Source organism: Peromyscus californicus, unplaced genomic scaffold (assembly GCF_007827085.1).
Source record: "Peromyscus californicus insignis strain IS unplaced genomic scaffold, ASM782708v3 Scaffold_14__1_contigs__length_90479793_seg_2, whole genome shotgun sequence".
NCBI classification, from domain to species: domain Eukaryota; kingdom Metazoa; phylum Chordata; class Mammalia; order Rodentia; family Cricetidae; genus Peromyscus; species Peromyscus californicus.
Window position 1 is genome coordinate 58,423,946 of NW_026294436.1, and position 72,089 is coordinate 58,496,034.

The window sequence follows — 72,089 nt, forward strand, 5'->3', positions numbered from 1 at the left end:
TGAAAAGGCAGATAGAAAGGGGAACTTTCTTTGATTTATTTCCCTGCATACATGGTGTATCACATGCACATGTTTTATTTGATATTTCTGTATTTTGATAACATTTTACAAAGAGGATAATGTATACTCATGTATTCTTTGTAGATATTGAATTTAATTTCTCAATATAATAAAACACTTTTATTTGCTCAATAATTATGCTCCCCAATTACTGTTTTATTCATCACTTATTTCTTCCCACAAATTGAATCTAAAATTTACCCCCATTGTTCTCTTTTTTAATTTTTTGAGGTAAGGAAGAGTAAATAGTCTGTTATTATTTCATTTCTAACTCAGTTTAATTGAGTTTTATGAGAGTCTTCATGTCAGAATTCCTTACTATTTACATTATTCAGTTTTTTTGCAGTAATGGAATCCTAGAATATATTTCACAAAAAAGTTGTCCTGGCTCAAATTTCCACCTAATTAACTTTTCTTGGGGCACTTTTTCATTCGTTCTTTCTTTCTTTTTTTTCATTTTTTTCTTTATTAAGAAATTTTCTACTCACTCTACATACCACCCATAGATCCTCCCTCCTCCCTCCTCCCACCCCCAAGCCCTCCCTCCCAAGCCACCCCACATCCTCATATCCCCCAAATCAAGGTCTCCCATGAGGAATCATCAGAACCCAGCACATTGAGCCTAGGCAAGTCCAAGCCCCTCCCCACTGCACCAAGGCTGCTCAAGGCATCACACTGCAGGCATCTGGCTCCCAAAAGCCTGCCCATGCACCAGGGGCAGATCCCGATCCCCCTACCTGGGTGCCTTTGGGGAACTTTTTCTAAATTCCTTCTGCCCCTCTAACCCTCATCACCATGGCATCTCACACTTTGACTCAACTCTCAGGAAGTTCTCAGAAGATTTCTTCCTAACCTTTCCTTCTTTGCCAATTTCAGAGAATTCTCAGCGATCTTCTCCCTCAAGAGCCCCCTCTTCCTTTCTGAGACTTAAAACAATTTCTTTTCTATGAAGGATGCTTTATTAGTAGCCCCCCAAACCCCTCTCCACCATCTGACTTCTCATCAATAAGAAGCAAAGAATAGACCAAGTCACTTGCATTCAGATGAAATGGCCAGACTCCCATGGCTATCCTATGTTGATTAGAAAGTTTTTCCATTTAACGTTTCCTTTCTTTTCCATGGCCTTTCCTTAGTTCCCCTTCACTAGGAGTTCTACCTATGGCAGATAGGAAATGTGGAGTTCCTTTGGAGGTCCATGTGTGACTGCTTGAAGATAGTTTGTCTGGAAAGTTTTATTGCGTTCCAAATTCATTTCTTAAGAGATCTCTTTAGTTTTGCTTTGCTTATCTTATTAAAACACAAGGCAGTTAGACGTCTGTACATATCCTTCCTACTGACCACTTGCTCAAGCATCTAATTTATATTAAGAGAATATTCCATTGAGTAATGTTTAATGTGTGGTTTATAATTCAACAAGAAATAGATTGGTCCTTTAAATTTAAGCTCGGAAATGAACATAAGATCATACTTTGACCTTGTAATTATCTTCTGGAGTAGGGCCAATGGCTGTCTGTGCACAGGTCTTGCAAGTGACCTGTGTTTTTATTATGTTAACAAAGAGGTTGAGGAAATGAAACGCAATTATTAAAGGCTGGCTCCCGGCTCCACTTTTGCCCTCTCCCTGGCCCTGGCTATGACATATGAGACTTCTAATCACATGGAAACCTGGCTTTATAACTTTATCTATCAGTTCTATATGAAAAAGATGAAATTATTTGCTCATAAATTAGCAACTATGATAAGGATTTCCTACCCAATACTTTCCGCAGAGCATCCTGGACTTCTTTGTTTCTCAGACTATACACAACAGGGTTTAGTAGAGGTGTTATAACAGTGTAAGTCACTGAGATCAGCTGGTCCTGGTCTCTGGTGTTCTCTGACTTGGGTTTGAAGTAGGCAATCGAGGCACAACCATAGTGGATCACTACCACAGTGAGGTGGGAGGCACAGGTAGCAAAAGTTTTCTTCCGGCCTTCAGCTGAGGCAATCTTGAGAATGGTGGAAATAATGAGGACATAGGAGATGAATAGGAAAGTGGCAGGTGCTGTGATGGCCAGGAGGCTGATAACTAATGTCAAGATGTCATTGATAACTGGCACTGCACAGGCCAGATTCAAAACAGGTCGGACGTCACAGAAGAAATGTTCAATCAGTGAGTGGCAAAAGGGCAGCCTGAAAATGGACACTGCCTGAACTAGTGAGAGAAAGAACCCTGTGGCACAGACTGAAGATGCCAGAATGATACACATCCTCCAATTCATGACGATGCTATAACGAAGTGGGTTGCAGATGGCCACATAGCGATCATAGCCCATGACTGCTAGCAGGAGACAGTTGGTGATTGCAAATCCAAGGAAAAAAAAGAGCTGTGTCCCACATCCCTCCAGGGAGATGGTTTGGCTCAGACCCACAAGACTAGCAAGCATTCGTGGGATAATGACCAGGGAATAGAAGGTCTCTGAAGTGGAGAGAACACTTAAGAAGAAATACATGGGGGTGTGAAGGTGGTGGTCAATACGGATAATGGTCACAATGATGACATTGCCAGCCAGAGTCAGGATGTATAGAGCAAGGAAGACAACAAATAGTGTGAGTTGGTATTCTTGGAAATTGGAGAAACCTTGGAAAACAAACTCTCTTACCCCTGTGCAGTTGGCTCTCTTCATTGAGGAGTTCAGATCTGAAAGATAAAGAGAAGGTTAACACAATGTCTTAGTGCCAGAGATGACCCTGAGTATATTGCAGAGTGAAGATTCTATACAGCTGAGTCAGTTTAAAACTCCATGGATGGAGCTGTAAGGAATTTAAGTCCATAAAGCCCTTGTCTCCCAAGATTCATGCCCTAAGTTCAATCACTAGAACTTACATTTTAAAAATACACAAATAAGAGGAAGGTATTGTGGGATAAAGCTTGTCATCCTAGCACTGGGGAGGTGGAGACAAGCAGAGCCTTTGGCCTCACTTGCTTGTCACCCTGGAATCAATGAATTCCAGGCAAATAAATATTCTGACTTCAAAAATTTAAAAAAGAAGTCTAAGTTGATGACATCTAAACAATAATAGCTGTGGCTGGCTTCTGGCTTCCATGCCTGCATAAACATGTGCACCTTCATGAATAAGGGCATACACAAAATGAAATTTAAAAACAAAAAAAAATATCAATTCATTCCTTCAGAAATGGTGGACTGGGTCCTTGAACTAGAAATAAAGATAGAACCTGATATAAAGCACTCTTTCCATGTATATCTTGATCCTTTCCATAATGATCGTGTACAGCCCTTGAAATTTGTTTTGATATTTTCTTAAAATTAGATTATCTTTTAAAGATAATCACATTCTTAGAGTAGCGCATAAACAATTTGGAAATTTTCAAAAACAAAATAGACAGATTGAAAAGAGCCAATATTTGGGATTCTAACCTATGGTTACAAGAACTCATGATAACTGGGAACAATTTAGAACCAAATATTAATAAAATAATGATATATCAAAACATATGTGATGTTCATAGAAGAGCATAAGAGCTAAATTTATACTTTAAGATGTTTATTTTGAAAAAGGCTAATATAGTCAGAAGAATGTCCATCTCATAAAATTATAAATATCAAGACAAAAGTAAAGTGGGAAGAAAAATAATATTAAGTAGATGGTAATAACATAAAAGAAGAATAAAATGATAAGGCACATAAAGGTAAATGTTTATAAGTTTGAATGTAGGATGTTAGTGAAATTGACCAAGAAAATCAGAGAAAACATGAAAACACTTTTTACAATAATAAAAGAACATACTTAGAGAAGATTCAGATTGAAAAGATGAAAAGTAGCTTCACAATTTTATTTCAATATAATTTTAGTAAAATAAAATGATTACACTCCTAGGAATCAATTAGTCACTGGTATTTAATTGAGAAAACTCATACCTGGAGCCAAATCCTGTGGCTAGCCACATTCTAAGCCCCAGGGGAGGATCTACAACAATCCTTCATCTAAATATGCACATTAAATTGTTTTCTAATGACTTTTCCTGATACTCATAGATAAATGCATATCTCAACCCTCATCAGAGAACCGTCTATTTGAAGTAGATGGTGATTCACACAGATATGTACATCTGACTGAGGTTAAGAATAAGCTCATAGAATGCTCATCTATATCACCTCTCCCTCCCAAGGCCTAGGAATCATTGTAGGAGAAGGGGCAGAAAGTTTGCAAGAGCCAGAGATGGTCAATAAACACAAGGAAATAGTGTCCTCCAGACACAACAGGACAGCTGCACATAAGAAGTCAGAGCAATTGTTATATGCACAATCCTTGTACAATCTCAGACCAAATCTCAACACAGAAAAAGGAGGTATATATGAAATCCCACCCAAGCAGAGGAGCTATTGGAAATTGATAGCTTCTTGAAGAAGAAGAGTCAGTTTTCTTTAAGACTTAATGCTGTCCCTGGTAAGTTGACCATGAATCATTGGAAGGTCACACATCTAAGAATATAAGAGAAAAACAAATTGGAGTTGATGGGTTAAAAAAGGATACAAATTTGTGTGGATAGGAAAAGGCTCTATCTGGAAGCAGTTGGGGAGGGGTGAAAATAACCAAAATGTACTTTGTGAACATCTCAAGAACCAATAAATAAACAAATAAACCAAACCTCTGAGAAGCCCCATTTCTTGGTCAAACTTAATTTCTCACCTTGACACAGCCTAGAGTCATCTAAAGGAGAAACCTCAATTGAAGAATTGCCTAGATCAGGTTGTTCCGTGGTCATGTCTTTGCGGGGGAGGTGCATTTATTAATTGATGTAGGAAGGCGAAGCCCACAGAGGGCAATACCAATTCTCGGGTAGGAAAACCACATGCAATGAAAATCCAGGATTGTGGAGGCCAGCCCCAATGGATACATCTACACAACACTCTGTCACCCAAGGCTCACTGAATAGTGCTGAAGAATGGTCAGGGCATTAAGGACTTTGCTGTGAGATTTGGGCCCTTAGTAATGTCAGAAGCTACACCCATGAAGTGTCACCAACTTGACTGTCCAAACATCATATAAATAAGGATTACACCAAGGGGCATGTCAAAATGGGTAGGAGTGGAGCACAAGGCTTCAACCATACACCAAGAACCACAGACAAGGGAGGAATGCTGACAGTGATAGTTGTCTGCAGAGAAGAGCATGTGAATTGGTGTCAAATGGTCAGCCCTGAAAACACCATAAACTAGCATTATATAGACTGAGCAGGTTATATTTAAGAATATGTATGCATGTAATAGCAATTAATGAGATAAAAAGCCATGGATTTGAAATAGAATAAAAGAAGGAATATGGAAAGGTTTGGAGGCAGGAAGGAGAAGAGAGAAATCATGTAATTACATTATAATCTCAAAAATAAAAGAAAGAACTCCAATTAGAGGAAACATATAAGAAATTCAATTCAAAACATCAATAGTAATAACGTTGCAATGTTATATTGTCACAGAAAACATCTTTAAGTCAATCTGCCCCTGAAATATAGATAAATTCTCACATGAGATACTAACAAATTACATCTATCAGTATATAAAATGGCTAAATGACAACAATTTGTTTTAGAATGGTAAGTTTTTTGAAACTAGAAGGCTCCAATTATGTTTCATAAAAAAAGTGTTTAAAGGGGTAAATTCATAAGATTATTTGGATTGCAACTGTAATTTTTTCAATATTTGCACTTGAGAAGAACCTGTAGAAAGCTGAGAATAAAATATTTTCTCTCAGCTGATAAACACAGGCAGCAGTCCTACCCTCTACATCATTCCAATGCCAAGGTATTGAAGGGTTTGCTTACCGATTATGAACAAGACAAATGCAATGGCTTTATCTACTTCTCTTCAATATTATATTGAGTATCCTAACCAGTCCTGTAAGGTAAGAAAAAGAAAATGAAGATTCAAAGATTGGAAAGGAAGAAAGAAAGAAAACTGGCTTTTTTTTTTTTGAGATTACAGTCATAGAAAAATCATTCAAAAGATGGTACTGACAAGTTATCAGAATTATCAACAGACCTTAGCAAGCATTTTGGCACAAAACTTATTATGTTAAACTTCCCTGCATTTCTATATTTAACAAACTGATACAAAATTAAATCTAGAAAACGTATAATTTATCATCATTTCAAAAAATATCAAGTACTCATGAATAAAGACCTTTATGGAGAAAAATCTCAAAACCTTAATGAAGCATTTTTTAAATGTTTGAAATAGATGGTTATGTCTATGAATTCTAAGACAATATTCTTACTGTTTCACCTAGTCCCAAATTGATCTGCAGTCAATGCACATCACTCACATCTTAAGTTGGTTATTTTTAATTTGTTGGATTAACAACAAATACTAATATGTGTACATGAGATCAAAGCCCCAGGAGCATCCAAACAAAGGAGAGGATTTACCTTCCAACACCAGTCCTTACGGTAATGTTAGAGTAAGAAGTGGTACTGACACAGGGCAAGGCAATCACAGAGAGGGAAGTAAAATGAGTGCTGAACGATAATAAATATATATTACATCATAGGTGAGGATTAAAAAGAACTCCTTCACGCTAGTCTCCCAATGCTTTCCATTTATATATTCCTCTCATCATTTAGTCTTGACACTTTATTTATTTTTTGATCCCTCTTGTCACATGTGATTGCAATTACTTGTTTGACTATCAAATGAGCTCTCTGATTACAGAGCTCATGCTGGTTTAGTTCCAGATTTCTAGAACCAATCCCAATTTTTGACTTCTTTTAGGCTATTGACAAATATGTGTTAAATGGACCATTTCTGATAACATGTTTTTGAGCATTTCCAGTTTGCAGGAAGTGACTCATTCTTTCGTTAGATGGGCACAGAAACTCTGTCTTGGGGACCTAGAGCCAGGAAACAGTAATTAAGTAAAAATCTAGACTTCAGAACTTCAGAACTTCAAGGTAGAGCACATGATTCCTACCTTTAGGGGCATGCAGGCATATGGAATGTATGAAGCAGCCAAGCAAAAGAAAAGCTGATATATAACAGACAGGAAGCAGTAATGTCTACAGCACTCATTAAGTGGAGAAATTGGAAGGCTGCCTGAGAGAACAGTCACAAGGGGATAGTATAGAGAACGACAGACAGATAAAGATTTTGGTGTATAACTATTTTTCAGAAGAGACACACAAATGGGTCTAGAGTTGGTTTTCACTTCCTAGTCCACATTTAGATAAACAGCTCCATTTCTAAAAATGATAGGAGAAAAGTGTATGTATTGCCTACATGATCTTTTCATATTCGTAAGTAGCTGCATGGTAGATACGTGAAGAAATAATTCCAAAAAGGACAAATGAGTTGCCAGTATCACAGATATGGCATGGTAACTCTGAAGCCTGGATATCCTGACCTATAGCTCCAAACCCTCTGCTACTGAAAAACCTCAATACTGGAAGAAAAAATTCTGTCTCAGCTGAGGGACAAAATGCTGATGGCAGGAAATGAATGCATTCTCTTTAGGAGAGTAATATTAGATTTGTTTATTTTCTTAGGGGTTGGTTTGGATGTTCTCTGTGAAGAGTCACAGTCATGGACTTGGTGTTACATACTTGTAACATAGCTTTTAATACCTGGTGTGAAGGGAAAGCTCAGGGAAGAATGGTGTTCCCTTTTGTCTTCTGCTCCAAGTGTATGTATAATACCTGACAAAATTATTATATATTCACTAAACTCATGAACATATGGGGTGAGTCAAGTATATTTATTTTCCCAAAATAGTGACTAGATGACCAGATTATATTTTTAAAAGACACTGAACAAGTCTCCTGACCGAGGACTGATCATAAAAAATGGAATCAAAGGAGCTTATAGATGGCAAAAATTGTTAGAACTACAATTTTGGCCCACGAACTAGATAAGGCTGAAAGAGTTAGAAACAAGCTACAGCAACGAACATTCAGTTAAAATGTGTTTGCCAGTGTAGACAGGCTATGTGATTTAAATCATCAAAATTTCTCTGCAAATACACAAATCATTATTAATTTTTTAATAGAAAAATTGAGTCCTAGTGGGATAAACCACTTGCCAGACACACACATCTACTCACTGGCAAGGCAGGTGTGAGGCTCTGGAATGTATAACCGCACATGTCAAGTTTTTCCACTGAAGAAAAATCCTGCAGGATGAATATTCAAGCAAGATGTTTGGGCAAGAAGAGAAGGAGTCACTGGCTGTAAGAACAATTCCTGACTCTCAGCATTGCTGCCTCAAAAAACACGCAGACCCTTAGTAGCACATGACAAGTCTGGGATTACAAAGGCGGTCTTATTTACTGTCTTTGCCTTGACTTTCAGCAGATTCTTCCATTATTTAAAAGGAAACCCCCAAGAAGAGTTTATTTCACTTTAGGTCTCCACCAGTCATCGTAAAAGTTATCAATAAAGTCTGAAACTTCAGTATCATTAAAATCGTCAGAGAGAGAGAGCAAAAGATGGAAAAAGAAACAAAATTTAAAAATCAATTCTTTAATGCTTTTTCATTTTATTTAGTTCCAACAAACACTTACTTCTCAAAAACTTGGAAAAGGGAATCATAGATATTTTCTTATGATCTTGGGTGCCTGCAATTGAAAACAGAAAGATGTGGCATGGGATGCTCCACGAAGCCAGAGTGGAAAAAATTAAAAATGCCAAGGCAAGTAGGTAAGCATTTCCGGAGTGTCAGAAGGACTTTCATAGTGCAGTGGCAAATTCCAGGCTAAAGCTTTGATTCTCTTGGCCTCAGAAGGTCTCTCAGCTGAGCAGAAACCTCTGGAAACTAAATTTAAGAATGCTGTCTGGGGTTTACCCAGAAAGAGAAACAGGCCTATCAAATCCAGTATTCTGAAGACTTCCCTTGAGAAATCATTTCTAGGCACAGGGGGCACCTGAGAACTAGTGTGAGTCCCCATCCCAGGTGCCTCATTAGGAATTTGGGCAATTAGTAGAGTAAAACTCTTTGTCTTTGGTTAGTGACTCACAGGAACAGCCTGTATCTTAGAAATTGTAACATGTTTTGTTAACAAACCAGTGAACCCAGAATAAACATGCCAAGGAAAGTAATTGTCTGTTATTCTGTGTCTGAGGATGCTTTCCTCATTTATTGAATAAACAAATATAATTGAGCATCCACTTATGTGCCAGGAAGTATGTTGGCTGGGGATACTAGTGCAATAAAACCATTAATGGTGCTGGCTCCCATCGAGTTATCAAGCAGGGAAGCATAGCAAGCTGTAGTTAAGCCATGGCTATGTTTGCACAAGTGTGAAACAGGGCATCATCTAACCACATGCATTCCCTGTACAAACTGTTTGGTCACCAGACAATGCATTTGTGCCATTAGTAAAGGAGGTTCCCCTCCTTTATACAGAGACAGTGCTCTCTAAGATTCATGGCTTGTGAAGTAGACTGTGGGCTGGATTTAGGAGATGGTGTTGTTTAAAGTATACACAGGTAGGCAGATTTAAAGCTAAGAATACCTACCACAAGGGTATTACTAGAAGGAAAAAATAAATAATGGAAGAGAAAATATAGAAACCAAGTTGTGCTAATGTGCTTATAGCTTTCAGTGTTTTTCTGAGTCATGAAGTTTAATGTGGAATTGAAGACAAATGTCAATCAACAACTAGATGAAGTTATGGAAGGGAATTTAAGGCAGGGGAAGAAATGATGTGAGAAAGAATTGATGAATTAACAGAAACCCCTTCCAAGATGTGAAACAACCCGAAATGTGCAAGGAGAACCTGAGGAAGAGATCATGTTGGAGTTAATGGGACTGAGGATGCACAAGGCTTTGCACAACTTCAGGCTTATTTTGAACTAGTAAAGCTTCTAAGGAAGTGATGACTCAATCATATATCAACTTCTAACTGAGATCTGAGAAATGAAACCATGAACAGCAGGTTGGGACTCAGAAAGACAATTAGGGTACTACTGTGATTGGTTGTCCAGTGTGAATGCTTTGGAACTAGAGCCCTGGTGGAAGACCAAGTGATGGCACTGGATTGTTGAGACTCCAAAAACTAACCCATCCTAGGAATCTTTTTTTTTTTTTTTTTTTTTTTTGCGCCTTTCCTGGAACTCGCTTTGTAGACCAGGCTGGTCTCAAACTCACAGAGATTCGCCTGCCTCTGTCTCCTGAGTGCTGGGATTAAAGGCGTGTGCCACCAACGCCCGGCCCATCCTAGGAATCTTAATGCATGGTTCAGAGTCCTGCCTTTACCCACCTGACTCAGGAGCCCATTCTGAGAAAGTGATTATCTCAGGAAAGTGTGGTTTTTCATAGAAATCTGAATGGGTTGCAGTGTGAGCCTCTTATGGCAGTTTGATAGAATAGTGTTTAATTCATCATGTGGAGAATCATAATAGTCTCTTTCAATTCTCAGAGTAGGGAACTTGAATAAGGGGGTGTCTCTCTCTCTCCTTGGAATATACACTTGAGACAGTGGTAAGTATGGAATATAATGCTCTATTGGGTTATGTGATGTAACTTGTAGAGCTGTTTACACAGGACTCATTTTAGATCCTTTTCTTGTTCTTCCTCTTGCACATAACTGATAGTGTCATGACCTACTCAGGAAATGGGTTAAAGTGGTAGATATGCAATACCTTGCCAACACATCTATCTCATTTGATACATTAAAAATAAACCAGAATATGCTTGGGAATCACTGAACTCTCTGTCAAGTGGTATTGTAAAAACACTAATGACAAGCTTCCATGTCTTTCTTCTTTTTCTTTGTTTTTTCAAATGGGGTTTCTCTGTGTGGACCTTGCTGTCCTGGAATTCTCTCCATGGACCAGGCTGGCCTTGAACTCAGAGATCCACCTGTCCCTGCCTCCTGAGTGCTGGGTAAGGGTGTGGGCTACCGCTGCCCAACAATGTTCCATTTCTTAATGTGAAACTCAAGAGCCTTCAGGCAGAACTCTGCTTGTTATCTAGGGATAAGTGTCAATTCAGAAACACTGATCAGTCATATCCTGAACTTAAGTGTATCTTCCAATCTTCCACTTTGATGAATGGATAGATGCAGTTCTCTTTAGGTAAGGCTACAGAAATCATTTATAACATGGGTTCACATCAATGTCACAAGAGAAATGCTCAAGAGGATATGGCCATTCACAGAGTTGTGGGAATATGAACTGACTCTTAGAGAAGATTTAGGTGAGAGGTCATGCTTCTCCAGTATGGTAATTCAAGTCAGGACTTAGTTCACCAATACTAGAGTTTAAAAATTATTATCATTGTAAAGATCCATTTTCCATTCTATTTTTGCTTTCAGCTCATCATGATCAATTATATAGTATCAAAGGGTTTTACAAACAAATAATTCTAATAACTATTGCTCTCATTTTCATTAACTACATATACTCTATACATCTGCTAGGTGCATGATGTCACTCGTGTCTCATTGAAGTCTTACTCAAACTATAGAGTTCAGGCAGTTTCATTATGGCTAACTCACACATATTCAACCATAGTCTTCAGGGAAAAGATTTTACAAGGCTTCCCAGAGATGATTCCATATTCCAGTTAACCAGCTCTAAAGTTGCAATAGCTATTCCAATCTCCTTGAGTAGCCACATAGAGCTCAGAATCACTATCTAAGCACACACATAATACATGTTGCTTATGTTAATTTCTGTCTCACAAATTTAGAATCAATTTCTGCATACATTTGCCATGTTGATGATACTATGGCTTAGAACCAGTTATGGATTAAGAGACAGTGACAAAAGATAGAATAGATCAAACTTCTATTAAAGATAACAAGGAGAGAGCAAATAAATGTATAAAGTTTAATTACATTGTAATAAGCAGCCATTTTAAGAAATAGAAATAGACTAAAGGCAAGCAAATAACCAAAATTATCTTGAGTTTCAGGTTGGAATATCAAGATTCTATAAACATTTTTATCTGGGGGAGTTTCTACCATCCATTTTTAAAATTTTGTAAATTAAAATACAATTATGTAATTCTTTTACTTTCCTCCATCCAATTGTGCCCCAATCCAATTTTACCTTCCTTCTCCCATTACAGCTTCTCAAATTAATGCCCTCTAATATTTTTAATTGTTTTTTATACACACATATATCCACATGTGTGTATGTATCATACATTCCTAAATATATAGATACAATCTGATCAGTACATATGTTACTTATATGCATATGGTTTCTAAATATTTTTTCTTATACTCACAGATGTATCTCTCATCCCTCAACAAAAAAACTTGTCTTTGCAACATGTGGAAACCATTACAGAAAAGCACAACTGATCTAATGCAGAAAATGAGGGATTATCGGGTGTCCAGTTTTATATGATCCATTTAATCTGCTCCATCTGATCCACACAACTAAGACATCTAAGGCTCAGGGAACATCATGGAGGTGGGGGAGGAAAGAATGTAACAGGAAGTTTGCTGTGAAATTATTTCTTCTAGAAATGTTAGGGAAGCTACACCTGAAAATTCTTAACAATATGGCTGCCTAAATAAGACATGATAAGGATGACAACAATTGACATGCTAATCCAGAAGGGGTAAACCTCATGAGGCCCTCAATCCTAGGCAAAAATTATAGACAACTAATGAATACTTAGGGTGGGAGAAAATTGTGCTCTCCAGGGAAGAGCTCTCCAATTGCTTATCCTGAACCAAATGGTCAACCACAAATCTTTTTATTCCCACAGTTCAGTGATTAGGGCCTTTTATTCTTGTTGCTGAGAATTTTCTTTGCAAAACAGTGCCTTGGTGTCAGAGGAATCAGTCTTTATTTGCAGTGGAGGCTGAGTAAAATGCTGCAGATATACTGGTTCAGTGTGGTAAACTCATTTGGGAGTGAGTGGAAACAACTGTCAGTACTCAGATGTGTATCTTTATTCTGAAAAAGCAGCTAATAAGCCCTAAGTTTAGCTTGGAGATCTTGAAATAAGACGGGGACAGTTGAGTACCCCATGCATCTCTAGCTGCATAGAAACAATGAATGTACAATGTAAAGCTGCAAAAAATAGGAGCAAGTGAGGTCAAGATCATGACAGGGATCTCATCCATTTCCCCTTCCCAAGGTGATTCATGTGTCACTCTTGGGGTTCTCCTTCTTAGCTAGCCTCTCTGGAACTGTGGGTTGTATTCTGATTATACTTTCCTTTTCATCTAGTATTCATTTATGAGTGAGTACATACCATATTTGTCCTTCTGAGTCTGGGTTACCTCACTCAGGATGATATTTTCTAGTTCTATCCATTTTCCTGCAAATTTCATGATGTCATTGTTATTTACTGCTGAGTAGTATTCCATTGTGTATATGTGTCACATTTTCTTTATCCATTCTTTGGATGAAGGGCATCTAGGTTGTTCCCAGGTTCTGGTTATTACAAACAATGCTGCTATGAACACAGTTGAATGTGTGTTCTTGTGGTATGATTGAGTATTCCTTGGGCATATGACCAAAAGTGGTATTGCTGGGTTGTGAGGTAGATTGACTCTCAATTTTCTGAAAAATGCCATACTGATTTCCAAAGTGGCTGTAATGGTTTGCAACCCCATCAACAGTGGAGGAGTGTTCCCCTTGCTCCACATCCTCTCCAATAAAAGCTGTTATCAGTGTTTCTGATCATAGCCATTATGACAGGTATAAGAGCTGGAACAGGGATGGAATGGAAGAGCAATGAAAGAGATAGCATGATAGAGGGAGACACCATGGGGATAGGGAGAAACTGGGTCCTGGGGAGGGTCACAGAAATCCATAAGGATGACCCCAGCTTAGACTACTAGCTATAGCAGAGAGGGTGCCTGAACTAGCCTACCCAGGTAAGTGAATCAGATTAGTGAATACCCTAACTGTCATCATAGAGCCTTCATCCAATAAATGATGGAAGCAGATGCAGAGATCCACAGCCAAGCACTAGGCCAAGCTCCAGGAGTCCTCTTGAAGAGAGAGAAGAGGGATTCTATGATCAAGGGGCAGCAAGATCATGATGGGGAAACATACAGAAACAACCAAACCAAACTAGAGGGAACCCATGAACTGTGAACCAATAGCTGTGGAGCCTCCATGGGACTCAACTAGGCCCTCTGCATAGGTAAGACAGTTATGTAGCTTGATCTGCTTAGGGGGACCCTGGCAGTGGGAGCAGGATCCATCCCTAGGACATGAAAGTTTTTTTTGGAGCCCACTGCCTATTGTGGGACAACTTACACAGCCTTGGTGCAGGGGGAGGGGCTTGGACCTGCCTCAACTGAGTGTTTCAGGCTCTACTGACTCCCCATGGGAGGCCTTGCCTTGGAGGAGGTGGGAATGGGGGGGAAAGCCGAAAATCACAGAGACGGCTGACTCAAGCTAATGGGAGCTCATGGACTCTGTGGACTCTGGCCTGTCAGCTGGGGAACATGATGCATGGGACCGAACTAGGCCCTCTGAATGTGGGTGACAGTTTTGTGGCTAGATCTGCTGGGGGAGCCCCTGACAGTGGGACCAGGACTTATCCCAGTACATGAAATGGCTTTTTGGAACACATTCTCTAGGGTGGGATACTGTGCTCAGCCTTGACACAGTGGGGAGGGCCTTGGTCCTGCCTCAACTTAGTATGCCAGACTTTGTTGACTCCTGAAGGGAGGCCTTACCCTCTCTGAGGAGTAGATGTGGTGTGGGCTTCGGGGAGGTAAGGGGATGGGAGATGGGGAGGGAGGAGAAACTGGGATTGTTATGTAAAATGAAAAAAAATTTAAATAAATAAATTTTTAAAAACCTGAGTAAATGTGAAAGCAAAGGGAAACTATATGCTCAGTATACATGTATAAATGTATGGAACTTTCAAAATATAAAAACACTTAAAATTCAAAATCAAATGTAGAAACTTGTGAAGGGGTTAGAAATTTGCACGGTTGTCACAATCTGTGCACAGGTTGGTCAGCAGAAGATGATAGTTGATGGATTCTGGGTGTTGGTGTGAAATCTACCCAAACCATTAACTCACTACTCAAGTAAGTGTTCACAGGGAAAACCTTGTGAGGGAAGCTTAGAATGGCAGCAACGACGGCAATCAAAAACAATGGTGATGATGATAACAACTAAGAAGACCTAAGCGTTCACATACTGAAATTTCTCTTCATTGACCAAAGTGTAGAACAAGGTAAGTAACATTGAAAATTTTAAATATAAAACAAAATTCAGAGTAGCTCCAACGTTTTCAGTTTTTCACTAAGTATATCAAGAAAAGAATAAGCCGTATCTTTATGTCTGATGTATGATATGTGTTAGCAGTGATTGTTAGACTAGCTAGTTCTAGGTGCAATAAGATAACAAAATGTGCCGAGCGGTGGTGGCGCACGCCTTTAATCCCAGCACTCGGGAGGCAGAGCCAGGCGGATCTCTGTGAGTTCGAGGCCAGCCTGGGCTACCAAGTGAGTTCCAGGAGAGGCGCAAAGCTACACAGAGAAACCCTGTCTCGAAAAACCAAAAAAAAAAAAAAAAAAAAAAAAAGATAACAAAATGTGAGTGAGTGGAAAAGTTTCCACATAAGGGTGATCACAATTAAGTTAGAAGTATAACATCCTTGCAAAGAAATGAGTAAAGAGTTAAACATATGCAAAAAAAAACTGTTTCAAATTTTGAGGGCTTAATGACATACTAAATTTTATTTAGTCTATGGAAAGTTGAATGTAGTTGAAAGTAGTATATGAAGAATGGCCTGGTTAGGCTGAGGTCCAAGGCCAAATTGAGCTGAAAGCTTCAGAATGAGTGTTGGTTGTGAGATAATCAGTGCAGAGGTAAATAATACTAGTTTAAAAATACAGAAGTTTGATTCAGGGACAGAATTGATGAGTCCACCCAGAGATTTTTAAACTTGATTCAAGTGTCAAGCATCAGAGGTCACCCTGTGTGTGCCTGGCAGTAGGAATCTTTACTCAAACCCTGATAAGTAACTGCTTTCACTTTCTTCTTAGAACTCATAAGGCCTTATACTCCCTTCTATTGCTACTGGAGAATTGGGCAGAAACCATCGCATAGACCCCCAATAAGGACCATGGCCTATTCCTGAAGGAAAATTAGCCTTTTCACCCCAGAGATTGTTCCTAAGAACTCAGCCAGATCTGTTTTCCCATGTGTTCTCCTGCTTAGATAATCAGCTACCTCGGTAACAAGGTCTCAAGGTACTTTGTTGCTTGTATTTCGACTTCTGTCACTGCCCACTAGGGAGAAAAACTGCTATTTTGGAGAGAGATACTTAGCAATTGGGACAGCAGTTTAATACCTTGTTGAGAACCCCATGCCATAGTTACTTCTAACTAACCCGCTAATGATTTACTCCGCTAGGTTGACCTGAATGTCTTGTAAAGCTTGCCGGCCTTCGTTTTGATCTCAGACACAGGAAGGCTGAGTCTAGCATTGTTTCTTTCCTTCATGGTTGCTTCTAGGTATGGCATTCCTGGGGGTGGACAGAGAGTTGTTGGCAAACGAGAAGTAGGATTAAGCCATATCTTGCACATAAGATACTAGTGACCCTGTTATAAGGAAACTCATAGACTATTCTGCATCCTGTAGTTAAGGAATGGGTAGATTTTAAATGATATTATGAAGGGCATTGACTAAACCCCACGAATCATTTTATAATTCAGTAAAATCTGAAACCTGTTATTTCAGGTGGTTACACTTTCAGGGTGGTGGATGTAACTCATCTATGAACACAGCCTCTAAAAGCTGGAAGGAAGAGGATACCTGGTGAGTCTGATTTTCTTTAGTATTTAGTGTGGGGAACTGCACTGGAGCCTGTGTTCAGCTGCCACACAGACAGCTGACGTCTAAAGAAGATGGGGAACACAGTCACTTACAGGGGAGAATATGATTTCTGTGAATCTGGGAATATAGATGAATCATTAAACAATACAGAGAGGAGTGAAATAAAACCCATCAAGGGCGTTTGATTGAGTCCATATTCCAAAGACTCTTCAAGAATGCAGTCTCCTAGCATATGAAGACCACCATGGTCATTTTTCTCTCCCTCCCACTAACATAGTATTTTATTTATGACTGTTGAACACAGTGAGTTGTTGAAGAAATTATTTGATGGATAAAACAAAAATAAGTTTTGGACATAGCAACCAAAATGCATAGGAGACATTAAAAATTCAGTAGTGAAAAAAAGAGGCCATGAATTTGGAGTGAAGAGGAGTATGTGAGGGGGTTTGAAGGGAGGAAAGGGAAGGGAGAAATATTACAGTTAAATTATAACCTCAAAAATATACAAAAAATTAAAACGTTCATGAAGCAACGGGGTAGGATTTTTCTTTAGGAAAATCTAGAGATACTTTGTTTACCTAGTATTGGACTATGGACAAGCCTTGCTTTACCCTTTGTTGTTTATTTGAAAAAAAAGGAAAGGTAACACAAAATTCAGAGTCACAGACACTTTCTGAGTTTGATGTTTCTTTCCATCTTTACATTACCTAGGCTTTTTCTCATTTCTTTCCCTTCTCATCTAAATGTCCAAGACACTAATGACATAATCTTACTCTTGCCAATGCTTGTAATATACCACCTCATTCTCTGCTTCCTACTGATTATTATGTCTCCTGGAGTCTATCACATATTTGTCCTACCATTCTATGCTCCCTACTGATGATTATGTCTCTTGGAGTCTACCACTTATTTTTCCTGGAATAGAGTCTTTAAAGATGTTAATAATTTACAGCTGATTAATGGAATGGTGGAAAATAGAAACAGGGATACTCGAAGTCATAGGCATGGATGAGATTTTCCAGTAAACAAAGTGGGATTAATTGTAAGAATAGCACGCATGAATTTTAGTGTGTACACACACACAATGAGACTGATTTATAGCTGATGGATTCCAAACTTAACCAAACACGGGATCTGGGAGTCACTGAAACATGTTCCTAGGTGTTTTGATTAAATAGGCTATTCTGATCCAAGAGAGAAGTAAAACGAAGGGCCTCAGCATGGAAAGGATTAAAGCAAAGCTAAAACTTTTTTTTTTAACCTACTCTATACCTTAGTGAGGATAGCATATGTGCATACATCTGGTTGTTGAACCTTCAGAGAAGGTTTTTTTTCTTTTATTCTTCTCTGATACATTACATTCTGATTTTAGTTTGCCCTCCCTCCACTCCTTCCAGTCTTCCTCCCCACTTCCTCTCTCCCACAGATTCACTCCTCCTCAGTTTCTGTTTCAGGGCTCCCAGGGATATCAACCCAACAAGGAATAAAAAGTTACAATGAAACTAGGCACAAACACTCATATCAAAGCTGAATGGGGCCAGCCCATTAGGAGGCTAAAGACCCTAAGAGCAGGCAAGAGTCAGAGACACCCCCACTCCCACTGTTAGGAGTCCCACAAAAACACCCAGCTATGCAACGATAACATATATGCAGAGGTCCTAGCTCAGAGGCGTACAGGGTCCGTGATCGCTGCTTCAGTCTCTGTGATCCCTTATGAGCCCTGCTTAGTTGATTCTGTGGGCTGTGTTCTCAGGGTGTCCTCAACCCCTCTGGCTCCTACAATCTTTACCCTGCTTCTTCTGTGGTGTTTCCCTGGCTCTGCCTAGTGTTTGGCTGTGGCTCTCTGAATCTACCCCCATCAGTTGCTGAATGATGTTTCTCTGATGACAACTGGGCTAGGCACTGATAAATGAGCATAGCACGATATCATTAGTAATCATTTCATTGATTTTTTTTCCTAGTTGTCTTTGATTCTACCTTGGGTCACTGGGATTTCCAGCCCCTGGTTTCTGTCCATCCAGGCAATCAGACATGAGCTCCCTCTTGAGGCCTGGGAGTCCAGAGAGGATTATAGTAAATAAATTTTATTCACTATTTTGTGTTGGTGTATACATGATACATGTGTGTGTGTGTGTGTGTGTGTGTGTGTGTGTGTGTGTGTGTGTGTGTGTGTGTACATGTGCCATGGCATGTATGTTCAGGTCAGATGATATTTTTGTGGAGTTGATTCTCTCCTTTTACCATTATGTGGGGTCAGAGCTCATACGCAGATGGTCCCACTGGCATGGTTAATACATTTATCAGTGAGCTATCTCCTAGCCCCATAAAAGTTTAATTTTTTTAACTATGAAAAAAATTTCTATGTGTAAACAGGAAATGATAAAATGATAAAAACTCATGTCAAGTTTAAGATATTCAAATGACTGTTTACAAATCCCTGAATTTTAAATTAAATCTCCTACCTCCATCTCTACCATAATGTATTCTGGTTCCTTTGTGAAAGGAATATCCACTAATAACAATCCCATTTTGAAGGGCTTCCTGTGTGTAAAGTACTGGACCAGATTCTTCACCTACATTAACCTGGTTAATGGCCATGGCAGCTCTCTGCTATATTACTATAATCAATTTTCAAGTGAATTTGAATATTATGCTTAAAGGTTCAAAAAACAATTTTAGGATTTATGCAGGAGTATTTAATGACCAGATCTTTTGGGGCGAAAAAAAAACATGATTGAAGCATTCAGGAAGAAGATATGAGCTTTGATCAACCAAATGAGATAAATGGGTTTAGAGACAACAGCAACAACACAGGAAATGATAACAGACATCAGAGTCTGAGTGTGGGTGGGAAGTAGAAATAAGAAGTGGGTAGAGACAGGAAAGTTATCTTCAAGAGGAGTTGCCTTGGAGCGAATGAAAAGTGAAAGAGAAACAATTCAATGGACTCTTGACTTTCTAGATGAAGTTAATTGTTAAGCTTGGCCAAGGGTACAAGCTTGGATTTCCTCCAGTAGTCTCCCAGGCTGAGAGCATTGTGAAAAGACAGAAAGTATAGACAGGCTAGCTCCTTTCTCTACCAAATAAATCATGAAATGAAGAAATGAAATGTGCATGAGACAATGATTCTTTCTGCGATTAAATGAATTTTCCCTTTTTGGTGCTCATTTCCTCCTTGAAAGTATAACACCAGGCTCATTTATGCTCTTTCCTTCTTGGGGCTGGAATTCAAGAGTTCCTATACTGCCTTATAGAAACCATGTTTTGTGGTGGGAGAGGATAGTTATGGCAGGATCTCTGGGAAGACAGGGAGTAGAAACGCAGCTTTTTCTGTTTTTCAGGATGACAATGGGTGGTAGATGCCAGGCTTATTGAGACTATGAAGACTGGGATGATATTCTATAGAGAACTCATCCTAGGATCTTTACAGGGAACTTGACATTGAATGCAGCTGACAGGATAAAAAAAATATTAATCTCGCTGGGCGGTGGTGGCGCACACCTTTAATCCCAGCACTCAGGAGGCAGAGGCAGGCAGATCTCTCTGAGTTTGAGGCCTGCCTGAGCTACAGAGTGAGTTCCAGGAAAGGAGCAAAGCTACACAGAGAAACCCTGTCTCGAAAAACAAAAAAACAATCAAGAAAATAATCTCTGATGATTTTTATCCTTCCCTAGGTAGGTGTTCATTTGATCTAAGGTGTTATAATTCAAGTTATGTTGGGAAATATTTAAATATTTAAATATGCTGGTCATATTTAATATCTCAGTTGCCTTTCCCATGATCTAGATATACTTCGTCAATATTAATAAGTTGTGTCTTGATTTCTTTAAAGAGTTTTACTATCAAATAAAAATAAAACAGTTTAACCAAAAGATAATGAATAACTACTAAACTAGGTGTATTTGATGTATACATGTGACAAGTTTGACCATAGGCATTGATTCAGGAAAACTTCACTACCACCAATTAAAGGCATATTTATCATCTTCAAGGATTTCCTTGTGTCCTTGATGTTCTTTTTCCCCCCTTTGGTAGTAAGAAAATTAACATGAGATAAAAACCTTAAAACAATTTTTTAAGTTGGCAATGAAATACTATCAACTATATACACTATTCTGTAGGGATGATATGAAAACCCAGTTCATGTTGTAGAACTGAAATGTTATAGCGGTTGAATTACCACTCCATAATTCCCTGGTCTTATACTCTGGTAAATACCATTCTTTGCTTTTACCATTTGACACTTTTAAAAACCTCATATAAATGAAACCACTCAGTATTTGTTCTTCTGTGAGTCACCCATTTAATTTGTCATATAATGATAATACATAGTTATCCATTACTCATTTAACTTGCAATGTAATGATGATACTTATTTATCCATTATATTGCAAATGTAGTATTTGGTTTCTGTAATGCTGGGTAGCATTCTGTTCTATGTGTATGTCAGGCTTTCATTTCTCCAGCTTATGTCTAGGGACATCTACATTGTTCCCATAAGTTGCCGTTTATGCACTGAGCCACAGTAAATACAAATATACAAGAGTCAGCTGCTTAAAAGTTTTGTTTTCAATTCAGGTGTGCAGAAACTTACCCATTATCACTAATCATGGGGGAAATGCAAATCCACAGCACAAGGAAATACTTGCTAACAGTGAGGTGATATGATATTACAAACCTACCATAAAGATATAGCAAGAGTTGGGAAAAAACTGGAAATCTTGCATATTGTTGGTAGGAATAGAAAATAGTGAAATCAGTATGAAAAAAGAGATCCTTAAAACTTAAAGACAGAAGTATCAAATGCTTCAGCAATCCAATTTTCTGGCTAGAGGGTCAAAAATTGAAATCAGGTCACTGTCTCTACAAGTCTCCTTTAACTAGATTTTACTCTACATATTATTTGTATCTCTGTCCTGAATCTAAGGGTCCTCCTCTACCTGCTCTGCAGTTCAAAAGAAGAGGGTAGACACAGAGGAAGTCTGAACAAGGCAACAATAGCTGAGTCCTGATGACATTGGTGTCTAGAGTCCAGCCCGGGCAGGACATGCTCCTTACTAGGTCTTAGTCTGACCTGCTCTGTTTTGTATTTGATGACTCATAACTTTCTTCCCTTTGCCTGGCTCCCTGAAGCCTACACCTGCCTCAATGTCAAAGAAGAATTCCACCTTTGTGACTGAGTTCCTCTTTGAAGGCTTCTCCAGCTTTGATTGGCAGCACAGGCTTGCCTTCTTTATTGTTTTCCTGACATTGTACCTTCTGACTCTGTCTGGCAATGTGATCATTGTGACTATTATTCGCCTGGACCGTCATCTCCATACACCCATGTACTTTTTTCTGAGCATGCTTTCCATCTCTGAGACTTTCTATACTCTTGCTATCATTCCTCGAATGCTCTCTGGCCTCCTTTATCCTTACCAGACCATAGATATCCAAGGCTGTGCAGGCCAGCTCTTCTTTTATCTAACTTTTGGCATCAACAACTGTTTTCTTCTCACAGCAATGGGTTATGACCGCTATGTGGCTATCTGCAATCCTCTAAGGTATTCAGTCATCATGGGCAAGAAGGTCTGTATCCACTTGGCATGTGGGTCACTGGGAATTGGCCTAGGCATGGCTATTGTCCAAGTTACATCAGTGTTTGGCCTGCCCTTCTGTGATGACTTTGTTATTGCTCACTTCTTCTGTGATGTGAGACCCCTGCTGAAGCTGGCCTGTGCAGATACCACTATCAATGAAATCATCAACTTTGTTGTCAGTGTCTGTGTCCTTGTCTTACCCATGGGCCTTGTCTTTATCTCCTACGTTGTGATCATCTCCACCATTCTTAAGATTGCCTCAGCTGAAGGTCGGAAGAAAGCCTTTGCCACCTGTGCCTCCCACCTCACTGTGGTCATCATCCACTATGGCTGTGCCTCCATCATCTACCTAAAGCCCAAGTCCCAGAGTTCCCTTGGACAGGACAGACTCATCTCAGTGACCTACACTGTCATCACTCCTCTACTCAACCCAGTGGTGTACAGTTTGAGAAATAAGGAGGTCAAAGAGGCTCTACGAAAGGCCGTGGGTGTTAGGCCTCTTTCCTCTTAATAGAACAGTTTTTGAAGACATTTTCTTTGATGATATAGGTGTGAATTTATTTTTCTGTTATTTCAATAATGTTTTTATATGTAAGGTCAAGAAAAGCAAATTAGTTTGAAGTGACTGGTAAAACAGAAGCTTCCTTCTGAGGTAGTAATACATATCTGGGTCCTACTCTGAACATACATGGAAGTATGTGGTATAAAAATTTGTTCACCTGTGCCACTCACACTTCTGTGCCTTTATATGCATTTGTGTGTGACTGCACACATCTTAACAATGTTTTTGGTTATTTACACAAATGAAGGAAGAATCAAAGTCTATCAGGGTCCTAAAAGACATGAATAAATGATTTTGAACACATCTTGACAAAACTGCTTGGGTGAAGTTAAAGGAGACAGGCTGTAGCCTTTGTCATAAATAAGTGAGGAGACAGGAACATATACTGCTTTCTGTCAAAATGCTTTTGCATTCTGTTTTTGCAGGTTGTTAATACTGCATTATAATCAGGGTGACTTCCAAACTCTGGAGGCACATCTTCTAAGAACATGGAATGCTCCAATTGACCTAGAAATTACAAGTGTACACATAGTTAGAAAAGGTTTCAGCTACAATGAGAGGTGTGCTGTCCACATTCCTGAAATTCATACCTGACTGCAAGAACACAGACTGAAATGGAGGCCACATCAAAAGTTGAACATGATTTGATCAGTTGTTTTATGTAGTGGTTTTTTGTGTGTTGCAAAGGAATGTTTCCTTGATGAGTGGTGAAGTCTACACTTCTATATGAAGATTTGAAGCTAGGAGACTCCAATAAGAGAGAACATACAACCTGTGTATTTCTAGACATAGGTTAGCTCACTGAATATGGTCTTTTCTAGTTCTATCCATTGACCTGCAAAGTTCATGATTTTATTTTTCTTTACATATGAATAGTATTCCACAATATGCACCATACTTTCATTATCCATTTATCAGTTGAAGGACATGTATGTTGTTTCCATGTCCTAGCTAGGGTAAATATAACAGCAATGTGGAGCCCAATCTCAGGGGGTATATCTACAAAACATCTTCCATACCTAAGGCTCAGGCAATATTGCAGGAAAGGAGACAGAAAGATTGTAAGGGCCAAAGGTTCAGAGAATTTGCTGTGAGATTATGTCTCCTAGTAATATCAGAAGCTACACACCTAAAGTCTCACCAAAATGGACCTAAACATGAGCTGAAAAAAGACAACAAATGTAGACATGCCAAAGTAGATGCCCACTACACCTCACTCCTGCACAAAGAAATACAGACAATTAGGGAATGTTGACAGCTGGAGAAATAGTCTTACTCAGGGAAGAGCATACCAATTGGATATCCAATATCAAATGGTCAGCCCTAAAAACATATATACAAGTAACATTATATAGACTGAACAGATTATATTTAGGAACACACACACACACACACACACACACACACACACACACACACACACATTCATGTGACAACAGTTAACTAATAACCAGGCCACAAATTTGAAAGAGAACATGGAGCAGAATATTGGAAGGTTTGCAGAGAGGAAAGAAAAGGAAGAAATAATGGAATTAAACAATAACTTAAAAAAAGTTTAACGTGTTTTTCTCTTACTTCCAACACCGGAGTAAAGGGAGATAGAGGTTAAAATAAGCCCAGAAAAAAAGTAGAGTTCTCTTTAAGGGTGAGCCTCAACTCTAGAAAAAACATAGGTGTTACAAATGCACACACTTTCACTACAACTTAGATAATATTTATTAGTGAACAGAAGTCCAAGGCTACACTAAAAAGTATAGGTTGTTCCCAAACATTTTTCTTGGTTAATTTTTGGAAGACTTTAAGATTTCTGCTTTAAAACAGAGTTCAGTCCAGCATTTAATGTCTGTTCTGTCTATCATGGAATGTGAGAATGGATGTTCTGACTGGAGGAAGAAGCTCCTCTCTCAGTGTTTTACTCTGTACTGGTCATCTATACTGGAGAACAAACATACCCAGAGATTCAAACAGTTTGTGTGGTATCCAGAATGCATCTGATCCTGTGATATGATTCTGTAGAGATAATGCATCCCTTGTAAGGTGCTGGGGATTGAGTAAGTCTATGGAAATAAACAAGTCTTTAAATTCAAAAAAACATATGTCACTTTGAAAAAATAAAATGACACATGGAGTTTGGTCTGGAATGAAGATAATTTTGCTTTCGTGTTGGATTTGTAGAATTGGTTTCACTTCTGTGACATTGGTTAAAAAAAAATTCAAAATGATTGTCTCACAGTTCTGGTGAACTCAGTTCAAAGCTGTTGAGTGTAAGTCTGATAGTGAGTGTAAGTCTGAAATCATCTGTTGGATATTGATGTACATCCCCAGCTTGTACCAATCCAGGCTCACATATGCATTTCTCCAAGTGATGGGAGAACACTGGGCTGAAGCTCTCACTGAATCCCTTTTAGGAATAATTCTTGCTAAGGAACCCCAGTCTCTAAGTTTCTACTTTGCTTTGAGTGCATGTTGCCTCCAGTGGATTTCTATTTCAGGGTATTTACCCTCTTTGACGAATAGGAAAAGCTAACCTAGTCCCAGCATGAATGCTTATCTATGAGATAGTGTGAGGTTTTTTTGCTGTGACTGTCTACCATTTCAATTTCTTTTGTTTCTCACCCCTTCTTCCTTCTCTCTGACAGAGGTATAGTAGCAGGGGGCACCCAACAATGAACTTGATGCATTTAAGTCTATAGCTCAGTCCATTACCAGCACCTCTAAACTATACCATTTTAGGATTCCATTTCCAGAACAATGATTGGCGTAAGACAATTGCTCAAAATTTTAGCTATGATATATTGTAGGGAGTTTAAAAAAAATGATTCCATCATGTTTATTGAGCTAAATTCACTGTGACTCAATTTAGTTGTCAGCAACACAGTATTATCTTCTTAGAAAAAAAACTGGTTAAAAGTAAAAATCTGATGATTTTTTTCCTTTGGGATCAAGAAATCCTTTTTTTGTCTTCTAACGATTCTTCATGAGCAATTTATTTCCACTACAATCTGATGCCTCTACCCTCCAGTAAGACAGCTTCAAGCATAGTGGTATGCTGAAAGTCACCAATAACAAAATGTGTTCAAAGTATGCCTGTGCCTTTCCAGTGTTTGAGAAAGAGAGAGCACATACTGCAAATGATGTGAATGATGTGCTGGATAGTTTTATGTCAACTTGACACCTTCTTTCCCAACTTACTTTAGGTCATACTGTTCATCACAGCAATAGAAACTCTAATATCAACTAATAACTCTAATAATCAACTAAGACAAGTTGATCCAGAAGTATGGTATGGCTGTGACAGACCTGACCATGTTGTTTGGGAGAAGATTTTGGGAGGATTTTGGAACTTTATGTAAGAAAAACTAATGCTTGGTGAGATGTTCTATAGGAGCTGGAAAGATAAGAATGTTGAGGACAGTGCAGATGATGGAGGCCTGACATATAAAGTTTCAGGGAGAAGTTTAAAGACTCTCTTGGGGGCATTTGTTATTTTGAACTAATATTCTGTGGTTCTGGTTAGCGGGGTCTGAAGAATCAGCTGTGATTAACAAGATACCAGCACTATTAAAGTGAAACCTTTGCTTTGATGGGATACTTGATGCTGGTCTGCTAGAACCGAGACATTATCAGTGATTAAGAAAAGACCCCCATCACTGAGGTGAAATCTTCTGGAAAGCGTTTCCTGAGAGTCAGCATACAGAATTGTGTTCCAGAGATGGTCAAGATTGTAACTTTGGCTGGCAGCTGAACTTGGTAGTGTAAGATACACACAAGTGCTACTGGTTTTGAAGACATGAAAGGGTCATGGGGAGAAGCTGAGGCTTGGCACTGTTGTGGGAGGCGAGGAGAGGTCATTGGTGAAGGTATAACCTCAGTGGTAGTTAAAGGCCCAGGACTAAAGTGGTCATGCATAGAAGTTGAGGTTTGTCTCCAGGAGGGGAGCCCAGGAGAGGCTATTAGTAAAGTGCAGCCCAGTTGCAGCAGAGGACCCAAGTATTTTGGAGATGCCAGCTGGTACCATGGATGACCACCAAGGACACAGTAGCAGTGGAGTGGAGTCAGCTGGAGCCTAGAAAGTAAGCTATGGGTTGGAGTGGGAAGAGATGGCAAAGTGGCCCAAGCCCCTTGGAGGAGCCCAAGATATCATGAGTGAACTAACTCCACACACTGGTTGTTGAGTTGTTTAAATTTTTGGAGTTTGGTTTTGCTTTAATTTGTTCATTACTGTGCCCTGGTTCTTCCCTCTTGAAGTAAGAAAGTAATTTATTTTTGATTTTATAAGAGCCCACAATTGAGAGACTTTGAATTTTAAAAGACTTTGGATTTTAAAAGGGATGGGCTATTTTAAAGAGATTCAACTTTTAATGTGTTTGAATTTATAATGACTGTGGGAATTTTAAAGTTACTCATTTTTTTTTTTTTTTTGGTTTTTCGAGACAGGGTTTCTCTGTGTAGCTTTGCGCCTTTCCTGGGACTCACTTGGTAGCCCAGGCTGGCCTCGAACTCACAGAGATCCGCCTGGCTCTGCCTCCCGAGTGCTGGGATTAAAGGCGTGCGCCACCACCGCCCAGCCTAAGTTACTCATATTTTTAATGTGAAATCTTTGGGATGAATAAAAAAGGAAAGGTCGTGACTTAATAGTGATGTATTTGTATATCAATTTAACAAGGAGTCAATTGTGCCGGATAGTCTTATGTCAACTTGGCATAAGCTGAAGTCATCTGAGAGGAGGGAACATCAATTAAGAAAATGCCTCCATAAGATCTTCAGTTCTATAAGAAAGCAGACTGAGAAATCCATGAGGAGCAAGCCAGTAAGCAACACTCCTCCATGGCCTCTGCATCAGCTCCTGACTCTGGGATTCTGCCCTGCTTGAGTTTCCATCCTGAATTTCTTTGAGGATGAAATGTGATATGGAAGCATAAGCTGAATAAACTCTTTCCTCCCCAACTTGCTTCTGGTCATGGTGTTTCGTCACAGCAACAGAAACTATAACAAAGACAGTGGTGTATATAGTTCCCATGGACAACGGATACATCAACAGAGTTTAGCTTTAGAGTGGGAATGCTGTGGCAGCTGATGAAGCACCAGATGGAAACATGGACTTGGTGAGTAACTGCCTAGAGCTGTGCAAGTCTAAGATTGGAAGACAGCTCAGCTCTCTTGGTCGCCCATTGACCTAGGCTCATCAGGAAGCTTCACCTGTGGATTCAAAAAAGGTGTTCCTCTTCTCTTCATTTCCCACTTGATAACAACTAGTCAGGGGTCATATCATCTCTCCAATGGGTTCAATTTCCAAACATGCTCACCAGGTGAATGATTTTTCTATCTTCATCCTGGAGGCTGACTATGGACTTTTTCTTCCATTGGCCACAAGGGGAGAACTGATGACCTGATTTACAGAAAATTCTGGATTAGCTATTGGAATCTCATGACTGTTTGTGATGGTCTGTTTGGGGAAAGCCAATGTTGCTCTATGGTCTTGGCCTAGAACAATTTGATATAGATGAGAGGTGGCAGAGGAGGACAAATATGTAAGTGTAATAGGTTGTAATTTTTAATCAATTTATTTTACATCCTGACCACAGCCTCCCCTCCCTCCTCTTCTCCCACTTTCTCTCCACCTCCTCTCCTTTTCCCTCTCCAACCCATGCCTCCTCCATATCCACTCAGAAAGGGGTAGGCCTAAAGCATGGCATATCAAGCTGCCATAAGACCAAGCACCTCTTCCTGCATTCAAGCTGGACAAGGCAATCCAGTATGAGGAACAGGTTCCCAAGAGCCAGCCAAACCACCAGGGACAGCCCTGCTCCCATTGCCAGGAGTCCCACAAATAGACCAATCTTCACAATAGTCACATATACACAAAGGGCCAAGGTTGGTCCCATGCAGGCTCTCTGGTTGTTGGTTCAGACTCTGAGTTCCCATAAGCCAGGCTAACCATTTCTGTGGGTTTTCCTGTGATGTCCCTGACCACCTAGCTCCTACAATTACTCCTCCTTCTCCTCATCAGGACTCTCCAAGCTTAGCCCAATGTTTTGGATTTAGGTCTCTGAATCTACCTCCATCAGTCACTGGATGAAGGCTCTCTGATGACAACCAGGGTAGTGACCAATCTGATCACAAGGGATGGCCAGTTCAGGCTATGCATCCACTACTGCCAGGAGTCTTAGATGGAGTCATCCTTGAAATTTGTGGGAGTTTCCCTTGTATCAGGCTTCTTCCCGACCTGGAATGCCCTTTTCCAGTCATCTCTCTCAACACTGTCTCCCCCACCCATCCCCCAACCCAGTATGATCACCCCTCAACCCGATCCCTGAAGTTCTCATGCCCACTAGGCCCCAGTCCAACCAGAAGATTCCCTTAATTTCCCTTCCCAGGGAGATCCATATATCCCTTTGGACTCTCCTTGTTACCTAGCACTCTGAGTCTATAGATTGCAGAATGGTTATCCTTTACAGTTAATATCCAATTATGAGTAAGTACATACCATGTTTGTTTTTCTGGGTCTGAGTTACTTTACTCAGGATGATTTTTTTTCTAGTTCCATCCATTTGCCTGCAAATTTCATGATGTCATTGTTTTTAACAGCAGAGTAATACTCCCTTGTGTAAATGTAGCACATTTTCTTTATCCATTCTTCCATTGACAGAAATCTAGGTTGTTTCCAGATTCTGTCTATTACAAATAAAACTGCTATGATCATCGTTGAGCAAATGTCTTTGTGGTATGGTTGAGCATCCTTGGGTATATGCCCAAGAGTGATAAAGGAAGGTCTTGAGGTAGAACAATCCCCAATTTTCTGGGAAACGCCATATTGATTTCCAAAGTGGCTGTACACATTTGCACTCCTACCTGCAATGGAGGAGTGTTCCCTTTGCTCCACATCTTCTCCAGCATAAGCCTTCATGCTGTGGAATAATGCTCTTGTACACTGTAAAGCTTTGTCACTCAAATTATTTCAATAAAATACTGATTGGCCAGTAGTCAGGCAGGAAGTATAGGCAGGGCAACTAGACTAGGAGAATTCTGGGAAGAGGAAGGGCAGGGTCAGGAGTCTCTAGGCAGACTCAGAGAAAGCAAGATGAGAATGCCACACTGAGAAAAGGTACCAAGCCACATGGCTAAATATAGATAAGAATTATGGGTTAATTTAAGTGTAAGAGTTAGTTAGTAATAAGCCCAAGCTACTGGGCAATCATTTAAAAGTAATATTAAGTCTCCAAGTAATTTATATGGGAACAGGCAGGTGGGAGAGAAACTTCCACCTACATCATCCTTTGGATACATGCACAAGAGTGGTAATGCTGGGTCTTGAGGTACATCAATTCCCAGTTTTCTGAGAAACTGCCATATTGATTTCCAAAGTGGCTGTACAAGTTTGCACTCCCACCAGCAATGAAGGAATGTTCCCCCTGCTCCACATCCTCTCCAGGATGTCATTTGTGGTTTTGATTTTAGCCATTCCGACAGGTGTAAGATGGAGTCTCAGAGTCATTTTGATTTGCATTTCCATGATGGCTAAGGATGATGAACATTCCTCTAAGTGTTTCTCTGCCATTTGAGATTCCTCTGCTGAGGATTCTCTGTTTAGATCTATATCCCATTTTTAAATTGAATTATTTAGTCTTTGGATGTCTGATTTCTTGAGTTCTTTACATATTTTGAAGATCAGCCCTCTGTTAGATGGGGGATTGGTGAAGATCTTTTCCCGTTCTGTAGGCTGTTGTTTTGTCCTATTGATGGTGTCCTTTGCCTTACAGAAGCTTTTCAGTTTCATGAGGTCCCATTTATTAATTGACAATATAACATCTGTGCTACTGGTGTTCTATTCGGAAAGTTGTTTCCTGTGCCAATGCATTCAAGGCTGTTCTCCACTTTCTCTTTTATTAGGTTCAATATAACTAGATTTATGTTGATGTCTTTCATCCACTTGGACTTGACTTTTGTGCAGGGTGATAGATACGAATCTATTTGTAGTCTTCTATGTGCTGTCATCCAGTTATGCCAGAACCATTTGTTGAAGACGCTTTCTTTTCTCCATTGTACAGTTTTGGGGGGGTTGTTTTTTTTTTTTTATTTTGTTTTGTTTTTTGTCAAAAAGCAAGTGTCCATAGGTGTGTAGATTTATATCTGGGTCTAAGATTGATCAATATGTCTGTTTTTATGTCATAGCATAGCTGGTTCTGGTGGTGACATATTGCCCTTTCTGTTATTGATTATGTTCTTACACTGGCATTAAGCATCTGGATTTGGGGTGTTTACAAGTCTAGGTGTTGATTCCTGTGTTTGTCTTCGTTGGATAGGTGTTTTGTTTCTTGTTTTCTGTTTCCTCCCTGGTCTTCTGGCCTAAATGGCCAATAGTTCTGGTGACTGATGGACCTTTAGGTCCAGTAGGGTGTTTCCAATGGAGTTTTGGGGGCCTTGGGTCCCTTGATCTGGTCTGGCCTCTGGTAAAGCTGAAGTCTTCTTGGGTCTCTAGATCCTGGCATCCAGTAAAGTCTGAGTCTTCTTCTGGGGTACCTAGGCATCCAGTAAAGTCTGAGTCTTCTTCTGGGGTACCTAGGACGAGCTTGGCCTCCAGCAGAGCTGCTGGAGCTGTTCTTCCAACTGATGCATACTGTGTCTGGGCCTATGGAGTCTGATGGAGTTCTGGGTAAGGGCTGCTTGTCAACTGGTGAGGGCAGTTGTTTTCTGGATTTGGGGAGAGGGTCCAGCTATGAGGCTTGGGGAAGGTCTTCCAGGAGCAGAATCCAGAGAGGTGTGCAGTTCCTCTGGTAGGTGTACCACTCACCCATTCTGGCTAGTGTTCTGTCCTACAGTGGCAGAAGTCCACTGGGATTGGGGGTGGAGTTGCAGTAGCAGCAGGGTCAGGGGTGAGCTGGGATGGCATTGGACTAGAGAAGGGTCATGGTGACAGAATCCTGGGTGGGTGGGTACAGCTCCACAGTCAGACTGGTCACTCACCCATTTTGGCTTGTGTGGCCTGGTCCTGCTTAGTGGAAGTCTTCTGGGATTGGTGGGAGGGCCCAGCTGCAGAGCTGGTGACTATCAGGGATCACGTGGGCTTGGGGAAGTATTGCCAGGGGCAGAATTCATGGGGTTTAATTTTTATTTGTCTGTAGAACATGCTTGTTCTTTGACATAGATAGACAAAAATATTTCATGAAATATCAAACCAAAACAATAAGTATAAGTGGTATAATTTAGGGAACACAAAATATTGAAGTACTAGCCCTGTTTCCAATATTCTTTCTGAAATAGAAATGTGTGACCATGAAGGAAAAAGCATAAATAAAAAAATTGGACACAAGTATGAAAACCTGGAGTTTAGATACACAAATGAGCTCATGAGAGACCTGAGTGCCCAGTGATATAGAATGAAAAGAAATCCATCTGACCCTGCATGGGGAATGCCTCCTGAGCCTCTGTGTTCAGATAATAACAACATGAAGCGTGGTGATGAGATAATGAACAACATAAATTTAGGGATGAAAGAGACATTAGATATGACCTTGCCCTAGTTTCTTTTATCCAGAAATATTTAGAATATTAGAGACTGGTAAATCACATGTTCTAACCCCACAGATAGGAACAGCTTTAACTTCTTTTATACATATGCTCTGTACATGGATGAGTCCGTGAATGTAGATGAAGCAAATGTGAATTATGATACTCAGTATTTTACAAACTCTCAGGAAGTGTGTGTCAAGATGATCAAGTCTTAAGTTTCTACTCACAGGAAGAACCTTGGAGTTTGTATTGAGAAGTATTTGGCCTCAGACACATGTCTGAGAATTTGTGCTGTAGCCCAGTGATTGATACACAGATACATTGTAGCGGACACTGTGGAAGGACATGTCCTTAATGAAAGTGGTCTGAAAGCTGAGTCCTGAAGTATGTCCCCCACCCCAACAATACCAGGAGCTACCTGAAAATCTCTTTGCCACTCAACATAATGTTTATATGAACCCATGTGGAAGGCTGTTCCCTAAGGAGCTTGTCTTACGTCTCAGAAACAAAAAAAGGAAAAAAAGAAAAAGAAAAAGCAAAGGATATTAATAAGAGACCTCCTATGTAAATCTGAATTTAAAGGAGGATAAAGGATGAAATAAGGGACTAAAAGAAGGGAGGGATAAAAGGATCTGTATCTTATGTCTCTGAAATGTAATTGTGGGAAAAAAGAAAAAGTAAAGGATATTAAGGATAAATCTCCTATATAAAGCTGAACTTAAAGAGTGATAAAGCATGGAATGAGGGAAAGAAAAGAAGAGAGGGAGAAAACAAGAGACAAAAGGAAAGAGACAAAAAGAAAACATACTCAAGGACTTTCTCTGTATTTGGAGCCAAAACATTCCTTAGGGAAAATATAGTTGTAGGTCTTATGAATATCATCAGTAAGTTCCTTTTCCAGATATCCTTCCTCATGGCATTGGCCATTTTAGAGTATTGATAATCTTAAAAACCATCTCCTTACTGACTGCCTATTCATGCCTCTCTTTCTTAGCTCTTTCCTTGTACTATCAGGTCACCTATCTCTACGGACAAGGGCAGGAGGAGGGTGATTGTAGATCTCCACAGTGTCAGATGTTCTGAAATATTTATAAATATGCAATACAAAAGGCAATTACAGATACAGCCTCTTTACTAATTTTGAGAAGAGCCTAAGAGCAGAATGGGATTACAATTGTCACTCCTTTTAGAAATTAAATCCTGGGATCTGTAGTGCGCCGGGAAGGCAAACCTAGAAAGTGGATCTGAATTCGCATCATCCATGTCTCCTCCTGTGTGGGTTACTCTTTCTAAATGATGGTTGATCAAAAGGCAGAAGCGTAATTCCATTCACTTAGTGATAAAGACCTGTCATTGTCATGAAATAATGTTAGTTGAAACATTATCCCAAACTGTCTATTTCCAGATATGAGAGTTCTCATTAATGTGACTTGTTGGGCTTTTTCAAGTTGTATAGAGAGACATGATGCAAATTCAATAACTAAATTCTAGTTCCTTTTTAATGGGTATTTCCCTGAGCGTGGCACTCGTTCGGCCAGCTGTTTTCTTTAATCATTCTGAAGATGTCCTTCCACACATTTGTATTTCCCACCCACAGCTTAAAACATTCAAGACATGAGTACCTTTTTTTTTATATATCCAATACTTCTCATAGAAGTTTTTTATTGCTGCATAGCAAACTCAATACCTTAAAACAACGTACAGTTTTGACCTGTTTCCTTACTCATGTATCTGGGAACCGTCTTTTTGGGTCTTCTGCTCAAGGTCTCATAAACCTGCAGAGTATTTACAGGGGTATGCCCATTGCTGCAGAGTGGTATGCACTTCCAAACTCTGTTGAGAGAATTTAGCTCCTTCTGATGAGATGACTGAAGTTGCTTTTCTTTCTGGTTGCCAATTGTGAATGTCATGTTTATAGAAATTACTCAGGTGTTTTGCACACAGTCCTCTCACTGGTACTCTTAAAACACAACAACTTACTACTGCAAAGCCACTGAAGTATGAAAGAAGTATGTCTTTCTCCAGTTTGGATATGTGCATCTTTTTTTTCCAAAAAAAAATCGTGGCTTTAACTACACATACCATTGTATGCAACATATAAGACAGATCTCTATGTAATGCGTTTTAGCATGGGAGTGACATCTTATCATCTTTGCTATATTACATTAGGAATTGGCAAGTTCAGTCTGTCCACAGTATAAGGAAGGGCTTTATACACAGATGAGACTCATTGTGGATAATCTTTGTGAGGATTTGCAACAAATGGAGTAATCCTAAAGTTGTATCTTATCGAGTCCACAGAGTAATTTTTATTGGTCTGCCCCTACTGTATGCTTTGCCTTCCATTGGACTTTTAGCTCTTTGTTTCTTTCTGCTGATCCATCTGTATGGTTCTATTGCATTCTGAACACTCTATCAGAAGTCTAAATTTTTTCCTGATAAGGGCCAAATGATAAATAATTTAAGGTTTTGGACCATAATACCTGTTGCATTAAATTTTGCAAAGGTAACCCAAAAATAGTTGTAGATAATATATAAATTAAAATATGTGGTAGTCATTGAAAATCAACTTAATTGTGTAGTTAATAAAAGTAAAATATCATATACTTTTTGTTTCAAAAATATCTTTTGTTTTATTTATTTTTAATTGATTAAAATTCTGAACTCTTTTACATCTTGTAGTCTGTACAAAAACAGATGGTGGTCACATCAGTTGGCAGGCCATAGTTGCTTACCCCTGTTTATATGAATAAATTATAAAGACAAATTGAAGCTCTAGATTACATTATCTTCCTGTAGTAGGATTTTATTGTACTCCCTGGCAGGTGGTAGTATGGACAAGACCCTATTTATCTAACTAGGGACTAAGTTAATTTGGATCTAGTTTCAATCTTTGTGAGGGTTAATTTATTTCCACTCACTCTTTCATGTATAAGCACATATGGAGATTGCAGATGCTCTGTTCAGTTTCTAGGTTCTTTTGACCAAAGACTACAAACAACAAATGACAGTTCCTCAGAGGCCACAGAGAGCTGAATGTCAGACTAACACATTTATTTACGTCCTTTCTTCCTAAATGCTTGATTCTTAAAGAGTGAATTATATCTATATCACTTAGTGATAATAGCATTATTTTAGAGATGTAGCAGAGTTGATTGTATAAAGAAATGAAGATTGGAAAACTACAAAGAACCCTGGTAAAGAACCAATGGCTCCAGCTCTCTCATTTGAACTCAGTTTCTTTACACACACACACACACACACACACACACACACACACACACACACACACGCTTCCTATGTTAGCGTGAGGTGACATAAAGCAATGTGAAGAACTAAGAGTGGGGGGCAAAATCTAGCAGGGAATCAGAGTCATTTTATTTTATGATATGATCACTAAAAGGTGAATAAACAAAAGGCTGGATAAGAAAATTTATCTCCTTAAACATCTGCCTACTCAACAGAAAACAAAATTACATTCTATGGAAACTAAATCAGTTCTCCAATCCTCTGTTCACTATTACAATGTGACTTCTTAGTTTGTTATCTCTGGCAATCTCTGGCAATTCCGCTATCATTGAAAACAACTTCAAATCAGTCATACATACATACATACATATATATATATATATATATATATAGTATATACATTTATATTTCATAACTTATTAGATCGGGTGTCTTAGATGTCTTGTGTTTAATGCTGGTTTCTTAATTGTCAGCTCAATGCTTTAGAGAAAAGAAGATCATGTCATGGAGGACAGGTATAATTATGTTCTAAGTGGGGTTTTATTGCAATAAAATGAGTGAGTATATGTATACTGCATAGCTTTATATGTAGCACATCATAAGAACGTATGAGAAGTCTTAGTAATTATTGCTTAAATGACCCAATTCTAAGAATACCGAGAGAACAAAGATGAATTTGATGGACTCTTAAACAGCCTCACAAATGTAAAAATGAGTCCTGATTTTTGTGTATTTTTAAACTGTAGATGGATATTAACTCCTATTAGGGCTATAAGAAATCAAATGATTGAAGGGTTATCAAGGATAACCAACAAGACTGAGGTTGGGGCCAACTTGAGCTAAGGCTTCAGAATAAGTGTTGAGTGTGAAGTGATTGGAGTAGAGATGAAAAATATCAGTTTAAAAGTTTAAAAGCTCACACAACAAATTCTGGGACAGGATTGATGATTCCACCTAGACACTTTAAACTGGCTTCAAGTGTCAAAGTATCAGAAATCATCCCTTTGTATGTCTGATTGTAAAGATCCTTGCTCAAACTCTACTTGAAAGCTGCCTCTGCTCTCTTTTTAAAAAGCATCAAGACTTACTATCCCTTCTGTTGACATTGGCGAGATGGACAGAAGACATAGCCTAGATCCCAACAAGACCCTGGCCCACTCCAAGATGGAAAATTAACCTTTTCACCAGAGAGACAGCTCCTAAGAACTCAACCAGCTCTCTACTCCCAAGTGTGAGTATCAGGATTAGATAATGAACTGCCTCAGTAATGAGGTCTCAAGGCACTGTAGTGTTCATAACCTGTTTTTTTTTTTTTCATAAATCATTGGGGAGTAAAAAGTGTTATTTGGGGGAAAGATTCTCAGGATACTGACAGAAGTTCAGTACTTTATTACCTTCCTCTCATCTACAGTTACTGCTTTGTGATCTACAGACAAGCTCACTGTGAGTAGGACTAGAAAATCTGAAGGAACTTAGAATTTCTTTGGCTTTAGTTTTGGATAGTTGACTGGTATTGTTTCTCTTCTCTGAAGTAGCCACTTTTAGGTGTGGCTTCTTGGAGATTTGTCAGAGTGCCAACCATCAGGGGTTCCTAAAGCATCAGTAACTCCATAACAAAACTCTGTGTATTAGGTAAAGTATAATTGTTTGTGATAGGTAATTTAAAGTTAACTAACTGGTAGGTTTTAAATAATTTTAAAAAGAGCCGCAACAAAAACCTTGGGAAACCTTTTTGTATCTGTTAGTAAGAAATCTATAATAAATTATTATAGATAATAAAAATTTCAGAATGATGGATGGGACTCAAGCTTGAACACAATTCTCTAGAAGATTTAAGAAGCTAACTACCTGGTGAGTCTTTCTTTGTTTTCTGTTGAGGGGGAACACTTACAAGAGCCGCTCAGTTGGCACATATCCACCCCAGTTGCAATCTATAGACAGAGAACATGGCCTCTCATACAGCCTATATGGACCTATCTGGAAATGCAGATGAACATATTGTATAATATGATAAAGAGGGAATAAAATACTTGAAGGGCTTTGGATTAAGTCTAATACCCAAAGCAGTTCAAGAATGGAAGCTTCATGAGTGCAAAGACCATCCTGATCATCTTTCTCTTCTGCTATCACTGTCCCTATACTTTTCCACCACTGAATACACTGTACTATTAAAGACATGGTTTTCCTGAGGATAACCATGCCAAGTCTGATATCAGCAAACTGAAATGCAAAGGGGATTGTTGAAACCTTCAGAAAGTACAACAATAAATTTATTCCCTTCTCTAAAATAATATAAACAGTACATTCACCCAGAATTTGTCCAGAGACAAGACTTTGTACCACCTTTTATGCCTTCTACCTGATAGAAAAGAAAGGCAATAGAAAGCCCTCTACACTACAGCACTCTCTGAACATTGTGCTTTCCACCCAATCATCACTCCCTACTTCACCATTTCTCATCCTGTCCTCCTTTCTTACATATCCAAGGGCTAGATGAGCAGCTCCACTCTTTTTTTTTTTTTATTTTTTTTTCTATTTTTTGAGACAGGGTTTCTCTGTGTAGCTTTGTGCCTTTCCTGGAACTCACTCTGTAGCCCAGGCTGGTCTCAAACTCATAGAGATCCTCCTGCCTCTGCCTCCCAAGTGCTGGGATTAAAGGTGTGTGCCACCACTGCCCAAAGTGCACATGCATTGGCTGGGAATCAAACCCAGGTGAACTGCTTGGAAGGCAGCTGTGCTCACCACTATACCACCAAACGCAACGCTGCAGCTCCACTCTTGTCAAGGTCTCTAATCTACCTACCCTTCTCTCTTAGAGAGGCGCTTACATAATGGCAACAGGAGAGAAATTTTTAGACTGTTAATAACTTTGAATAAGTGGACTGGAGAAGGAAGGAAAAAATATTCCAGGCCATGAGCATAAAACTACAGGCCTGAAAAAAAAATGCCTTTCATTCACTGAAATGAAATTAAGTTCTAAGAATAATGAGCATGAATTGTGTGTATACGGGTATAATGGAAACCTATTCTAGAGGAGTCGTCTCCAAATTATCAGTTGCACACCACACAAAGATCCCGATGAAACTGCCTACTGCTCCTAGTTACACTAGTTGGGTGAGCAGCCACTGTGACCTCAGGAAGAAGTAAAATTTTGGCCATCATAAACAGACTGTTAGAACCAAAGCTGAAAATTGTGTTTTACCTAATCCATATCCATGTTGGGACAGTTCGTATAGCTATTTGTGATTCTGCTTGATACACGGCAAAAAAGATTTCAAAGGAGAATGAAAAGGGGAAATTAGAAAATTTATAAAATCAGGTTTGAAGTATTCAAAAAATCGTTTACAATACAGAGAGTTATGATTGAATTTGAACTGGCTAAGTTGTCAAACAGAAAGGAATAACTACTAATAAAATTACTATTTATTATGGGCTTCCTGTTTGTCAAGTACCAGATCAAATTCTTCACCTGCATTAAACCTGTTTAATTCATGGCAGCCCTGTGCTTTATTACTATAATCAGTTTGCAAGTGAATTTTGAACATTGTGGTTAAAAGTTTGAAGTGATTGAAGGAATTTATGCAAGGGTGCCCAACAAGTAGTTTTTCATGAAAACATGATTACAGCATTCAGGTAGAAGTGTGGACAATGATTAACTCAACTGAAATGTGTGAAATGGGTATAGAAACAATTGCAGTGATTCAGGGGAGGATGATGGGCATCATGTGCTGGGTGCTGGTGGGAAGTAGGAAGAAGAGGGAAGACAGGTATATTCAGAAAACTAGGCCTTTAGGGCAGTATGTAAGGGAAGAGAAGCAAGTCGATGGCCTCTCAGCTTTCTGGATGGAAGCAAAGGCTAAATCTGGTAAAGATGGGAGGGTATTTCTACCCTATTATAGTCTTTTTTTCCAGCTTCACCTTGGGGAAGACAAAAGGTAGATGGTCCAGTTTCTTTTCTTCCCTAACATTGTATGGGATGTAGAGAAATAAAGTAAATCAGAGGATTTCAGTTCCTTCTTTGTTTAAATGAATTTTCTCATTGTTTCCGCATAGGAAAGCCCATTCTCTCCTTGTCAAAGATCCTCAGCTCATTTTATCCATTTTCCTTCCTTTGGCTAGAATTCTAGGAAGTAGCAGAATGCACATATTAAAACACTCTGAAGCCATTTCCATGATGTCAGAGAACAGTTGTTCCAGGTTTTGTAGGAAAACTAGGCAGTGGCTTTTCTACTTTTTATGATCTTTGAGGATGACATGGGTAGGTAGGTGCTGGGGCTAAGGAGGCAATGGCTAGGACTAGACCTAGTTCTGAGGTGGTTCTGAGGTGGAGAACGCCTTCTAGCGAATGTACCTAGCACTGGGTATTGGATGGTAAAATGTAGAAAGAGTAGTAGTTTCACACATCTTTATTTCTGTCTTTGTCTTTTACTAAATCACTGGTCTTATTTTTTCCAGATACACTTAGTCACATTCAGGATCATACTTGCTTTTAACCTAGATGCAGTTCTCTAGTGGTCAAGTAGTTATTTATTTAGAAATAGTTTTATTTCATTTTTTATTTTTTTGTGTGTGTACATGTATGAGCACATGTGTGCATCTGTCATGCACACATGCACATGATGGTGTACATTTTAGACATTGAAGGACAACTTCTGGGAGTTCTACCATGAGGATACTGGGACCAAGTTTTCAGACTTGGAATTTCATCACTGGGTCATCTTGCTGGCATTTTTTCTTTATTTTTTAAGGCGATTATCCTGAAGCATACTTGATACACAATAAACCATGAATATTGAACAAATATAGCAGTTAAGTGTGAAAAAGACACATCCATGAGCTTCAAACATTCCCTAGAGGCTCTTGATGCTCTATTGTGTGTTCTACCCTCTCAAAATGTTTAAAATTTATAGCACAATGTTATTAACATAGCCATTATGCTATATAGAAAAATCTTAAAAAGTAATTCACATTACATGCTGAAATGTTATAGTTGTTGAACAATTCCCCATTTCTCCACTCTGGCTACTGATAATTACTGCTAATGCTAATTTAGTCTATATTATTTTGAATACTTTAAGTAACTCACACAAATTGTCCACCTGTCTTGCTTGTTTACTTGCATGATATACTCTAGATGAATCATCATTGCTACAAATTTCAGAATTCCTTCCTTTCAGAATGAACTATACCCTATTACAGAATGCTTTTTTTTGAGACAGGGTTTTTCTGTGTAGACCTGGCTGTCCTGTAACTGACTCTGTAGACCAAGCTGGCCTTGAACTCAGAGATCAGCTTGCCTCTGCCTCCCAAGTGCTAGGATTAAAGATGTGCACTACCACCAACCGGTTTCAAATGTCAATTTTCTTTAGCCCTTTTTTTTTTGGTCTGGATTGTTTCTCTAAGTTGGCTATTGTGTATAGCACTATAATAAAATATGAAAGTAAAGGTAACACTTTAGGGTTGTGATTTCATTTAAGTAAGCATACAAAAAGTTATTTAACATGACTAGTTATTTGAAAAATAAAATTAAAATATATAATTAGATGTCACATCCTAAAAGTTAAGATGTATATAAAATAAATTATAAGCATGTATGAATTTGTGAATAATAATATTATTATTAATATATAAAAGTGTTAAAAATATTTGAATGAATGGAAACCATGTGCACTGTTGATGGAATATAAACAAAGCAAAATCACTATTGAAAACAGTGGAGAAAATTCCATAAAAGTTAAAAATAGGACTAATACGTGACTTAATAAAAACTATATAATCAAGAAACTGAAGCTAGGCTATTTCTACAAATCTCTTTTAATTTTGATCTATTTGGTTTTTTGTCTCCATCTGTGCTCCCAATCCTATGGTCCTAGCTTAAGGATTCTACATTCTCAAAGGAAAGGTAGTACAAAGAGGAAGACTGAGCAGTTCTCCAATAGCTGAGCCTTGAGACTCTGGGATCTCCAGCCTTACCTGGGGTAGACACATTTGTTACTGAAGGCCTTGGTCCAGCTGACTCAGGTTTGTGTTTGCCTCATCACAGCTTTTCTTCCCTTTGTCCAACTCCCTGAAGTATACACTAGTCTCAATGTTAAAGTCAAATGCAACCTTTGTAACAGAGTTCCTCTTTGAAGGTTTCTCTAGCTTTGGTTGGCAGCACAGGCTTGCCTTTTTTGCTGTTTTTCTAACATTGTACTTTCTGACTCTGTCTGGCAACATGATCATTGTAACTATAATTCACCTGGATCATCATCTCCATACTCCCATGTACTTCTTCCTGGCCGTATTGTCCATCTCTGACACCTGCTATACTGTGACCATTATACCACGGATGCTTTCTGACCTCCTCAATCCATACCACACAATTGCTTTCCGAGACTGTGTGGCCCAGATCTTCTTTTATCTAACTTTTGGCATCAACAATTGTTTCCTACTCATGGTCATGGGATATGACCGTTATGTGGCCATCTGCAACCCCCTAAGGTATTCAGTCATCATGGGTAGGAAGGCTTGTGTCCAGTTGTCATCTGGGTCACTGGGAACTGGCCTGGGCATGGCTATTGTTCAGGTTACATCAGTGTTTAGCCTGCCCTTCTGTGACGGCTTTATTATTCCCCACTTCTTCTGTGATGTGAGACCCCTGCTGAAGCTGGCCTGCGCAGATACCACTATCAATGAGATTATCAACTTCGTTGTCAGTGTCTATGTCCTCATTTTACCTATGGTTGTGGTCTTCATCTCCTACGTTGTGATCATCTCCACCATCCTTAAGATCGCCTCCGCCGAAGGTCGGAAGAAAGCCTTCGCCACCTGTGCCTCCCACCTCACTGTGGTCATCATCCACTATGGCTGCACTGCAATCATCTACCTGAAGCCTAAGGCCCAGAGCTTGCTGGGGCAGGACAGACTCATCACAGTAACCTACACTCTTATCACCCCTCTACTGAACCCTTTAGTTTACAGCCTGCGGAATAAGGAGGTCAAAGACGCCCTACGCAGAGCCATATGGCAAAAGCCACTTCCTCTTAATCAGGCTCCTTTGTGAACTCAGTTCTTTCAGTTTGTGAATGTGCACTTACTTTAAGTTGTTTCTGATAATGCCTTTACTTATGGTATCAGGAAGACCAGAATATGCTAATGGTTGATCATCTAGAGGCTTCCTTCTATGCCATCAGAATTCTCTGTGCTCTGCTATAGAGGAATGAGATGAGGCTTTTTATATACTTAGGAGAAGTAGAATTAAAAACTATAAACATGGGTTACTTATAGCCAGAGTCTTGACAGGTTTTTGATTGAAAGCTTTGGTCCAACTATGCATGTCATGGTTTGACTAATACCTTTTCACTTACCTGCCAAATTCCTTTAAACCTAGACCTTCTTCAATGCCAGAGGCAAACTGCTTTGTGTATAGACCTGTTCACATGTGCACATGGCTACTCTCCATGAGAATAATTTGAATTGCTGTCATGTGTCACACAGTCACCTTTAAGCCAATGATAGACTTCATATATAATGGCAGAAAGCATATAGCTTATTACATAAAATGGGCTAGTACTATGTGTGATGTGTAGCTACACTATATGATATTGATACAATGACAAAATTGCTTACAAATTATTTCTCAGACTAGATCCTCATTGGTAGATGTACAAGACTGTATCCACTCAAATTTATTAAAACACTAAGTCCATCAATTGTCTAAATGTGATATGTATCAATTCTGGAAACAAGCCCAAAAAGACATGTTTATTGTTGTTAAGGCTGCTGGTATAGTCAGTATTCAAACACATACCTTTATGTCAAAGACTTTCTTATTTTCTTTTTCATGAATATCATATTAATACTGAGTGATGACTTGGGGATTTTTAAGAGACTTGAAGTGTGTCTTTGAAGTGGATGGTATCACAGCGGTAAGAAAGTAAAACAGCACCAGCTACAAAGAATACAGGTGTGGGCTATCTACAATCCTATAATGCATACTTGAGAAAGTTCAGACCCAGAAAAACACCATACTGACAAGGTTAGCTTTGTCCATCCTTTCAATGCTGGAATAAAGAAAATGAGTATAGAAGGGGGCTGGTAGATATCACTGTAAAAGAACATCAGTCCACTGTTTGACGGTAGCGGAGCACACTCATGGAAATGAACAATCTGTAATTTTAAGTTAGCATGTGTCATTTTGGGAAAAAAAAGACTAGAATATGAAGTCTGCACAGGGAAGGAATGTGGAGTGCTATGTCTTCACTCAGTGTCCAGATTTCCAGAAATGGTGAAGCCATTTCCTTTCTGTGGAGTTGGTTAAAAGACAATTTTTAAAAAATAGCTTAACAATTCTGTTGATTATAGTTAAATAAAGATATGAAGTGTGTTGGTATCATGGGCAGTAGAACAGATATCACATGTCTGAAGATGAATTTGCCAAAGGCTGATGTACACCTCCAGATCATACACCTCAGGATCCGCACATGAACTCTCTGGATAACCTAGAACCCTGGAGTGAGGTTCTCGGTGAGTCCTCTTTGGAAGCATCCTTGCTAAGGATCTGCATCTGTGTTTTTATCATGTTTGGGGAATATGCTACCTTCAATGGTTTGTCTATTCTATGGTGTCTCCTCTCTATGGTGATTATGTAGAGCTGTCTCAGGTCCAGAACTGTCATCTGTGAGATGGTTTAGGGTTTTTGCTGTGACTGTTTCACATTTCAGGTTTTCTCTTTCAAACCTGCTTCTTTCACCTGAGCAGAGGTGTGGATGCTGCATTCAAGCCTCTGTCTTGGATTCTGTTTCCTGGGCTCACCAATTTGCAGCTGCGTTTTAGAATTGCATTTCTAGAACAGTTGGCATTTGTGGAAAATACAATTTTTAGCCCTAACTTATTCTAGTACAGGTGGACGAGATCTTTTCCTTCAGTTTTAAAATACATGTTTGTTACAAGTGCTGAGTTATATCTACTATGACACAATGATTTTAAAATTTTGTTAAGTAAATATCTGAGGTTTTTTTCTATCTGAATTTTCTGTAATTTCAGATTCTTTTCATCCTGACTCCACATTGCAGAGAGGCTTTTGCCCACTGTCTATGCTGTATTGAACATCAACGAGACTGACAGTACGCCTATACCTTTTCAGTTTTGAAAATGGAAGAATGTGGATGTTGCAAGCAGTATATGCAGGTGAACTTGATAGTGATTTTGAGAGCACATGGGCAGGTGATCTAAGACAGGAAGACAGACTCTGATGTCATCCATAGACTTGGCTTGGGGGGCTTCTTCCCTCCTCAGCAGGAAACTGCATCTCCAGGTTTAGAGAGATGTCCCTCTATGCTTCATTTCTCATTTGAAGAAGAGAAGTTCACCTTTCGTCTAAGGACTTAATTTCCAAACCGTCTCTCCTGATACATCTTTTGTCTAAATCTTTATTCTGGTGGCATCCTTGGAATTTATCTTCCAAGATCACAAGCCAGGAGATGCTCATCTGTTTTCCCATCCTCTAAGTATCAGAAACTCATAAGGATTTGTGATTATCTATTTTGAGGGAGCAAATGTTGCTTTATGCTTTGTCCTGGACCAATTTAGTACAGATCAGAGGTGACCAAGGAGGACAAACAGGTAAATCAAGAAAGGAAATTTCTTAACTAACCTGTATAACATACTCACTCTTTGACATAGATCAAAATATTTCACATAATAAAAAGACACTTTAATCCCAGCACTCGGGAGGCAGAGGCAGGTGGATCTCTGTAAGTTAGAGGCCAGCCTGGCCTACAGAGTGAGATCCAGGACAGACACCAAAACTACCCAGAGAAACCCTGCCTTGAAAAACCAAAAAGAAAAAGAAAAGAAAAGAAAAGAAAAGAAAGAAAGAAAGAAAGAAAGAAAGAAAGAAAGAAAGAAAGAAAGAAAGAAAGGAAGAAAGAAAGAAAGAGAAACTTTTAGAAAGAGTATAATTTGGGGACCACTAACTATTAGAATCTTCACCCAATTTCCTAAGTTACTTCTGGAATAGAATATGAATGACCATGAAAGCTAAAGAAATAAAACAGAAATGGCAGACACAGATCTAAAATTAACTGGGAATTTATATATGACAATCAGCACACCAAAGTAGTGAGAGATCTGGGTGCCCAGTGATGGAGCATGAAAGAAAATTCAGCCTGGCACTGGGTGGGAAATGACTTCTGAGCCTCTGAGCCTAGATGATCACTACATGGAAAATGAGTGGCAGTGTCTGAGACTAGGGAGACTCTAGAAACCACCTTGTCAAATCCCTTCTCATACAGGAAAAACAGAATCTCAAAGATTAGGCAGTTGCCTGGCCCAGTCCATCACTCACTAAGAAGCAGCTTGGACTTCCATCTCTCTGCTCTGTCCATGGCCCTCCCAAGCTTGGGCTATGTCAAGGACAATGACATAGTAGAGAACTCTGTAGAGCAATGTGTCTTGATTGTGTATATTGGCAACACTGTGGTCTGAAAGGCTTTATACTGAAATAAGCCTTGGGCAGGAAGCAGAGAAAGTTTCCCATAAAATCACCCAGGAGTTTCCAGTAGGGACTTTCCCCTGCCTGAATTCCAGAAGAAATCTCTTCTGCATTCACCACACCTATATACATGAACCCATGTGGCAGGAATGTAGTCATCCCTTACCATATTAAATGAGGAAAATATTGGGGAGGAGGATGAGGAAGTTCACATAATATATCTGTATGTCTACCTTTTAAAAAAGCTGGAGCAATTACTATGTATATTTCACTAACACTTCTTGAGGAAATAAAAATTCCAGGCCTATCAGTCTTTACAAATTACACTCAAAGCTTTTCTTACAATGTCAGTAGGTGTAGAGTCTGGGCAAACTTAAGCCATCTGCTCTCATACGCTATCATAAGCTCCAGTCCAGCACTGACAGCATGGACCCTGTCCCTTAGAGTTTTCCTTAAGTCCCAACTCATTGTCTGCATGAGCATGGGCAGGAGCTGAGTTAGACATGATAACTATCTTCATTCCTATTTTAGAAATTAAACACTTGACTCATAAATATATAAGCAGAGTTTCTGATATCATAAACCTAGGAAGTAAAAGAATAAAGATTTTGATCCATGTCATAATGTGTAGTTTGGCCCTAATAATGGATATCTTTGCAGGAAAGAAACTTAATCCAATTCACACTCTGAGGCAGACCTAGGCCTTCAATGAATGATTTGGTAACAAAATGAAAGAGATAAAACACAAACCTATTTCCTTTACCCAAGAACTGATTAGGTCCTACACCAGTATTTCTCAACCTTCCTAATGCTCCAACACTTTAATACAGTTCCTCATGTTGTGATGAACCCCAACCATAAAATTATTTTCATTGCTACTTCATAACTATTATTTTGCCACTGTTATGAATAGTAATGTAAGTATCTGATATGCAGGATATGTTTTCATTGTTACAAATGACCCAAAGGGATCATGACCCACAGGTTGAGAACCACTGTGCAGGATTATAAACAGTGTTTATCTTTTACTGGATTTCTCAAAAGTCATTTGCTTTGTTCCTCTATGAAGATATGATACAAGTTGCAACTGTAAGATTGGTTAATCTGATATTTCTGAATTGATCAAATATGAATCCTGTTGTTCAAATCTTAAATGGTCTTATAATAAAAACCTGGAGCAAGATATTGGGGTGAAAGCTGAAAGATCAGAGAGGCAGAGCAGCCAGCCACTAGTTCTTACCTCTACAAAATCCTCAGCCGAAAGAGAGTGAGTTCCTGTTTCCTCACACCTTATGTACCTTTCTCTGCCCAGACATCACTTCCTGGTATCAAAGGTGTATGTGCTTCCAGTACAGGGATTAAAGGTGTGCAACACCACTGCCTGGCTCTGTTTCCAGTGTGGCCTTGAACTCACAGACATCCAAATGGATCTCTATCTCCCGAGTGATAGGATTAAGGGTGTGTGGCACTGTCTGGCTTCTATGTCTAATCTAGTGGCTGGCTCTGTCCTCTGATCCTCAAGGCAAGCTTTATTTGGTTACAAAGTATATCACTACAGAACTTGCCATGCCTTGGAGTCATCTCAGCTTTTATCAAGAGTCAAAGCTCCTAGCAATCAAAGGCAGAACACAAAACCTTGCCAACCTCACCAGTATCCTACCATGTCTTCTATGCTACCTCCTTCTTATAATGACCAGGAAAGGTTATTTTAAATTTGTGCCCTCATGGGTCTTTCTTCTAGATGAAAACAAACTCTAAAGGTACCATGCCACATGATTCCACACTTGCTTTATTCAAATTGTGCTTCTCTTTTACAAATACAAATTAAACCAGTGTTTATTGAGCATTTACTATTACATGTTATTTAACCAGCTGCAGATGGTTTAATGAAGCATTTATGCAAATCCTGAGGCACAGACTTTTGTATAGATAATGTGAGTTACCTTTGACAGTTGAGAAACTATTGAGGACTGTGGAAAACTACTGTTAAGAATTCTCTCTCCAGCAATGGCATCAGTTCCTTTATGTGCCTAGGTTAGGGGTTAAGTTTCAAGGTTTGTTGCATTTTCCTGTCTTCTGAATTTTCAAGAGTAGTTTGAACTGTTCCTGGGTGGAGAACAATAACACCGTGTCCACAGCAAACAGAATCGCCACCAGCAATGGGACAACTAACTGTAGCCAAAGGTACTTGGTTTTGTAAACTAGAATGAAACATAGAAACAGCATTTATACAATTCAGATTAGAAACTGAAAAGGGGGGCTCAGAGATACATCTTCTTTAAGAGGGACACAAGCATGATTCTCCACCCTTAGCCTGATGGGGTATTCAGGAACAGAGAGAAAACACTCAGGATACTAGGTTCCACAGTCTGCTCTCTGGATCACTGCAGAGGGATAAATGTTTCCCAATGATCCCTATCTAGCTATTCTTCTAATCAGTGAAAGCCATGGAAACATGATGCCAGTAGTTGATGATTTGAAAGTACAAAAGAACACAGCATGGAACCAGGAGCAATTAAACATCAGTGCTGGGGATAGTGTGAAGGTGTTGCTCTGATTGATTGATAAACACAATGCTGATTGGCCAATAGCCAGGCAGGAAGTATAGTATAGGTGGGGTAAACAGAGAAGAGAATTCTGGGAAGAGGAAGGCTAAGTCAGGAGTCATCAGACAGAGGAAGCATGATGTGAAAGTACCAATAAGCCACAAGCCATGTGGCAACTTACAGATTGATAGAAATGGGTTAATTTAAGATATAAGAACTAGATAGCAAGAAGCCTAAGCCATTAGGCCAAACAGTTTAAATAAAATAATCATCTATGTGTTTATTTGGGTCTGAGTGGCTGCAGGCCTGGGTGGGACTGGAGATAACTCCAGCAACACATCAGAAGTATAATTCAAACTTTGGCCAACTTGTTTTTTTTATAGATAATTATGAACATGCCAAGAAAAAGCAAAATTTCCTCCTTTAAAGGCAAGCATTTCAAAGTTCCCCTCTTATATGACATTTGGTAAGAGTGGCTTGTCTTATGAGCCATAGAGGCAGCCCACCTGCCTGCCCTCAGCGGGCTCACTCTCATCCTCCAGGACCACACAGCTCCAGGACCTCCAGTGAGCACACACAGCTCACTGAGGGATTGGTTTCCTTCCCCGTCATCCTCAGCTAATATGGACTCTCCAAGCTCTTTGTATCCTTGCTTCCTTCAGCTTCCCAAACCACTTCCAATCTCATAGATACAAACTCTCTTCTTAGGAGCAAGAGATAATTTTTAAATGCTAATTGTAGCACAGGACTTGACAGCTTATAATGCCATTTGACAAAACTATCTCATTGATCTTCATAAAATTTCATTTTGTGCATAGGTATTACCATCAGCATTTAACAAAAAGGACTCTACTATGGTGATATGCTCTGGGTCTCCTTCTTCCAAGACAGTCACAGATGCCCTTGTACTAACTTTAAACACTGGCTCATATGGTCACTTTCTCTTCCCATGCTATGGACTATTTTGTTCTATATCAACTTACCTTTTGTTACAGTAATTCTGAGTTTCTCAGATGTGTAGTTCAGTCGGCGAAGATAGCCAGTGCAGTAATAGGTGCCGCTGTCATTAAGTTTGGCATTTCTAATGGAGATTTTGGGGGTCTCATAAGTATACTTGAAAGCAAGGTCATCCTTATAGTAGATCACCTTACGGAGAGTCCAGTTATTCCAGCCATGGCATCTGATGTCAAAGGACTCATTGTATAATACCATATCAGCAGAAGTCTGAAGGAGCAGCCAATCTGAAGAATATTCATTACATTATGGTTAATATAGACTTAACAATTGATAAGCATCCTGAGGAAGGGGATGGGGAGAAAGGAGCAGAGAGACAGATCGAAAGACAGGTAAAGCGCATCCATGAAATCCATGTCTTGGTTCATAAGATCAATTAAAAAATAAAGACAAAATAATACATATAATCGGAAATCTATGCCAGTGAATCTTTTCTCCCTTTGAAAAGTCAACCAGGAACCATAAAGTGTCTTGTACTCTATTGCTGAGTCCACATGTGGAAAGAACAAAGACCAGAATTCCCTTCAGATTTTTCTAGCTGGATCTAGTTAAAAGGAAGCAGACAGACATACTCCTCCAAAAATATTTGAACTTAGGGGGATTTTTTTGTCCCTCTTTCTTCACAGAGGCTTCTCAGTTATGTTGTTAATTATAGTAGGCCAAAATATTTCCTTAAAATATGCACATGAATCTTAAGTATTATTTTAATTTTTATTTTCTGTCATCTTCCCTATATAGATCTGTGTATGAAGATACAGGACTGTATCTGGTTCTGTTTTGTCAGTAGTACCTAACACAGTTTTTAGGAGTTTGTAGATACTCAGTGATAGTTTGTCAATCATGATTCAGCAAGTTCAAAGAATCATGTTCTATGGTTAACGCCATTTTTAACAATTGTAAAACATTCATAAATGGGGGGTTTTGAATGAGAACGTATCTTACTTGTGCAAGCATATTGTATTTAAGAAAAAAACCTTTGAGGACTTCTCTAAAGTCTACTACCAGGAAATAAATGACTAGTCTGCATGGTTTAGTTTATACTTGGAATTGGTTTATAGATGTTAAAACCTATCTTTTCACTCGAGAAAAGATAGGTTTTATATATATATATATATATATATATATATATATATATTTTATATATTATATAAAATATAATGTGTAATTTTCCCATTTGAAAGATAGTTTGCTCATTCAACATTTACTGATACCTAGATATGTTGTATTAAGTTTTGACAGTAAAAGAGTAATAAATAAACAATATTTGTTGTAACAAAATAAACAATAGAATTGTTTTTAGTAGCAGAAAAGGACATGAAAAAAATGTAGAGGTATCGTTCATGGCTCACAGATTGTTCAAAGAAAATCTTTACTCAAACATTATGATCCAAGTATACATACACAGCTCTTTGCAGTGTCCATATGCCTATCATGCCATTTGATCACAAAATGCGTGTCTACATCCAGGTAAAATAGAAGAAACAGAGCAGAGAAATAATATTGATCACTGAATAGACTACTGAGAGAGAGGATGTAAGGAGAGGTGCTGAAGAAAAGACACTGAGATGTCTTGAGTGAGAAGCCTTAAATCTCTTAGAATAAACTACATTCCTGCCATCTTCTAGTGCAGTAGTTCTCAACCTGTGGGTCATGACCCCTCTGGTGGTCAGATGACCCTTTCACAAGGGTTGCCTCAGACCATTGGAAAACACAGATATTTACACTGTGATTCATCACAGTAGCAAAATTTTATGGTTGGGGGTTACCACAACATGAGGAACTATATTAAAGGGTTGCAACATTAGGAAGGTTGTGAACCACTGTTCTAGTGGGTCCTTCTTCATGTGAAAGATATATATTCCCATATGCCTAGAACATACCTCTCGTCACTTCCAAGTACACAGGTTTACTCTTGTAAAATCCTTGGTTCTGACATATATATTTTCCACTGTCTTGAATAGTGGCACTCACAATGTCCCAATGTGAAGTTGTCACAGTAGAGATGATGCCATTGTGGAACCATTTAGTAGAGTTCTCTTGAAGATTGTTCCCATTGCATATAAGAGTCACTTTCTCTCCTGTAAATATTCTACTCCACGGTGGGTTCAATGTCACAACAGATTTCTGAGTGGCTTAAAGAAAGTGAAATTGTGAAAATAAAGAAATTGTAAGTCATTGAAAGTTATCCAGTCTCAAAAGTCCAAACATGTCAACAGTCAAACAATGGTTCACCTTGCTAGTAACAACACTCAGACATGATGTCTAGAAAACCAATAAAGAATGAAGTAGACAGTGATATGGTCTCAGAGAGCAGCCAGTCCAGGCATGAAGATAGGGTTCATACACAAGAAGTTTGGAAGCAAGCAAAGTCATTTATTATATGATGTCATAACCTACTCTAATCCTCTGAACTTGAATATCAGTACCCATAAATATAAATTGCAATCTTTTTTAGGTAGAGATAATACTTGACACAACCGATCATTGCTTATCATAATGGTTGGTATATAGTCAGTGCTAGCTAAATAATTGTTAAATGGCTGAATGTAGTAGAAATAAAGGAAAAATGTTAAAACCTCCGTTTCATTAAAACATATCAGGAACAACTTTCAACCATTTCAGATTATATCAAGTATTGGTATATTTTAGTATACAATGTAAATAAATTACATTAATTAAAATAAAAACATATAATAGCCTTGACAAACTATGAATTCTAAATTTTTAAACTATTTAATTGTAAATATATGCAGTGAGAAATGTTTGCAATTTTCCAGGTTTCATGAAAAGCACCAAGAGCATGTCAGCCTTGGATGACTTTCAGGAGATTTAAGGAGATGTGGTGAAAATTTAAACAGAAACTAAAGAGCAGCTTGTGGTGATGACACAGTGTGATATAGTCAAGGAACATTATATTCAGACCCAAGGGACTTAGGATAGAACCAAGTTTTCGTTGGTTGTGCAACCTCCAGTGAGTAATGTTGTAATCTGAATTACAGGAGTCTCAATTATAAAATACCAATAATGATAGTAATATGAAAGTTGGATGAGTATATGTTAAAGGCCTAGAAAAGAGGCTGACATCAGAGCAGACATGGCTGTTGGCTTTAGCAGAAGAGGAGGCAACTTGAGAGGGGAAAATGGTATGTGGGAAACTCTAGGGCTGGGAATAAATGATGGGGAAGAGGTGGATCTAGAAAGCAGACTTTCTGGGAAGAGCAAAATTCAGAGCTATAAAAAAACAAGACGGATACAGACAAACAGAGGAAGAGAGAAATGTCCAGCTATACTGAGGGAATAAGGACAAACAACTCACCCGTCAGCATGACACTCAGAGCTGCAAAATCAATAAAGGATAAGTTAGCATCTATCTCCAGTTTTCCAGGATGCAAGAAGATTGTGATCTGTGTGGGAATGAGACCCACATCCATGAAGTTTTAATGATCAGTGGGGAGAAGGAACTGCATTCTTTCCTTATCCTCCTCTATTGGTATCTGTCTTGTACTCTAAAAGATGTCAGAGGACTGACAAGATCCAAGCAATTAGCCTGGTTTCCCACTGAGTGATGCTCAGGCCCGTTTCCTCTGCTCCTCTCTACTGCATAGTGTCGGGAAATGCCCCCATGGTTTGCATAAGTGCTGCAAAGTCACCAAAATAACATCGATGTCCCCATCCTGATGCTCTCTAGATGAATTTTGGTCCCTCGGGGTGGAAAGTAATGTGAATCTGTACTTACAGATAAACAGCAGTGGTAGCCACAGCTGGGCAGACCCTCCATTGGCAGGAGCCATCGCCTCTGTGCCGTCAGGTGCTAACTGTGCCGGAGAGCTCTATGTCTTCAGAAATAGGCTTGAAACCAAAAAGGAGAAGGAAATGTTTTCTGCATCGTATCTGGTTAACTCATCAGCTATGCCTGGGCTTGGCTTTCTCCAGAGATAATAATAGGGTTGTGCCAAATTGGGCAATTTTATAGTCACCCATTTGTTCTCATTGTACCTTCAGCTGTACACCTAGAATCCGGTGTGTGAGCACCATGGGTCTAAGCAGAGCCACAGGCTTCCTTGAGGTGCCATTCAGTGCACAAGTATTTGGTTTGCAACTTAGAAACATGGGTATAAAGGACTGCAGAATAAAATGAGTACTTACAGAATCCCTTGGTAAGTGCCAGTCACTGGGTTAAATATAACTGATACTGTTCACACACACACACAAAATATGAGTTAAATATTACTGTCTAAATTAATTAGATTTTATTACAATCTATGTTTTATTGATGGGAAAATAGAAAGGTTAGGTAATCTGTATTATCGTACCACCTATTAAATGGAAAATTTGGGGTTTAAACATGTAAAAATGTAACCCTGAAATCAATCTCTCAGCCTCTATGATGTTCTATCTAAGAACACTCCAGATCATGGAGAACAATAGGTGAAATGCTTTGAGGTTCCTGTCAATTACAGATCCTCTCTTACTTAATCTCTTACTCATTTGCTTAGTCTGAGAGTCACCATCTGATTCACTGCAATCTATTATCTGATTGGTTCTTTGGAGATAGTCTCAGAGGCTCTTCCTCTGCTGGGTCCTGATATGGTTCACGACAAGGGAGGTAGATGTGAACCCTCACTTAGGGGGCTAGGGCATCTTAATTTTAGTTACATCTCAGCTTCAGTTAACTTACATTTTATGATCACTGAACATGAACAAGGTTTCTCCTTTAAATGAGCACTAATTCTTTTTTTTTTCCATTTAAGGCCGCTCTGATTAATTCACTGGTTTCTTTCAGTTCAGATTAAGATCCGATACTACTGATGATCCTGGAGATGATGATAAAAATGAATATATATATTTCCAGCTACAAAGTTTTTTCTATTTGCCAATGCTCTAGAATAGGTGGGAACCATATGCTTAAGCACATCTTGCTCTTGGATGGTGGATACCAAGTCAGTGTAGAGCAGTGTGTGTTGATCCCCATCTTTCCAGGGCAAAACAGAAGGACTCTGCAACTGAATCTACCTTGTCCTGTATCCATGAGTCTGTTTTCCCATAGCACCCATTAATAAATTGATATAGATTCATATAAAAAAAAGCACATCTCACAGTTGAAGTGGTTGGGACACTATGTATCATGCTGTACTCGTCCTCCAAGATGATTGAAGTCTACTGAATTAAACATGTAATTGTGCTGCATAGTTATCTTTCCAAAATTCCAGCTTTCCATGGAATTAGGGAATATAGTCTGATATTGAACATGATTCGAGAACATGCAGTCATGTACTGTTTTACTGAAAGAGCTTTAATAGAGCAGTTAGTGCATTTTTTTATTTAATTTTTTTATTTAAAAAATTTTAAATTATTTGATCGTATCTGTACACATACCCTGAAACTAATTCCAGAGTTTCTCTCCATGTTCCTTCCCAACTCCCTGTCTTCTTTGACTTTTAGTTTTTGAAAACTGCATGTTGTTGGTATTTACAGAACAGAGGTCAAATACCCATAATGACTATGTAGTTGGGCTCTACTTATAAACTAGGAACAGTGATATCTAGACCAATGGCTTCATTATACGATCTAATAAGAAATCTTGTATATAAAACATATTGCACAGCTACTAGCATGTGAAATATGTTTAATAAAAGTATAATCTTCCCTTTATTAGTATTATTTGCTAAATAATTGTAATGGAAATATTTATTTGGGCTGGGTTAAGGCAATAGGAAATCTATATAAGATACTTGATTCAATAACTGGTATCTCATGGCAGTGAACTTTGAGCAATCTCAATTCTCTCTAGAGTTTTGAGAAAAAAGCAGGATCAGGAAGACAGTTTCGTTTGGAGAGAAACCAAGTAGGAATGAAGGAGAGTTTTGGCTTGTGGTGCTGGGAAGGGTAATGTTTGAATTCATAGACTTTGGGAGAGTCAGATTATGCTTCACACATTGATGAGACTTTGTTGAGGAATTTGTGGGATCCTCTTTCCTAGGATAGGGGTCCTTCAGTAAAACTGACTGAATTGCTGTCACTTTACTGTGGCTCACACGGCTTCTACAAGGGCTTTCACTGAAGTCTACGCACTGTCCAAACAGCTCCTACTTCCGTGGGAGCAGGAGTGAGCTCCCTGAGAGGTGCTTGCCTAGTCTGAAGAGGATGGGTTTGTCAGTGAGATCATTTTTATTTGCTTCACCATCTACCGCTTACACTGAAGTGTCCAACAGTGGGATGAAGAAGGTGCTTTAGATGCAGCAACAAACAGCAGCAAAACAGCAGGTTCAACCAAAGGCATTCATTGAAACTTAAAAACAAATTATAGTATTTTTTTTACTAAACAACTAGCCATATAAACATCAGAAAGAATTAACCATACACTTATTTCCAGAGTATATGCCTAAAATGAGCAAACGAACAAGACAAAACCTCAGAAGAAATAAAAAAAATCACCAAGATTAAGCAAGAGCTTCACTTACCATGCTTAATATAGATTTGAATACATTTTAACCTTATTTGCAAAATGTCCTCCAAATTTACTTTATATCCACTGTCTGGATGGTGTAGCTGCTCATTTCATGTACTCATTTTATCTTCATTAAGAACATGTGTTTTGAGAAATGGGAATTTTTAATACATAGAAATTAGAAATTATATTTTAAAGTAATTGGTTTCCTTTGTAGTTATTATTTCCTTTGTAGTTATTATTATTGTGAGCATGCATTTGAAAACACTGTTCTGAAAGGGATCAATAAGTTCAGGACAGCAAATAATCTAAGAAACCCTTCTTGCCTTGTAAGGTTTTTTACAGTTAAATAGTGGAATCAAAAAAGAGGAAAGAATGTGTGCTTAACGAAGTGAGTACAGTATATAGAATCTCACTTCTTACCACAGGATTTTGAATCTGAGAACATATGTGATTAATTCATAATAGCATCTCATGCCCAGATTTAAACCTGTTGCCAGTTCCCGGAAGATTTAATCTGTATTTCACTCTGTGAAGTAGACGTAAAACTCTAATGACCGTGCATAAACGATGGGATTTTTGTTCTGCGAGGTGTCCTTGAAGCTGGAGTCAGAGTGAGTAGCTTTTAACAGGAACTTTATTGTCTTGCAACATGTCTGAAAGAGAAGCATCAGAACTGAGCCTATTCACTGCCTGCTTCTTCCAAAATCAGGAAACAGAAGGGCCAATGTGCTGGCTTACTCTGTATGTTCGGTAAAACCAAGGTCCATATAATATTGGATATGAACAGTATAACTGTCTCCTCACGGTATATGTATCTCATAAATAGCACACTCTCTAATCATCAGGGCAAGGCTAAGTATGCAACACATCTTATCAATTTTGTCCCTCCTACCAATTCTATGTGGTTGGTAAAGAGGAAATTACATCATAGAGAGGTTAGGCAGTTTGTTGAAGGACTTGCAGTTGCCAAATACTTAGGATTTGAACTCAGGCAATTTGGCAGGAGAGTGTACATGCATAACCAGACAGAAAGAAGTGTCAATTCAATCAACACATGGAGATTGAGTGCCTGAGGATTTGCCATATCTACTTAAAAACTCCCTAGATTGGCCAGAGCTCATCACCCACAGACAGGAAATCATCTATCTAGTTCTTCCATTTCTTGTTTTACACATTCCTTTCCTCACTCCAAGGTATGGTCTATCAATCCATAGCCATACAATATAGTTACCATGGTGGCATTTTAATTGTATTCATCCCATATTTTCTTTAAAGGTTTTTTTCTTTTTCTTTTTTCTTTTTGTGTGTGTGTGTGTGTGTCTTGTGTGTATGTGCATTCATGTGGAGGTGCCTGTGGAAGCCAGAAGGTGTTGAATCACCTGAAACTAGAATTACAGGGGACTGTGAGCTACAGCATGGGTACTAAGAACTATATTCCAGTCCTATGAAAGAGCGGTAAGTGCTCTAAACCACTGAACCATCTTGTCAACACCTCATAATCATTTCTAGATTTTTGGGGCAAGGAGAGCATGCATCTACCTTGTCTTGCTCTATCACCTTAGACAGGAGTCTGCTCAAGAAAGAACACTCAGTTGTGAGTGCTAACTCCCTGATGGATTTTGCACTCAAGTCAGTGGCCTTGATATTTTTCACTTCTTGTCTTGACCAGAATGGTTACCTACTTTTGGTTCAAAAAAAAAAAAAATCTGAAAAAAATGGAAACTCCTGGGACTCACGCACGGTAAATACCACTTAGAAAGAGATAAAGATAGGGGATTGTACAAGCTTTGGCTTGGGCACAGATAAAGATTATTAACCCAGGAAAAGAAAAATGAGACTTTAAGAAATAATATCAAGTATGATCCCTTCCCTTCCCTATTTGAAGACGAATTTCTCTCTAGTTAGAAAGGAAGAATTGGGTGGAAATTTTCACAGAGATAATACTCAAAGAGAGACTAGATGGAATACATATATCTGACACCTGATGTTTTAACAACAAAATAATACTGTCATTCAGCCTAAAGGTAATCATAAACAGATATTAAAATTAATAGAATTGAAGTGATACACTATAGACTATCTATACTGTTTATACTGTCATACCAGATATACCAGTTGAATGTTGTTAGTGAAAGCCAGATGATTAAAAGATATGTGCTTCTTTTCTGGGTGCAAATGAAAACTCAATAGACTGAGAAAAAAAACTTTTCTAACCAGTGTTACAATGCTTGGGTACTACCTAATCCATAAAATGAAAAGAAAAGTCAGAGGTTCTGTACATTTTTCCAGAGCTGAACCAAACACCAAGCGTACTCTGCGCATGTAGGGTGGGCATGTATGGTTTTTAAGTTGCCTATCTTTGGGATACATAAACAGGCACTCATTTTGTGGTTGAGGTATCTTGTGGCATCTTATAGCTGTGGGAAGAATCTGAACCATGGGGGAGTTCTAAAGCACACTGACTATAAGCTTTGCCTATGAACATCGTTTCTAGCCAAGAGACCCAAAGGGATTCAGACTTGCTTTCCTGTCTTCCTATTGATGCAGATGCAGAGTAACTTTGTACAGAACACTCAGAAGAGGGAGAACGGTATTATAAGCCTGTTGAGGAAGATGCACAGGGGATGCAGTGGTGGAAAATGGTTAGTAAAATACTAAAATATTATGTTAGGTTGTTTAATAAAAAAAAAGATTACTTGTACATATTTCAAAGAAATTAGAAGTCTGGTACGTGAACAGACTCTTAAGCTTGATTCTCAGCTCAGACCCCTGAGCTATGTGAATATCTTCAAGGCACCAAATTGCCTCATGCTTCTGATACCTCACTTATGAAATACAGGTAGTGGTGGTACCTGCCTTAAGGGCATTTGTGATTGTTAAATGAGTTAATATAGTAAAGTGCTTAGCACAGAGTGTGGCTGATACTGCATCTATTAACAGCATCTATTACTAATACGATGGGTGTTTTGTACAAAGTTTTTGATGTTAGAGAAGAGAGAACTAGGTGAAAGTTTCCCCAGAAACAAAAAATTTGAATAGGGAATAGTCTCCAAATGTATTTCCAGCACCTGATGTTTTATTGACATAACACTAGCATTCTGAGCTAATGGTGACTATATCATTAGACTCTGGTAACACTTAGGAGTACTGCCCTCATTCTAGAGAAACAGTTCCTACATCACTCTGCAGGCTTGAAGGAATAGGGCAGAAGCCAGAGGTCATTGCCAGTGTGGCTCCAAATAGAAATTCCTGTTTTGCAGTCAGCCCCTGGCCAAAGCATTTGCATTTTAATAGGTGAATTGTGAATCCTAATCTTCCAGAACTGTGGATTCACTGTACTGTGACCAGTGTGTTTCTAGAAGTGAAGCTAGCTATGATTCAGGGTTGGGGAAAATTGGAGAGAGCTCTAAATGGTGGCTCACGATGTAATCTCAACACTCAGGAAGCAGAAGTTGGGGGATTGCTGCACTCTTAAGGGCAGCCTGGGCTATAAAGTAAGACTGTCTCAAACAGAAACAAAAGCAAGGACTAGGGCTGGAGAAACAGAGAATGTTTGCCTTTCAAGCATGAGGACTGGAGCTTGATCATCAGCATCCATGTAAAGCTGGGCACAATGGCACCCTCCTTTAACCCCAGGGATGGCAGGTGGGCGCAAAAGACCACTGAGACTGGCTAAATGGCTTGATAAATCGGCAGGGTTCACGTTCTGTTAAAGACTCTGTCTGCAAAAATAAGGGGAGCATAGTGGAACACTGACCTCTGGTCTCCCCATAGCATACACTCACACACACATACACACCACACACACACACACACACCTGCACCTACACATGAACACATACATGCAAAACAAGTATATGCATCACACATATACAAAAAAAAGAAGGAAAGATCTGTAGAAAGCCTTGGGGAGAGTGTGTGTGTGTGTGTGTGTGTGTGTGTGTGTGTGTGTGTGTGTGTGTGTGTGTTGGTGATTGCTTATCTCAATAACAAGTATAAGGGAGATATTTGTGGAAAAAGTGGGCAGCCAAACCCTGTAATACCAAAGGCACCAGGGCAGCCTTTCATGCTAAGACCTGCCCTGCTTCTGGACATCATTTTGAATTTTATACTTACTTATCTTGACTTTGGCAAATAAATGGAAAAGCAGTTTTTGCATTTTCTCATATATACCTGATTTAACAAACTAAACTGCCATGAGTACAGATGGAAGAGTACTTTTTCCCTTTTTTGGAACAGCATCCTTCAATCTTTATGTTTCAAAGAATGAGATCATCAACAGCAGCAATGGTCAGTATACATTCGTCTCATGCATGTTAGGTTCTGTGTTTATTACTTACTCATCACGTCCCACTTTCCTATAAATTTTTCTCGTGTCATTACTTCCTCATATTAAAGTCCAGAGTTTCTCTGATTTTAAAGTATATCTCTGTGTAGGTAGTACACAGAGGTAGACCCAGCTTTGGGGTCCTGCAGTTTGTGTAATTTAGGGATATCTTCCTAAAAAACATAGAAAATAATGAATATAATATTAGGTATTCTTATTTGACTACTTATTGGAAACAAGTAAATCAACTTCAATATGCTAAATGAACCTCAACATACTAAAAAGGGCAAAATTTGGCAACACAAACAAAAAATCCAGAAAAATTAATTTGTTGCTCATATAAACTCTTTTATGGTATTTTTCTTTTTCTACGTGTCTTTCCTACATAAGGTTTGATCTTCCTTTATCGGAGAGTAATATTCTAATATCACTTCGGTAGGGAAGCTAAAAGTATAATTCATTCCCCTAGCATCATTGATCAGTGTTTATTTTCCATTATTGCAGCTGGAGTGCATGGCAAATGCAATTTCAACATGTGATATTATTGTTTGTAGTGCTGCGGGCTTATGCTCACAAGTGCAGGCATTCTGAGGATTCTGGATGCTTGATTCCAATCACAACAGCCAAAAACATTATAATGTAGTTGTAATCTTCTATTCTGTTTTAATTGAATAAGTTCTTTGGAGGGGGAGAACCTTATATTTTTATTAGACATCAGAACAATTCAAATCTTCTGCTAATGAAGTTAGACATATCTGAGACTTATGAACTTTTTAAAGATCAGCTTCTCAGGCCGGATATTTCACCCTTGTCTTCTTTCTCTGCTCACAGATTTGTACCCAAGCATTGGCAGATACACCACTCTGCAGTGTGAAGGTTAGCTTTCCACCTCTGTGCTGTGAAGCCAGGAGAGCCAGTTCTTGGGGAAGGGTTTTTCTGGGATTCACATCTACACTAGGATGGACTAGAGTATATTACTACACTGGAAATTTGCTTAAACCATCTATTACTCTCACTCAGAGCTAAGTAGTTCCTCAGCTAACGTTCTCCTTACCTGAAGACCAGAACAAGCCTCGGCTACTCTCCTGTCAGCAGCAGGAAGGGAACTATGATGGAGAGAAGTCTGAACGGGAAAAGACAGTGTTTATGGATGATAGTAGCCAAGCAAGATACTGTGAAGATCTGTGTGAAGGGCTGATTCTACAGCCTGTGGTACTGAAGGGAGATCCTTTAATCAGCAGGCTCAGGCGGGAGGTCAGAGGCCACTGAAGGAATGTCCTTGGAAGGGATGTCGTGTCCCAGGACACTGCTTTTCCTCTCTCTTTGTTTTCCTAGCAGCTCCTCTGGCCTGCATGCTTGCTGGGACATTCTTCCTTATCACAGGCCCAAAGGCAACAGGGTCAACTGACTAAAACCTCACGAACTATGAGCAAAATAAGAGTTTCATATTTTTCAATTATGATTACCCAGGCATTTTTAAAAACAAGAACATAAAGTTGACTAACACAAATGTCTTAATTTTGTAAATTTTATAAAAATAAAAGATTTATTCAGAGCCTTTGTGAGGTCTTGTAAGTCGGCAGACATGAGGTCTGACTTTCATTAACCATACCGTTACTATTTACTAGTCAGTTTATACTCTATAGATGTCATATCAGAGCATCAAAGAGGATGTTATAAAGTGGATGACAGCAAACAGGGCCTATTGGGACTGAAAACCATTGGTCTGGGTTTGCAGGAAGGGACCCAGAAAGAGAAATAAAACCCTGAACACGGTTTACCCAGTGGAATTCTTCACAGCTTTGCCTTTTCCTCTTCCAAGACTATTAATGCCCACAGTTAGTAGAAGTTCCAAAAAAAAACTTAAGTAGGGATCTGGCCCCAGAAGAAACTTGGGGTCTGACATGTGATTGGAACATTGTAACGCTTAACTATTGGAAATGGAGGCATTGTAAGAATATTCAGGATCTCTCCGTGGCCAGTTCTTTAAGGCCATGTTTCTCACAAGTAGGAATTGCCACTTTTAAAATGACAATATACACACATTTTTACTGATAACAAAATAAAGGCATTGGTATAAATATTACAGATTCCTTACATGATTAGTTAACAAGTTACTATTCTGCATTTTCATTTTTTTTTTTTTGGTTTTTCGAGACAGGGTTTCTCTGTGTAGCTTTGCGCCTTTCCTGGTACTCGCTTTGGAGACCAGGCTGGCCTCGAACTCACAGAGATCCGCCTGGCTCTGCCTCCCGAGTGCTGGGATTAAAGGCGTGCGCCACCACCGCCCGGCTGCATTTTCATTTTTAACCATAATTTCGATCTGGTGACTCCAATTGTCTTGTTGTACCTGTGTAGGAGCCTTCAGGCTGTTCAAAAAGAGACAAAACCCACCAGTAAGAGGCTCCAAAGATAAAATAGTACTCTTTATCATCACTAATACAAAATTATAGGAAAATACATGTATATAATCCTATCTCCATATGACCAAAGACCAATAATTAATCAGAAACAATGCATAATAGTAAAAATAAAATACAAGATTATTTTCTTAATTTCTATATTGGATTCATACTGCTATTTACTATATATTTCAGTAATGTCATAATACAGATATTTAAAAGAAGAAGAGAAGTATATTTAATTATCAAAGTCTGTCTCATTAAAGTTAGGATTTGAATATAACTTGTTGGTTAATTATTTGTTCTAATCTCATAAAAAGAGGAAACTGAGCTGTGAGATTCAATGATACCATTTTGTACACCACATTTTCCAAACAGGAAATCCCTGAATTTTAACCATCATGACTAAAGAAATGAGTTAAATATAGGCTCAGATTTGACCCTGATCTTTCTGCCATTCAACCCAGCACAGTGTTTAGTTTCCATATAAGAATAATATTAATCATGCAAATACATTTTTATTCAGTATACATATTTATGTGGCAAACACATTGTTATCTACTGATGATACATAAAGGAAATAGACAAGATCTTTTCCCTCTGTGGTGAATCATCTCTTACCTGACAAAAACAAAGACAACCAAAGGGGAACCTTTCAATGAGAATGACATGAAAGGATGAGATAAGATGCACCACACCAAAAGCTGAGTTGAGAACTTTTCCAATAGTGTGGAATTCAAAGTCCCCATTGCTGTGGGATGGTCTGTATGTCAAATTCTCTGATTGGTCAATAAATAAAACACTGATTGGCCAGTGGCCAGGCAGGAAGTATAAGCGGGACTAACAGAGAGGAGAATTGAGGGAACAGGAAGGTGGGAGGAGTCACTGCCAGCCACCGCCATGAAAAGCAGCATGCGAAGATGCTGGTAAGCCACGAGCCACGTGGCAAGGTATAGATTTATAGAAATGGATTAATTTAAGATGTAAGAACTAGATAGCTAGAAGCCTGAGCCATTAGGCCAAACAGTTTAAATAATATAAGTGTCTGTGTGTTTATTTTATAAGTGGGCTGTCGGACTGCCGGGATTTGGCGGGACCAGAGAGAAAACTCTCTAGCTACACCCCATTGCAGGAAAAACCATGGAGAGTCTAGGAATTAAGAGCACAGTTAGACGGAAGTTTGACAGCAGAGGCAAGAGCACGAAATGAGATGGAACTGAGAATGGATAGATTGTGAGTGCCTGAAGAACATGGCAGAGTCGAGTTTTCTTTTAAGGGTCATGAAAAGTTGTCAGACTGCTGAAAGCGGGGAAAGTGTGTATGTCTATAGATATAAGTGTGCATGCATAAACATATAATGTCTTGATTAAAACTTTGGGAATGCTTTTAAATACATATGGATAGTATATGTATATTTACATATGCCCACATTTATATGCATAGATATTGAAGTAGATATGCACATAGATATATCTGCAGTCAGATGTGTTATAGACTTTCAGTATCTTAGGAGGTTGTTAAAATATGATTTAATTGACAATAAAATATGATAATAAGTTGTCCTAGAGAGATGGTAGTGAAGGGTTCATGGGTCCAAGGTGGGTATTAAGAGGATTTACTGACAGATTGGATGATAAAGAAAGCATAAAAGATAGTTCCTAATTTTCTACCTTAATAACTCTGTGAGTGGTGACATCACTTATTATTGAAGGCTGGGGAAGGACTACAGCTTAAGAAAGTATCATTTTTAGGGAGGAAAACTAAGTGTTCCAATTTGAAGAATGCTGTGCTGTGATTTCTCTTTTTATACAACGCTACTGATAAATAGGTAGTTTAGGAAGTTTAAAAAACTAAGTGTTTGGACTAGAAATGTAAATTTAAATTGCTGGCATCTATCTGAAATGACTGAATAAGACGAAGTCAGCTAAAAAACAAAGTAAGAGAGAGAATAAAGAACAAAGCAAATCCCAGGATGGAGCCCTAAGGAATGCCAACATCTCCAGGGTGGAAGAAGGGACAGGTCCAGAAAAGATACTAGAGGGAACAGCTCATAAGATAAGAGGGTCGTCACTAGAGCTGGGAGGAGGGCACACTTCAGAAAAATGGTTCATTTCTGAATCTTGCTAAGAGATGAAGGAAGATGAGGAGATAAACGACACAGTGTGTGGTAATGTAGGGGTCTCTGGGAATTAGTGATGGCGATCTCTGTGGAGTGTGGTGCATGGCAGTCAAGCTGAAGTGGGTTAAAGAGAACAGGAAGGAAGGAAGGAAGGAAGGAAGGAAGGAAGGAAGGAAGGAAGGAAGGAAGGAAGGAAGGAAGGAAGGAAGAAGAAACAACTCTTGCAGACAACATCAGCGAAGCTTTCCAGTGGGCTGCAGGGGTTGGAGGATACAAGGTTGAGGTGAGTTCTCATTTGGGGGAGATTGAGATGGCTTTTGTTAGCTTATGATCAAGGTCTGGTAAGCAGAAGTGGGTGCAGACACTTGAGTTAAGTCCCTCCACAAATAAAAAAGGGAATTGTTTTCACTGTTTGATTAAAATACAGTTGTTTCTAACACTCAGAGTAAGATTATTTCAAATCTTTGCATCTTGCAAAAACACACTAAGAAGAATACTTCCTTAAGAAAAGGGTCTTAAATTGCATAAAACATATCACCAGAGCATTAACATTTGAATTTCAACCAAATAATTGAATGTGTAAGTTAAATGTTGAATAAATAAAACCGACAATACATATAGAAAGTGGTCATTCCCAGTGGTTGATAAGAGAGGGAGACAAGACGAAATACATAAAAATCCAGGAGGAAAATATGCTAAATTTTCCCAAGTCAGATTAATGCCAAAAACTTGACCAAGAACTTGGAGTGGGTAGGAATTGTTCAGGGATTCTGTACCCAGTGTATTCTGCTGTACAATGAAGGTCTTTATTCAGTGATTTTTCCTTTAGTAGTATAATGTATTATCATGCTATGAAAAAATGTGTGTGAGCTTCCCACATTGTATTATTATCCTTTGTCTTGCTAATAAGATAAGAACTAACTTGAATTTCATAAACATGCATTGGGTCATAACAACACTGCAGCTTTTAAAAAATACTTATTAAGCAGCTGCTATATGTACAGCAATACATTGAATACTATGTAGGACAAAGATACACAAAAAGGTTTTTTTTTTTAATATGTTGCTTTGTAAAAGAAAAGTAAGGAAACGGTAATGGAAGAATGGAAATGTATTTCAGTAAAAATAAATATGTAACAGCCACAATTAATTCATAGCATTTACTGTATATCAGATGCTGTGCTTTTCCCACTTAAGATTCGCAGGAATCTTATAAGTAAGTACCACTAGCACACACAGCTTTCATAAGACACAGAAGTCTAGATCACATGACTAACGGAGTCAAGAATTGAAGTTTAAAGATCTCTATGGCCAGGATCTTAAAAATGGGAAATAATGATATTTGACATATTGTATTGTTTCAACATGGTTACTACAAAAGTTGGGATTATTAAACCATTCTCTCTATCTGCAGTAAGCTGAGATCACATGTCTACATTTTGCTTTGATTATGAAGCATTATATTACCAGAGCATCCAATGCTTCTAGAATTTATAGGAAAGAGTGTAAGGAGAGATAGACACCCCCCACGGATGCATGGAGTTGGCCAATGCTGTCCCCATTTCTTATGGCATTTACTTAGTTCTCCCATAGACAAAACATATATAATAGAAAGTAACAAAAGTTTAAGCCTCAGAGATAATTACCCCAGGAGAGACGATGTGTGGTTGACAAGGACTATTATAATGAGTGGCAGTGGAGCAGCTTCCTACAATGAGAGATGAATGAAAAGATGGAGTCTCAGATAGGTGGATCATTCTGAGAGATGTGAAGATGGAAAAGACAAGATGCAGATGAAAAACCTAAAAAGAAACACCTACCAAACAGCATTTGAATAATGAGAAGATAAGGAAATATAATCAATAATGTTAGACTAACAGTGACAACTAACACAAAGAAAACCCCACTACTCCTTCACCTTAACTTACAAAGTGGGGTTAATATACAGCAAAAGCACTTACAACAAAGCAAGAAGCTGATGGCTGTTCACTATGGATAGTTGTCTTATTCTCTATTCTCATTCCTCTCCTCCCAAACCCTTTATCTACAATGGTGTACTACCTGCAAGATATTCTATGGCAATGGCACAAAGCTTGTGGGGGTAACCAACCAATAACTGATTTGTCCTAAGGCCCACTCAGTGAGATGAGACTCATACCTGAAACTGCTTGGGTGACCAAGGAACTAGATAGCCCAGAGACACCTAAGGTGAAACCAAATACTACTGGGCTTAAAAAAAAGGAAATACAATATAGTGATAAAATGACTCTTAATGATATTCTGTTATACTCATAGAGCAATGCCTTGTTTAACCATCATCAGAGAAGCTTCTCCTGCAGCAGATGGGAACAAATAGCCAGACATCACACAGAGAGTGAGAGACCTTGGAACACTCAGCCCTAAAATGGGATGTCTTCATCAAATCCTTTCCCCTCAGAGCTCAAGGAACCCCATGGAAGAGTAGGCAGAAAGAGTGTAAGAGCCAGAGGAGATGAAAGACAGCAAGAAAACAAGGCCCTCTAAATCAACATGAGCAAAGTTCATATGAACTCACAGAAACTGAAGGAGCTCACACAGGGCCTGTACAGGTCTGCACCAGGTGCTCTGTGTTTATGTTATGGCTTCCAGTTTAGTGTTTTTATGTGATTCCTGGGTGTGGGAAAGAATGGATCTCTGACTCTTGTGCCTTCTCTTAGGCTCTTTTCCTTCTGTTGGTTTGTCTTGTCCAACTTTGTTATGATTTTTTTTAATCTTAAGATTTTTATACTTAAAAAAATGAATGAATGAAAACCTACCCATTAGGGTAAAGGTTAACAACTGAATGAAACTGGGTATATCAACCACTTCAGAGCAGGACTCATGTTCAAGAGTAGTTGACCAACATGTAATGGACGCTACATGAGTTTGGTTTTTTGTTTGTTTCGGTTTTTTTGTTTTGTTTTATTGTGTGTGTGTGTGTGTGTGTGTGTGTGTGTGTGTGTGTGTGTGCATGCACGCGCGCTTTTATTTGGTTACAGTTTGGTAGGGGTTTTTTCTATTTGGGTGTTGTTTTACTTATTTATTTATCTATTTATTTTGGAGGGTTTTGCTGTGGCATTAGGTTTTCTTTTTTTGAGAAAGAACTTGAAGTTGAGTGGGTAAGAAGGAGGAGAGGATCTGAAAGGACTTGGGGGAAGGGAAATATCATCAAAATACATTTAAATTTAAAAATTGTTTTAAATAATAAAAATACAATAAAAAAGAAAAGGAAGCATTAGTTACAACCTCCCAACACATATCAAAACACTGAACTATCAACCTATGCCATGTAGGGGGCAGGTAGAGGTACATAGGATACTGGAGTGTGTAAACAATTTGGGGTAAAATTTTCAAGTTTTTAAAATATAATATCTGTGCCTATTAACCAGAATGGACTATTTTACTAATGGTGGGTGATTTAAAGGTTATAGAATTGTTCTGCATCACAGTACTAAACTAATGTCTTAAGTAAATGATTTCATGTTTAAATCTCAGACATTAAGAGTCTTTCCAAAATAATGATTCTGTGAAATGGAATGGTTGAACTCCATGTGCTCAGTGGTCCTCGGTGGCTCTAACATCCAAGTGCTTCCTAACAGTGAGGAGTACAGGTGTTCAAGAGGACAGCAGCTAGTTATGGCCCTGTGATGGTCCCCAAGAGTAGGGACTCCTGTTGCCTGATGGATGAGTCCCTTATTCTCCTCTCTGACTTGCCAGGGTGACAGTTCAGGACATTTAGAAACCTTGCCTTCTGTGCCCCTGTCTCAAAGCTGGTGGAGGTGAAAAGAAAAAGCAGTGGGAGGCAGTGACAGATGTGAAGGCAGAAGCTGAAGGAAGGAGTTAAAAGCAGAAAAGTGAAAGTGAGCAGGATTGATGCAAGCATGAAGGATTTAAAAGAAGGAGCAGTTATTTCCGGTTTCCTAGTCAGTTTTTGTCAAAAGTTCTAAAGTAACAACAAAAACAACAAAACAGAGACATTAAAATAGAAAAAGAACTCAGAGACAACCAATTTGGATGGCTTCGTTTTGGACTGAGTAAACAGGACAGACTGGTTTGTGTGAATTGTATATTTAAGAAATTAACCAGTAGCAGATAAAGAGTAACAACAATAAAAAGGACCCAGGAAATGACAAGGGTGTGTTTATATGCACTGCAGAGCATGATATGGGGAGAAAGACATCAAAGGAGTGAGAAAAACTGAATGAACAACACATGCCAGATAGGAATCAGCAAGGAACTAAATCAGTGTTAAGATGAAGAGCAAGTAGATGGTTCATTCAGCTCTTTTAGACCAATAAGTTCTCTTGACTATCAAACTCACAGTCACCAGTTTAAAAGATACCATTATCTCTGGAGAATGGACAAGCCAATGAACCTTTGAATGCTCAATGACCCAGTAAAGTCCCCTTTAATAGCACCAAGACTTGGTAGTGTCACACAACCCAGACTAGAGAGAGCTTCAAGATGGAGAGGGATAAAGTGTGTGGAATGCATCAGTTTTCAAGTGGGAAAAGAACAAAGGATAGTCCAATAAATGGGAATTGGAAAGTCTTGGTGTGTCTTTGTGTAGTACACAGCAATTAATACAGATTCAGAACTGGTTAAAATTCCAAGAACAAGTGTTGATGGAATTCTCAGCTGTAAAGGTGACATCTATATCATTTCCCCTCCCTGAAAGGCTTAGAGAACATCATGAAAGAGGGAGCAGGAAGAATGTAAGACCCAAACATCAGGGAGGAGAACTGAAGCAAAGCTGTCTCGTGGACATGGCAGGGATGTTGCACTTACGAATTCACATTAGCTGTGATTGTCTGCAGAAGATCTGCATGGGAACAATTCAGTCAATAATCTAGCAAAACTTTGGAAGGGTCACATGAGACCCCATCCCTAGCTAAGGAGCTACTATGGCTCCTAGGAGAGTGACAGTTGGTTAACTTTAGGGACATGGTTCTGGTATGTTCCTATGGATGACCTCACACCTATGTGCATGTGAGCAGCACTTAGTGAATCATAAAAAAATAACAAAATTAATGACATGAACTTTAGGGAGAGACATAGAGAGGGAAATCCAAGAGGAGCTGGAGGGTGCAGTGGGAAGTAAATATGATAGAAATATATTGTATACATCTATAAAATTCTCAAAGAATTGATTAAAAATGTTATATATTTTTAAAAAAATCTTAATGTAGTCTCTATTGTCAAGGGTATGTATCACTATCACATAAATCCCAACTTATAATGGTAAGCACACTAGAGTTGGCTCTGGCCCATTCCCAAGACTCTAACAAAGCTCAGAGTAACTCAGAATATTAGCATAATCATTTAAATTTATATGTATAATCTGTTGACTATTGATATTTCTACATTGATGGAGTGTACAGAGAGGGTCATGATACCCTCACCTGCTATCTCAACCACTCCCTCCTGTACCTTCCAGCTAGTTGTATATAATTCTGGCCTAATTGAACATTGACTCATGGTCTCTAGAGTATAGAGTATGCAAGGTTAACTAGAGAGGACTCCATCTGTGTAGCTATGGGAAGTCATCATCCATGCTGAGGTGACACTTTCAATGGTACAGCTACTTTGGAGTCACTCATGCTCCTGTAAGTAACATCTACCCCACACTTTCTAAGTAAGTCAAAAACCCCACAGGTTCCCCAAACTGGACTTTGGTAGGGTTATACCTTGGCCTATCAATGGTTCCAATAAGGATAAGGTAGGCATTTGTCTGTGTCTCCCCAGGGAAAGAGCTCTTCAAATGTCTACAAAAGAATCATCTTCATGTAACTTTCACTTCCTGGTGGATATGTGTGCAGAGTGTATTAAAATGTACAACAGTGGTTATTTATTGTTCTCATGGTACTTCAGTCTTACATACCCAGGACATGTATAACACTATAAACAGAATGGTATATTTTCTTACCTGGTTCCTCATCACATATTCATTTGAAGTGAATGTCTACATGCATTTGATCAACTTCTCTTTACCTGGGGCTTACTCTAGTGCGGAGAATGTTTAAATTTCCAATAAATACTTACTAGAGAGATAAATGAGCAATTAACACATTGATTATTCCATCAAGATGCTGCAGCCTAATAAATCATCCTCTTTTCCTTAAGGCAAATATGCCTAAAGTATGTATACACGTTAAAGAGCACTAGAGAGTGCTGGACCACTCTTGAGCTCCAATTCTTCACCCATAGTTGAAGCTACCAATCTTGTCTGCGCATCTGTGCTTAGGAAAACCAGCCTCCAGGACATATTCTATAGTTAATTTCCGTGGTAATTAGCATCATAGGCTGTTTTCCTTTATGACTGATGGCCTGTCAGTCTTTTCCAGAATATGTAAAATGACTTTATAATCCTCTTTCCACCATTCTAACCATGGGATATTTGACTATAAATTTAATTAACTGGAAATACAGCATAATAAAGTGAGTAAATGAAAAGGAAGATGGAGTTCCTTGTCATGCCAAGTCTCAATCTGTAGGTGCTCACTATTTCAGTCACTACACATAAGAAGTCTCCTTAGTCCAGCCTTTTATGATTTATTTATGAACAAAATCCTCATTGTCCAAAAATCACAAGCAATTTGATTCTATACAGCTTATTCGTGGTGGTATACTTGGATGCAAATGTTATTTTGAAATGATGCTTAGAATTTATGACCCAGATGAAAGGATAGAATGGATTCATTAATTCTTCATTTCTTTTTCTCTTCTGAGTACAAGCCTTACTTAGAGCTCTCTGTCTCCCTCCCTCTTTCTCTCTCTCTCTCTCTCTCTCTCTCTCTCTCTCTCTCTCTCTCTCTCTCTCTCTCTCTCTCTTTCTCTCTCTGTTTAGCAAATCATATACATTTGCTGAAGTTTGGAGATGCAATCCCATCTCGTGGTACAATCCCGCCATCTCATATCCATGTTAATCATATTGTATAAGTTGGTCGGGTCATGACTATTTGTAGGCATGTATCATAAACAAATCAAAGGTGAATGGTTTTTACTTCCTT

General features: G+C 38.8%; 4 protein-coding genes and 1 non-coding gene across 5 annotated transcripts; 2 read left to right on the forward strand and 3 right to left on the reverse strand.

Moving 5' to 3' along the window:
* Positions 1–1,793: 1,793 nt before the first annotated feature.
* On the reverse strand, positions 1,794–2,726 carry LOC128109482 (olfactory receptor 10J1-like). The gene has a single exon (XM_052736649.1). The coding sequence runs from the start codon at positions 2,724–2,726 to the stop codon at positions 1,794–1,796; it is 933 nt and encodes a 310-aa protein (XP_052592609.1).
* Positions 2,727–21,973: 19,247 nt separating this feature from the next.
* On the forward strand, positions 21,974–22,915 carry LOC128109483 (olfactory receptor 10J3-like). Its single transcript, XM_052736650.1, has one exon. The coding sequence runs from the start codon at positions 21,974–21,976 to the stop codon at positions 22,913–22,915; it is 942 nt and encodes a 313-aa protein (XP_052592610.1).
* Positions 22,916–38,412: 15,497 nt separating this feature from the next.
* Trnag-ucc (transfer RNA glycine (anticodon UCC)) lies at positions 38,413–38,485 on the reverse strand. The gene has a single exon. It is a non-coding gene; the product is annotated as a tRNA-Gly (tRNA).
* A 3,328-nt stretch (positions 38,486–41,813) lies between these two features.
* Positions 41,814–42,770, forward strand: LOC128109320 (olfactory receptor 10J3-like). Its single transcript, XM_052736515.1, has one exon. It carries the CDS (start codon positions 41,814–41,816, stop codon positions 42,768–42,770), a length of 957 nt encoding a protein of 318 aa, XP_052592475.1.
* A 5,481-nt stretch (positions 42,771–48,251) lies between these two features.
* Positions 48,252–53,553, reverse strand: LOC128109321 (high affinity immunoglobulin epsilon receptor subunit alpha-like). Its single transcript, XM_052736518.1, has 5 exons — positions 53,499–53,553; positions 53,079–53,099; positions 51,643–51,894; positions 49,732–49,989; positions 48,252–48,403 (listed from the first exon to the last, which is right to left on the reverse strand). The coding sequence occupies exons 1-5, from the start codon at positions 53,551–53,553 to the stop codon at positions 48,252–48,254; spliced, it is 738 nt and encodes a 245-aa protein (XP_052592478.1).
* Between the last annotated feature and the right edge of the window lie 18,536 nt (positions 53,554–72,089).

Excerpts from the sequence above, each read along its gene's own strand:
- LOC128109482 (XM_052736649.1), bottom strand. The coding sequence starts at position 2,726 with ATGAAGAGAGCCAACTGCACAGGGGTAAGAGAGTTTGTTTTCCAAGGT.
- LOC128109483 (XM_052736650.1), top strand. The coding sequence starts at position 21,974 with ATGTCAAAGAAGAATTCCACCTTTGTGACTGAGTTCCTCTTTGAAGGC.
- LOC128109320 (XM_052736515.1), top strand. The coding sequence starts at position 41,814 with ATGTTAAAGTCAAATGCAACCTTTGTAACAGAGTTCCTCTTTGAAGGT.
- LOC128109321 (XM_052736518.1), bottom strand. The coding sequence starts at position 53,553 with ATGGCTCCTGCCAATGGAGGGTCTGCCCAGCTGTGGCTACCACTGCTG. Across the intron at positions 51,895-53,078 it reads TCTGAGTGTCATGCTGACGG|CCACTCAGAAATCTGTTGTG; the intron begins GTGAGTTGTTTG and ends ACTTTCTTTAAG. Across the intron at positions 48,404-49,731 it reads CAGAATTACTGTAACAAAAG|TTTACAAAACCAAGTACCTT; the intron begins GTAAGTTGATAT and ends GTTTCATTCTAG.